The sequence below is a fragment of the Octopus sinensis genome, linkage group LG13 (genome assembly GCF_006345805.1).
Source record: "Octopus sinensis linkage group LG13, ASM634580v1, whole genome shotgun sequence".
NCBI lineage: Eukaryota > Metazoa > Mollusca > Cephalopoda > Octopoda > Octopodidae > Octopus > Octopus sinensis.
In genome coordinates this window covers 54,694,645-54,766,733 of record NC_043009.1, presented here as the reverse complement: position 1 = coordinate 54,766,733, position 72,089 = coordinate 54,694,645, and the positions used below count along the sequence as shown (strand labels likewise).

The 72,089-nt window shown below is 38.3% G+C and overlaps 1 protein-coding gene across 4 annotated transcripts; it reads left to right on the top strand.

Moving 5' to 3' along the window:
- Positions 1–14,704: 14,704 nt before the first annotated feature.
- On the top strand, positions 14,705–57,096 carry LOC115218241 (fatty acid hydroxylase domain-containing protein 2). Of its 4 annotated transcripts, none has more exons than XM_036508363.1 (8): positions 14,712–14,833; positions 32,822–32,825; positions 45,773–45,946; positions 47,731–47,834; positions 49,976–50,097; positions 52,922–53,127; positions 55,246–55,518; positions 56,831–57,096. In XM_036508363.1, the coding sequence occupies exons 3-8, from the start codon at positions 45,777–45,779 to the stop codon at positions 57,009–57,011; spliced, it is 1,056 nt and encodes a 351-aa protein (XP_036364256.1). In that variant the 5' UTR covers positions 14,712–14,833; positions 32,822–32,825; positions 45,773–45,776; the 3' UTR covers positions 57,012–57,096. The 4 variants fall into 4 exon arrangements, with proteins under 4 accessions (XP_029643830.1, XP_036364256.1, XP_029643829.1 ...); XM_029787969.2 differs by lacking the exon at positions 32,822–32,825 and adding an exon at positions 45,599–45,641 and having other exon boundaries at positions 14,714–14,833; positions 45,771–45,946; XM_029787968.2 differs by lacking the exon at positions 32,822–32,825 and adding an exon at positions 45,599–45,644 and having other exon boundaries at positions 14,714–14,833.
- The last annotated feature ends 14,993 nt before the right edge of the window (positions 57,097–72,089 follow it).

Genomic DNA, 72,089 nt, shown 5'->3' with positions numbered 1-72,089 from the left:
GAGTTATTTGGTGACCTTACTGTGCAGGTGCTACGTACAAAGCACTCAATACATTCTGTGAAGTGTTTGGTGTTAGGAAGGGCATCCAGCCATAGAAACCTTGATACCAAAGAAGACGTTGGAGCTTGGTGCTGTCCTCTTGCTCAACAGTTCCTGTCAACCTGTACAACTTATGCCAACATGGAAATCAGATACTAAACGATACTGATGCAGATACAAAGCTCAGGTGAGGCTCACAATGGAGTGTTGCCTTCATATTTGGGTCAGTACATTTTAAACTGCATTCATAAAAGGGTTACCTGACTGATTGGTATAAAACCACTTACAGACATGCAGACAGGCTCCAGCCTCTAATCCACAGGCGCACTGTTTCCTCTCTATTTTTAACCACTACTATAATGGCCTCAGCTCTTTAGAGCTGTCTGGGTTCATCTTAAGCATTCCTCTCTCACCAACCTTTCATCAGTTATTGACCAAATATCATCATGGTCTCAACACCTCCTGATAATATTCTTCAATTTGGCAGTGTCAGCAACATAAGCTGCTGGAGTATAAGTGAGCAGACAGGAAAGGTGAACGCAAACAGAAAAATGTGACAGGTACAATAACAAGAAGAGATGAGGTCTCTAGACTGAACAGTTGTTGTTTTGTTGTTGTTTGTTCCTTCTTGAGCCATGCCTGGCTCATAGGGCTGGTTTCCCGGTTTCCTTGGCGTATAGGTTCCCCACCTGGATGGGACGCCAGTCCGTCGCAGGAGAGCTGCAAGATGCAGGAGGAAAGAGTAAGAGAAAGTTGTGGCGAGAGAGTCAGCAGAACTTCACCATTACCTTCTGCTGGAGCCGCATGGAGCTTCGGTGTTTCACACATAAACACACATATCACCCAGTCTGAGATTCAAACCCGTGATCCCTCGACCGCGATTCCGCTGCTCTAACCACTAGAACATGTGCCTCCACAGACTGAACAGTAAATGAAGACAATTCATGAGATACATATGCATGCATATGCGCGCATAACTGTGTAAATGTATACAGATATGTATATGAATCATCATCATCATTTAGCGTCCGCTTTCCATGCTAGCATGGGTTGGACGGTTCAACTGGGTTCTGTGAAGCCAGAAGGCTGCATCAGGCCCAGTCTGATCTGGCAGTGTTTCTATGGCTGGATGCCCTTCCTAACGCCAACCACTCCGTGAGTGTAGTGGGTGCTTTTTACGTGCCACCGGCACAGGTGCCAGACGGAGCTGGCAAACAGCCACGGACGGATGGTGCTTTTTATGTGCCACCGGCACGGGGCGAGGCGAGGCTGGCAACGGCCACGAACGGATGGTGTTTGTTATGTGCCACCGGCACGAGGCCAGTCTGGGCGGCGCTGGACTGGCCTCGTGCCGGTGGCACGTAAATATGTGTATGAATATGTGTAATATTGCTCTATCTTACAATTTTTAATTTATCTACAATTTGTTTTTTTATCAAAAGAATTAAATTTATCAGGTTATCAAGAATGTAAAATAAATAGGTTTGTACCATAAACAGATATTTCAATCACATTTATATTTGTTTGTATGTGTATATAAACATACATGTAAACACACATACATACATACATACATACATACATACATACATACATACATACATACTGGTATACATACATATATACATATGTAAGTACATATGTACATACATATATTATCTTTTACTTCTTTTAGTAATTGGATGGCGATCATGCTGGAGCACCACTTTGAAGAGTATTAGGCAAAAAAAAAATTGATCCCTGTAATTATTTTAAAGCTTGGTACTCAGAGTATTGATCCCTTTTTGCAGAACCACTAAGTTACAAGGATATAAACAAACCAACACCAGTGTTCAAGTGATGGTGGGGGACAAACATAAACATGCATGCACACACAGAGGTATATATAGGTGCAGGAGAGGCTGTGTGGTAAGTAGCTTGCTTACCAATCACATGGTTCTGGGTTCAGTCGCACTGTGTGGCACCTTGGAAAAGTGTCTTCTACTATAGGCTCGGGCCGACCAAAGCCTTGTGAGTGGATTTGGTAGACGGAAACTGAAAGAAGCCTGTCGTATATATATATATATATATATATCGGAATGAAACAGTTCTAGTCCTGTAGAAGCTCCTTCTATAAAATAAATTACTTTACTCTACTATGTATTGAGTACCTTATTCACTGTGGTTAACCCCAACTCAACCCGGGACCTACATATATATATATATATATATATATATATATATATATATATATGTATGTATATATGTGTGTGTGTGTGTGTTTGTGTGTCTGTGTTTGTCCTCCCAACATCGCTTGACAACCGATGCTGGTATGTTTACGTCCCCGTCACTTAGCGGTTCGGCAAAAGAGACCAATAGAATAAGTACTAGGCTTACAAAGAATAAGTCCTGGGGTCGATTTGCTCGACTAAAAGGTGGTGCTCCAGCATGGCCGCAGTCAAATGACTGAAACAATTGAAAGAGAAAAGCGATATGATATATGTGGTTGGGAAGCCAACTTCATACCACATAGCTATGCTTATTTGTATCAAATATCCCTACATGCTCAAAAATGACCTCCATGGGCCCCCCCCCCAAAAAAAACAACAACATTCACAGCACTATTTATACAAAAATAAAATGGAATACTGATAACAATAAGTAAAATTGTTGGTACAAATTGGGTACAAATTGTTGTCCTTAAATGCTCGCAGTTTATGCAACAAAATACATTTGTTCAACACCTACGTCAGAAGTGTTGACCCTGACTTCATCACTGTCACGGAAACATGGGCGCATTCCTTACTCTGTGATGGGGTTTTCAACATTACGGGGTACAACCTCTTCCGTAAGGACCGCACTAACCGCCGTGGTGGTGGTGTGATGGTCTACGTTCGTTCAAATTTTTTGGTAATTCCTTGTGCCGATTTGAACGAATCACAAGAAGAAGTTTTTTTCTGTGACGTGCGTATGACCATGTCAACACTCCTGTGGCGTTGTTTATCGTCCCCCAAGTTACCATCGGGACACACAGCTTTGCAATGTCATCCGAGCTGCTGCCAGGAAAACAGCCACTTATGTGTTTATTGCAGGCGATTTCAATCATCCTGAGATCGATTGGGAGACCTTCCATTGGCCACAGAGTGCAAACGATTTTGTTGAGCTTGTGCTGGACTCAAACTGGTCACAAGTAGTCACCTCTCCAACAAGAGGCGACAACACCTTGGACCTGCTCTTCACCACAACTCCTGAAGCGGTTATCAATTGCACTACGGAGGAACCTCTAGGTGACTCTGATCGTGCTATGATCATCGCCAATCTGGCTCTTGCGGGCAACAAAAACCTGAACCATCTCCAATCTGCTTCCTTCGATTGGAAGAGAGCAGATTGGAACCTGTACCACACTGAACTACAGCACCCAAACTGGCGTGAATTCTACAACTCTGGAGATGTGAATACTATACTCCAGAGTATCCTGGACTCAATATGGGCAGCATGTGCAGCATCAGTGCCACGTAAACAAAAAAAGAAGAACCGCCCCAAAAGGGCAATTTGGGAAACTTCAGCGGTCCGACTTGCCAGGAGGGAATGTCGGACTGCTGAACGGGAATACAGGTTGCATAAATCAGACACCAACAGGAAGAAGCGGAATAAATCCTCCAACCATCTCAAGCAAGTGACAAAAAAGCAGTGCTTGAATTTGAACAGTGCATAGCAGCCAATCCTGACAGCAAGGTTTTCTGGAAATATGTGCACTCAAAGCAGAGACCTCACTCTCCAGTGGGCCCTCTTCGCAACCCTCACACAAACCAGATCACTGACGACCCCAAGGAATGCGCAGAACTCATTGCCGAGTGCTATGCAAACATATTCACTGTTGAAAGTCAAAATGTACCATCTTCACCATCACTAACAGCAAACTCCATAACAACTATGGAATTTACACCTGCAATGCTGCGACGTCACCTTCAAAATAAGCGCAACTATGCCTCCCCTGGTCTCGATGGAGTTACATACCTGCTTCTCAAACGTGGCAGGCACTTCCTTTTACACCAGCTTTCTATTTTCTTCCAGTACTGTCTCAACAATGGTGCTACTCCGGAGCAGTGGAAAACTGCCAGTGTCATTCCTCTGTTCAAAAAGGGCGACCGCACATCACCTGTCAACTATCGCCCAGTCAGTCTCACTAGCTGTATTGCAAAACTGATGGAATCGTGTGTCAGAGAAACACTCTGGAACTTCTGGAGCTCTCACAGTCTCATCCGACCCTCACAATATGGATTTGTCCCTAACTCCAGCTGCAGTGACCAGCTTGTCGAGTTCCTTGAGGACATTACTCAGATTACTGACAGTGGCTCATGGGTGGATGTTGTCTACCTTGACTTTGCTAAGGCTTTCAACTCTGTGCCACACAAAAGGCTTATGGTGAAACTCTCTGCAATGGGTGTGGGGGATGACCTTTTTAACTGGTTGAAATCCTTCATCCTCAGCCGAAAGGAGGTAGTCACAGTTCTAGGACAGCACTCTACACCATATGAGATGTCAACGGGTGTACCACAGGGATCTGTCCTTGGTCCCCTCTTGTTTGTGGCATACATTAACGACATAGATGCCAATTTAAAGAATGCCACAGTATTGAAATATGCAGACGACATCAAGCTGTACCTTGAAATCAAGAGGACAGATCCTGATGTCTACAACTCTTTCCTGCAATCAGACCTAGACACAATGCAGCAATGGATCACAGACTGGCAACTGAAACTGGCTGTGGACAAGTGTACCACCATGCATTTTGGGAGAAAAAACCCTGCGTTCACATACTCCCTCCACAACACTGATATCAAGAAATCCTCTTGCGAGCGTGACCTAGGCATCACTGTCAGCAGTGATTTGCGTTGGTCAAAGCATATCTCTAAGATTGTCAGGAAGGCCGAGGGTGTCTTGGCATCACTCAGGAGGTCTTTTGTTAGCCGCTCTCCAGCCATCTATTTAAAAATGTATACAGCTATGGTACGACCACACTTGGAATTCGCATCATCAGTTTGGAACCCCTATCTTGCACAGAACATTGACCTCCTGGAATCTGTCCAGAGACGTGCAAACAAACGCATACCCTCCATCAGACACCTACCATATTCTGAGCGCCTTGTTTCCCTGGGCATGGATTCACTGAAGCTCCGGCGTTTGGCGACGGACTTGGTAAACACCCACAAAGTTATCAACCACCTCACCAACAACAACACTGAACACCTTTTTGATCTTTATGTGTCTAACACACGTGGACATGCCTACAAAGTCAGAAAACAATACAGCTCCCATGACTTTCGGAAACATTTTTTCACGCTCAGAGTTGCTGAAGCATGGAATAAACTTCCTGCGTCAGTTGTTGACTGCCATGACACTGCATCTTTTAAGGCCCTCATGCTTTCCGAAATCCGCCAAAACTACACCTGATTATATATACACTTTAGATGAGTTGTAGTGCACCTGAGCACTGTACACAATTATTATTATTATTATTATTATTAAATAAACAATACTGATAAGAGAGGAGGAAAGAACAGAGAAATCAATCTGGAAGTGATCAAAGGCTTCTATGTCATGTATTCAGTTTAACAGCAAACAATAAAAGGGGGGTGGTCTACTGGTTCAAGGATGAAACAAAAAACAAAGCAAAAGGAGAGGAGGTAAGGGTACGGATGTATTGCAATTGTTTCAGTTTCCAGGTTGCATAAAGTGTGACAGAATTTTGACAGATTAACAAAGAAAGGAAGGAAAGGAAGGTAGGAAGGAAGGAAGGAAGGAAAGAAGGAAGGAAGGAAGGCTGGCTGGGTGGATGGAAAGAAGGAAGGAAGGATTGAAGTAAGTAAGGAAGGAAGGAAGGAGGGAAGGAAGGAAGGAAGGAGGGAAGGAAGGAAGGATTGAAGTAAGGAAGGGGGGAAGAAAAGAAGGCTGACTGGGTGGATGGAAAGAAGGGAGGCTGGCTGGGTGGATGGAAGGAAAGAAGGAAAGACGGAAGGAAGGAAGGAAGGAAGGAAGGCTGACTGGGTGGATGGAAAGAAGGAAGACTGGCTGGGTGGATGAAAAAAAGGAAACAAGGCTGGCTGGGTGGATGGAAAGAAGGAAGGAAGGAAGGCTGACTGGGTGGATGGATGGAAAGAAGGAAGGCTGGCTGGGTGGATGAAAAGAAGGAAGGAAGGCTGGCTGGGTGGATGGAAAAAAGGAAGGAAGGCTGACTGGGTGGATGGAAAGAAGGAAGGCTGGCTGGGTGGATGAAAAGAAGGAAGGAAGGCTGGCTGGGTGGATGGAAAAAAGGAAGGAAGGCTGACTGGGTGGATGGAAAGAAGGAAGACTGGCTGGGTGGATGAAAAAAAGGAAGGAAGGCTGGCTGGGTGGATGGAAGGAAGGAAGGCTGGCTGGGTGGATGGAAGGAAGGAAGGAAGGAAAGAGGGAAGGAAGGAAGGATTAAAGTAAGGAAGGAGGGAAGAAAGGAAGGCTGACTGGGTGGATGGAAAGAAGGAAGGAAGGCTGGGTGGAAAGAACGAAGGAAGGCTGGCTAGGTGGATGGAAGGAAGGAAGGAGGGAAGGAAGGCTGGCTGGGTGGATGGAAAAAAGGAAGGAAGGAAGGAGAGAAGAAAGGAAGTCTGACTGGGTGGATGGAAAGAAGGAAGGAAGGCTGGCTAGGTGGATGGAAGGAAGGAAAGAGGGAAGGAAGGAAGGAGGGAAGGAAGGCTGGCTGGGTGGATGGAAAGAAGGAAGGAAGGCTGGGTGGATGGAAAGAAGGAAGAAAGGAAGATCACTCTTAGTGCTACTGGTAGCATGTAACCCAGTGCAAACTGTTGCCTGTTGGGCTGTCAGCAACTAATTCAGGCAATCTTATCAAGTCTGCTTGGTAAGGAGGGTGGTTTTCCTTGGACATCATGCAGTGCAAAAAAATAAAGCAAGGACAAATAAACACAGCAGACAAACGTTGGCCATTGTTCCTCACTTTAAAAGGTTCTGGACAAAGGCAACACTTAATTTGGTCTCTATTATAGTCTCTATTAGGCATTGCATACTATGGCTGGCTGTCAGCTGAAAATGGTAAAAAATCTTGATAAAAAAATTCCATGATTGAATGACAGCACTATTCGGCATAGTGAACTGCTGCAAGAGGTACCCATCGTTACCACTTCTGTGGGAAAGAGTGTAGGTCCCTAGTAAGACTAGAAAGCCATATCCACGATGCTTTCAGTGAACAATGAATCGATAGCATTGCTTAAAACTGAGTTGCATCTATGCATATATGTATGCATGCATGTATACATAAATATGTATACAAGCATGCATGCGTGTATGTATGTGTGTGTATGTATGTATGTATGTATGTATGTATGTAGTATGTATGTATGTATGTATGTATGTATGTATGTAGTATGTATGTATGTCATTATTCAGTTTAATTTCAAGATTTCTTTCCAATGGAGAAAGAGTCAGTTTCTAACCTAGATCCAAGCTCCTTCATTGGAATTTCAACATCAACAAAAAGGTATTTTTGTATGTATGTATGTGTGGAGGCGCGTGGCTTAGTGGTTAGGGTGTCACCATCATGATCATAAGATTGTAGTTTCGATTCCTGGACCGGGCGATGCATTGTGTTCTTGAGCAAAACACTTCATTTCACGTTGCTCCAATCCACTCAGCTGGCAAAAATGAGTAACGCTGCGATGGACTGGCACCCCATCCAACTGGGGAACACATATGCAAAACAGAAACTGGGAAACTGGGCCCATGAGCCTGGCTAGACTTTAAAAGGGCGCATTTATTTATATTTATTCATGCATGCATGTATGTATGTATGTATATGTGCAGATTTGTATGTTTTGTTTTATGTATGTTTTCTCATGCATATAGCTGCATGTCTAGACATGCTCATATATACTTAAATAATGCATGCATGTATGTATGTATGTATGTATGTATGTAGAGTATATATGCATGTTGAAAGGTGAAGCTGACATTGGCAGGACTGATACGCTTAACAATAATGTAAGGTGCAGAAGGTGGCAAGCTGGCAGAAACGTTAGCACCCCAGGCGAAATGCTTAGTGGCATTTCATCTGTCTTTACGTTATGAGTTCAAATTCCACAGAGGTTGACTTTGCCTTTCATCCTTTCGGGGTCGATAAATTAAGTACCAGTTGCATATTGGGGTCAATCTAATCACTGGGCCCCTTCCCCTAAAATTTTGGGCCTTTTACCTAGAGTAGAAATGAATAATGTGAGGTGCAGGTGTGGGTGTGTGGTGTGAAGTTTTCTTCTCAACCACATGGTTCTGGGTTCAGTCCCACTGCATGCCATCTTGGGCAAGTGTCTTCTGATATAGCCTCAGTCGGACCAGGGTCTTTTGTGAATAGTTTTGGTAGACAGAAACTGAAACCACCCTGTCACATAAATGCGCATGTGTGTGTGTGTGCATGTATTTGTTCTCACCACCATTTGGCAACCAGTGTCAGTGCAGTTATGCCCCTATAACTTAACAGCTTGGCAGAAAGAAATTGATAGAATAAGTACCAGACTTTAAAAAAATTACTGGGGCTGGGGGTCGATCTGTTTCGCTAAACTCTTCTAGGTCATACCCCAGCATGGCCACAGTCTAATGACAGAAATAAGAAGAGATGAAAGATATATCATTGTACCACAATTACTGTATTAACCAGACTATCGGATGTTGTTATACAGTGCTGGTAACAGTACACTTCCTTGCATTGTTGGTGCTTTCAAATGATGCCACCCAGCTGGTTAAGTTGGCAGGCCAACATACCCCATGGATGGAATGCCAGTCTGTCACAGGGTTACCCTTTTACAGCTGAGTGGACTTGAGCAACACAAAGCAAAATATTTTGTGTAAGAACACTACACACTGCTTGTTTGGAAATTAAAATTATGATCTTGTGATCATACAACAACCTAACCATTAGACCATGTTCCTGCTCTGTCTTTTTCTCACATACAGGCATACATATATGTATACAGATACACACACATACATATGCATATACATATATAGGTATGTATGTACATATGTATATGTATGTATATATATGTGTGTATATATGTGTGTATATATGTATACATATAACGGGAAGGTTTATGAAAATAAACAGAAGACGAAGGCAGGTGGAGTACAAACAAACAAATGTATTAGTATGGCGCTCAGGAATAGAAATAGAACAAGTCTTTCACGTTTCGAGCCTACGCTCTTCGACAGAAAGATACACAGAAAAGAAACAAGGAGAGAAAAAAATGCGTGTAGGAGCTGTCATCCCATAAATAATGGGGTTTTTGTATACTTCTTTTATTTTTCAAAATTAAGATAAAGTTCTTGCAATGTCCCTCTTCCAAAATTCACTTGTCAGTGACGAAAAATTCTCCTCCAGTACTGTTGTCAACAGAATTCATATTTTTTCCATCCAAATGATTTAGAAGACTGTGGAATAAATGATAATCAGATGGAGCAATGTCCAGCGAATATGGTGGGTGGGTGGGGCATCGTTTCCCATTCAAACTGATCCAGCCTTTAGAATGTCATCCTAGCTGTATGTGGCCAAACATTATCCTGATGGAAGAACACATTTTGTCTTGAAACCAAAGACGGTTGTTTTTCTTCTAGCACTGATTTAAGCTGCTCCAGCTGTTCACAGTAATTCTTATTTATTATTGTTTGGTTTGGGTTTAAAAGTTCAAAGTGGACTAAACCTTTCATATCCCACCAAACATTTTTATAGAGATCCCATTGCTTGTCACCAGTCACTATTCAATCCCAAAAAAGGTTCATTCATGGGGCGTGACAGCAAAGAAGAGCACACATTCACTCTCTATGCGTGATTAGACTCAGAAAGTTTGTGAGGAACACATTGATCAAATTTGCTGACTTTTCCTATGGCATGCAGGTGTTGATCAATGGCTGAATGACCAAATCCAAGCTTCTCTACTAGTTTCTCAACAGATACGATGGGATTTTGTTCCACCAGGGTTTGTAGGATGTCTTTGTTGAGCTCCTCAGATCTTCTAGAATGAGGCTCATCTTCTAGGCTGTAGTTTCCAGCTTGGAATTTCTGGAACCACCGTTGACACTGGCTTACTCTTATTGTCCGATCCCCATATGCTTTAATATTCTTTGCACTTTCCATTGCATTGTTACCTTTATTTAACTCATTAAGTAAAATATGCCAAATATGGTCCTTTGTCACTTCCATTATAGCTTTGAAAAAATAAGTGTTAAAATCAAACTGCACACTTCAAAACTTGCACTAAGAACAAGCACAAGGTAAAATTACTACCTCCTTTTAAAGAAAGTTGATGCAGGTAGTTTATCCTGCCCCTACCTCGCCTTTTAGTTCATGCAATTGAAAAAACTATTATTTATGGGATGACCCAATATATATATATATATATATATATATATATATATATATATATATATACATTCATACATACATACATACATACATACATGTTGACTGTGGCATCCAACCATAGAAATCAAGCCAAAACAGACTGGAGCCTGGTACAGCTCTCTGGCTTACCAATTCGACTCAAGCCGTCTAACCCATGTCAGCATGGAAAATAGACGCTATATGATGATAATGACATATATATATATATACATACATACATATATATATATATATATATATATATATATATATATATATATATACAAGATAAGAAAATGGAGAAATACATCTAAATCAAATATCAATTACCAGATAATACTCAATCACATACTTTGAGTATTATCTGGTAATTGATATTTGATTTAGATGTGTTTCTCCATTTTCTTATCTTGTATTAGTAATTTGTGGTAAATCATTTTACCTTTGCCCATATAATACAGTAAATGAATTGATTGCATCGCAATCCTTAACATTTATGTATTAATTTTGTTGGGTACTTCACTAGCAGTATATTGAATATATGTTATCCCATGGAGGGTTGCATTTACAACCCCTATCTCAATTTGTATATATATATATAAAAGTACAAAGTGAGATAGGGGTTATGAGTGTAACCCACTATGGGATATCATTTATCCAATATACTGCTAGTAAAGTACCCAGAAGGCTAATACATAAATGCTTAGAATTGCAATGCAATTAATTCATTTATTGTATTATATGGGGGAAATTAGATGTTTTACCTCAAATTCATAATACAAAATAAGAAAATGGAGGAATAGATTTCTTTCAATCATCAACTTCCAGATAATACCAATTCATGTAATGTTCCTATTTAATCTAAATAATTAGTTAATAAATTATATGAATTGGTATTATCTGGAAGTTGATGATTGAAAGAAATCTATTCCTCCATTTTCTTATTATATATATATATATAGAGAGATAGATAGCTAGATAGATAGATAGATAGATAGATAGATAGATAGATAGATAGATAGATAGATAAGTTTCTTTATTGGCCACACAGGGCTGCACACAGATGGGACAAGTTACAAGGTAGAGCTTTTCTTTTGGGGGATGAAGAGAACAAAAAAACAAAAGAAAAAAAAGGGGTGGCATAGGTTTTCGATCAAGAGGGATCGTAAAAGGGGAGAAAAGAACAAAAACAAAAAAAAAATTGAATAAAATAAAAGGAATAAAAAGAAAAGGAAAAGGAACAAAAGGAAAGAGAAATGAAAAAAGAAGAAAAAAGGGGAAAAAAAAGGGGGAAGAGGAAAAAAAGAACGATCAATAGGATCGTGTATCACAGTGTTATGATATATGGTGTAAAGGGGAAAGCAAGTAAGGTTTATCCGTGGGAAGAAAAGCCTACGAAAAAGACCACGGTAACCTTGGTCAATATTGTTATATGTTACCACATTTGTTTGCAAGTGGGTAACCCTCTGTTTTCAATTTCTGGGTTCATAGATAGATAGATAGATAGATATAGATATGTACAGAGTGTGTGGCATAAATTTGACAGTTTGCAAAGTATTTTGCCCAGCATGCTAATGATTCTGTCAGTTCCCTGTCTTAATTGGTCAGAATATTACAATCCGTTTCATGCTAATTATCACACTTACACAAAATTGGTTTCAAATTTCAGGGAAGGGGGTAAGCTGATTATATAGACCCCCATACTCAACTGGTACTTATTCTATCAACCCCTGAAATGGATGAAAGTCAAAGTTGGCCTCAGTGGAATTTGAACTCAGAATGTAATGATGGACAAAATGCTGCTAAGCAATTTGCCCAGTATGCTAATGATTCTGCCAGCTCGCCGCCTTAACTGGTCAGAATATTATGATACAATTTGTGCCAATCATATTGCGCTTGCACTTACGCAATATTGATAACACACACACACACATATGCCATAATCCGTAGTATGCTGCCTGGATATAAAAATTGGTTGATTCCATCGGCTAGAGAGAGGGGGAAAAGGAGTTAACATAGATGGAGCAGGATGAATGCACGCGTTGAGTAAAACAACGAGGCTACGCACACGAATACACACAATGAGAAAGAATCAGAGAAGATGCGGAGGAAGAGGAGCAAATGATAGATTATTGATGGGAGGAGTTGTACAAATGGAAAATAAGCAGATCTCCGTAACCAAAATACGACAGATGAAAGATATTCACGTTCGAATCTGCTCGGTCGTATTCAGAATGTTCGTCATTGTATTAAAAAATAATAAATGCGCCCTTTTTTAAAGCCTAGCCAGGCTCATTCATGGGCCCCGTTTCCCGGTTTCTATGGCGTATGTGTTCCCCAACTGGACGAGACGCCAGTCCATGGCAGCGTTACTCATTTTTGCCAGCTGAGTGGACTGAAGCAACGTGAAATGAAGTGTTTTGCTCAAGAAGACTACACGTCGCCTGGTCCAGGAATCGAAACCACAATATTACGATCATTGTGCTGACACCCTAACCACTAAGCCACGCGCCTCCACTCGTCATTGTATTATTACCACCCAAAAAGTTGATAAAAGTTAAGTTGGGCCGACCGAATCCCTGTTAGTGGATTTGGTAGACGTCGTATATATAATGTAGATGTGTGTGGGTGTGTGTCTTTGTGTGGAAAGACTTCCTCCGCCACCCCCACCCCCCATTTTCACAAGAAAAAGATTAAAAGATAACAGCAATTCCAAAGTTACCCGTTTTATGCCGGTTCCTATATAAATAAAACCAATATAAAATTCTAAAGAAAATTTACCTCGATTTTTTTTTATGGCCACCCCTTGTAGTTGGCAAAAAAAAAAAAATATTGGGGGGGGGGGATTTGGTCAGAAAACCAACGAAAATGTTAGAAATAACAGTCAAACGCCCGCTCAAATCCTATCCCAACATCTTAGAAAAGGGAACGACACTTTTACCTCGATTTTTTTTTTATGACCACCCCTTGTAGTTGGCAAAGAAAAAAAAATTAAATTGGGGGGGATTTGGTCAGAGAAAACCAACGAAAATGTTAGAAATAACAGTCAAACGCCCGCTCAAATCCTATCCCAACATCTTAGAAAAGGGAACGACACACTTAGATGATGCAAACATATTCCTCAACACCAATAACAAAAAAGTAAGTAAATAAATGAAAAAGGGTAAAAGACGAGGCGGCTATTTCGTTCATAGAACTGCTAAAAAGTAATAATTTTGTTTTGTTTCTTCCACTGTGCGACTGTTTTCCTTCCTGATGGCATGACAGTCGGTTAGCTCTCTTCCCTTGTACGAAGTTGCATCTAAGGCAGAGTCATTTGTATGAGCCAGTCACGAAGTGCATTTGCTGAGATTAAAACCTGTAGCATCGGTAAATGAGATACGACCTATTGACATTTTTGCTAGCATCTTGCCGACCAGCCAGCTGCGACATTGTATGTACGTAAATGTATTAAATGTATATATGAATGATCATCATGCAATCATCACCATAGACACGGAAAGAGAGTAACAGAGAGAGAGAGAGAGAGAGAGAGAGAGAGAGAGAGACAGACAGACAGAGAACAAGAAAGAAAAAGACAGACACAAAGAAAGAGGGCGGGTGGGGGAGGAAAGAGAGACAGAAAAACAGAGAGCGCGAAAGAAAGAAAGAAAGAGAACAGGAGAGACAGAGAGATAGAGAGACATAGAGAAAGAAAGAAAAAGACAGACACAAAGAAAGAGGGCCGGGGTGGGGGCGGGGAGAAAGAGAGACAGAAAAACAGAGAGCGCGGAAGAAAGAAAGAAAGAGAAAAAGAGAGACAGAGAGATAGAGAGACATAGAGAAAGAAAGAAAAAGACAGACACAAAGAAAGAGGGCCGGGGTGGGGGCGGGGAGAAGAGAGACAGAAAAACAGAGAGCGCGGAAGAAGAAAGAAAGAGAACAGGAGAGACAGAGAGATAGAGAGACATAGAGAAAGAAAGAAAAAGACAGACACAAAGAAAGAGGGCCGGGGTGGGGGCGGGGAGAAAGAGAGACAGAAAAACAGAGAGCGCGGAAGAAAGAAAGAAAGAGAAAAAGAGAGACAGAGAGATAGAGAGACATAGAGAAAGAAAGAAAAAGACAGACACAAAGAAAGAGGGCCGGGGTGGTGGGGGAAGAGAGTCAGAAAAACAGAGAGCGCGGAAGAAAGAAAGAAAGAGAAAAACAGAGAGATAGATAGAGAGACAGAGAGATATATAGAGAGACATAGAGAAAGAAAGAGGGAGGGCGTGTTGTAATCCCAAACATTGTCATGTGATCAGTCGCTGCTTCCAACTTCATGAGACATAGTCACGTGACTAAGTGGTGAATTTGTTTATTGTTATTATTTCGTTTCTGCTGCACAGGGGGAAAGCACATCGGAGCATCTGGCACTTGGTAAGAAGAAGAAGCGATACATACATACATACATATATATATATATAATATATATATATATATATATAATATATATATATATATATATATATATATGTATATATGTATATGATCGTTATTTCTATTATGCTTTTGTAATATGCTTATTATTATTATATTCATTGTTCATTGCCGTTGGCATATCAGCGTTAATAATTACATAATTATACACTCACACAAAAATTATACACACACACACATACACATACACAGATATATATATATATATATATATATATATATATATATATATATATATATATATATGCGTGTGTGTTTCTTTCTGCTTCTGTTATTGTTAACAAAATTTGGTGGGTCCCAGACAGGTCCAAGGAATTGGCTGGCATATAGTCTGCTTAATGTTATCAGCCGGTTTGCCTTAAAGGATCCTCTCCCAAAGTGACTACAAAAGGGTTTCCTCTTTGTGTGTGTGTGTGTATATATATATATATATACATATATAGACAATCTGTCTATCTATATGGTGATACAGAGAGAGAGAGAGTGAGACAGCTACTTTTGTTTTGCTGTGACCGTTATAATCGTTTGTAACTATTGTGTTATATATATTTTTTTCACAGTATTTGTCATTATTAGTATTGCACAATATTATTGCCGTTATTTAGTAATACCAAGCTGCAGCTGTTGTGGTATCAGGCTGTTTTTGAGCGTTTGTAGAAAATCGGTATCACGGTCATCATTATCGTCATCACTTTGAATGAAATCCCATTAAAGCAGATAGTGATGGCAATGCGCAGAGAAATGATAGCGTAAAAGAACGGAACGAGAATGCAATAGACTAACTACTATCTAGTGGAGTTTAAAGCTAGTTTTATTATCATTTTGTTGTTTGTTAAATATATATTCATATATATATGTAGACATACACACACAGGGCCAAAGTTATCTGCTATAGACGGGCTGGCTGGGTTTTAACTATACGCAGAGGAAACATTGAATGAGAACGCGAGAAAGAGAAAGTAAATAGGTTTTCGAAACATCGAGTTAACAGATAGGAATCTGATTTCATTCACGCACTGCACATCCAGCACTCACACACACATGCACAAACACACACACTTGTTTTAGTCATTGCACTGCGACCATGCTGGGGCACCGCCTTGAAGGCGTTTAGTCGAAGAAATCATCCACCAGTACTTTTTTTTTTTAAATTTATAATCTGGCTTTTATTTCTTTCGGTCAGGGACGTAAACAAACACTGGTGGCGGTGGACATACACACACTGAAATCTCTCTTTCTCCCTCTCATATATACACACATATATATATATATATACATGCTCTGTGTGGGTGTGGGTGTATTATGTACACTGTTTCTGTCTACCAAATTCACTCACAAAGCATTGATCGGCCGGGGCTATTATTATACTTCCCCAAGGTACGATGCGGTGGGCCTGAACCCGAAAACATGTAGTCGCAAAATAAGCTTCTTATCACCATCCATACCTGTATGTATACTCAGTTACACACCTGTATAAATATAAATCTCTCTCATACACACACACACTCACATGTACGTGCATGATTTAGTGTCAGTTATTATCATTGTTGTGAAGAAAAGGAAAGCAAACACTTCAGTGCCTTTATTTAATTACTTCGACTTTGGTTAACAATCACAAATAGGCGAGTACACGAAACCCTGAAAAAGAGGCAAAGCCGTACTGTTTCCAGTTGCAACTCTCTATTTCGTTTATTATACTACTTCAGTTGGTACATAACGCCTCTAATACTGCTACTTCAACGGCCACTGTTCTTTTGAATACATCAGACCTTCCTACACTGGCTTCGGCTTTCCCGCTCTACCAATAACTTCCCCACAGAACACTATATCAGATCGAACACGTTTACCAAATATCCTTCATCCTCCGAGTCCACAGCCTTTTGGAATTTTCGTCTACGTTGTTGATTAGCTCTAGTTCAAACCCGATTGAGCAAATTCGTCGTTTCTTTTTTCTTTCCATACATAATGAATCTACGACTGCATTACTCTTTGTTGCCTATTTTTTTTTACCAATAGTAGAGTGTGAATTAAAGGAGAATTCGCTCGTGTTTCTAGCTGGCTGAATGAATGTGTCAAGACCTACGTTACTGATCGTGAGGTCGACTTTACCTTTCATCCTTTCGGGGTTGATAAAACAAGTATCAGTTGAGTACTAGGGTCAGTGTAATCGACTTACTCCTTTCCCCGAACTTGCTGGCCTTGTGTCAAAATCTGAAATCATCATTGCTTAGAATTGCCTCCTCCCGAGAATAGATTTCTGGTGAAAGGCGCTCCAGCAGCATTTCGTCGAAAATGACGTTTTTTTTCTTCAGTACAAACATTGATCTCCCACCCTGGTGAGTATCTGCAGCGGTTATAGTCAATGTCCCTCCTCCTCCTCCGACTAATTAATAATAATAATTCCTTCTACCATAGACACAAGGCTTGGATGTTTGCAAAAAAAGACTAGTTGAACCACATCGACCCCAATGCTCAATGAAGAACCGACCTCGGTAGAATTTGAATTCAGAGCTTAGACCTGACGCGCTGACGATTCTGGTTTAAGCTCAGTGCTGGCAATTTTGAAGGGAAGGGATTAGTTGTTACCATCGACCTCGGTTCTTGACTGGTATTTAATTTTATCGACTCCAGAGGGTTGAAAGGCAAAGTTGACATCAGCGGGAACTGAACTCTGAACATAGTCAGAATACTCCAAGGCATTCTGCCCGACGCTTCAACGATTCAGCCATCAATAATGAAAAGTAGTTTAGCCCTAACCAAGCAGATCTATGGAATAAGTGTCCCAGCTGTCATCTTCCCTTTTAGTATGTAGGACTCCCATTAGCTAATGTGTTGTTTCCTTACTTAAGACGGTACAGTACAGTTTGACGGAGATTTAACTGCTATTTCTAATGTATTGTGTGACCCTCTCCGAGTGCCATATTCTATCTGATTGTTGTTGATGTTACTGATTAATCTTTTTTTTACTATTAGTATTTCTGTAGCCTTCCATAATTGTCCGCAACATAGATACCTTCTCTGGGAGATCACGATGGCTTTTGATATGTGCATTTCTGTTCACTATTCAGTTTGTCAGGTTGTCAGGTATTTTTGGCGTTTAAATAGTAGGATCTCCGTTGGTTTCACCGTTTAATATCCAGTTTTTCATCGAACTGATGTGCAAGTGGCTGAGTATGTACCGGTGTCTGACAAGGCTACTGTTAAATAACAGGTACAATTCACCTGCTGGCCCTTCGTACAGTTCCCGTCAGCCCAGTTTCACCCAGAAGGCTTTGATTGATCCAGACCATGGTAAAAGACACCCAAAATAGCACTCAGTGGGTTTGACCCCGGGACAAACTTCGGGTGTTCGATGAATGACAGTAGAGAAATCAAGAGTGAGACGGAATGAAATATAAATTAGGCATACCTATACATGTGTGCCCGCCACAAACCTCACTAGATTTAGTTCCTCCTAACTTTCAGAATGAAATTTTCTTCTATCTGTCAGATGGTATAGATTCCGATTAGACCAAGATTTGTTGTGAAATCTTTTTTCAGTTGGGGCTGAAGGGTAGTTTTGGATAGTTCACTCAAATTGATTTTGTTCCCTGTAACTTTCGGAAAACTGATGTAGGTTACGATTATATTGGTATTTAATGTGGGGAAAAAAAAAAAAAAAAAAAAATTCGTGGTCGTGCACTCGTATACACCCGTAGACAAAACTGAAGCTGCACGCTCGTCAGTTTTCTTTTTCACATTAAATTCTGATATAATCATAAATCTACACCACCTGAAAGGTACTTGTGGGAAATTTTATTTTAAAAAAATTACCAATTTTTCTGCAAATTATGAGGAAACAAAAGCTGGGTGGATGGTGAGCGCAGTTGTGTAGATATGCCGTAAATTATTTAGATTTTTATCACTCCAGTAGTGGAAGTAGCGGGGACCAGAGGAACAGTGTTTCTCTATGCATCTAATCGCGTGCGTGTATGTGCTTATAACATCTGACCTTCCCTCGGTCTCACGAATCTTAGCATAAAGTAAAGATCCTTCCTATCCCTAGTTCCAAGGATCCAGGTAACGTTTAAGTGAAGCAGCTGGAAATGAGAACCGAAACTTTGTCAAAATCGGATTGCCGAGAACTTTTAATGAGAGAGCATCAACACGATCGTCTGACTTGACAGAAATAGCCACCAAATCTCCCTGAAATCTCCCCTGTACATCTTTTAAATGGATGCATTGGGTAAATTAGCCCTTGGTGTTTCAAAAGATGTGATGCAATCATGGAAATAAGGAGGTACGCTAGGGATGGTATTTCCCTCAGCTCACGAAGTGGCGTTAGTTGTGACTTATAGCATCTTCTTGGACGTTAGTGTACCTGCAGTTCCTAGTATCCATTTCCTTCATCGACCGTCTTGGCTAGATCGCTTTGGTCATACCTTGTTCAGTCAGGGCTGACATGGAGTCCAAACATGTGTGTGTGTGTGTCTGTGCACATACGCTACATGTATTTTTTGGCTGTTACTTGCTTCAGTCATTAGACTGCGGCCATGCACACATACACCAAGTCAGTTCTGATGGAGCAGACCTATGATTAAAACCATTCCAGATGTGACCATCCCGGTTTTTTGTATAAATATTATATACCCAGGACTGCATTATCCAACGCGTCCTTCCTTAGGTGGGAATTGAGTGAGATTTGACTTCTATATCTAGCAGGTTGACCAGTTTGAACAATTGCGACGTAGAATAGACGGCCATAATTTGTGTGTGTGTAGGCGCGAAGAGCCAGTTTTGCCAGGTCTGCTCTGGCGGAACAGGTCTATGACCAACTGCAATCCGGCTGTGGCCGCCCCTCCTTTTGAAGACGTAAACATAGATCTAAGACCTCATTCATTATTTGATGTTACTTTCTCGTATCAACCAACGCACTACAATGTGTTTGGCTGCTATTTTAAGCAGGCTGGACGACCACATAACTGTTTATGCGTGTTGTCGCTGTGGGTAATGTCCTTCGGTGCGTTTGTGCGCGCGCTCTTGTTTTGGAGGCTATTTGGCTGTTATTTCGAATGACTACTACGCAATAGCTTCGGTCGGTTGGCTCTTTCGCCCTTTTTACGTTTTATGTTGTTGACATCGATGCTGACAATATCGGTGACGACAGTGATTCGTCATCGTTATTATTTGTGTTTGATTTTGTCGTTTTTGTTGATGCTAAAGGTTGTTTACTCTTTTACTTGTTTGTTTGTTTGTTTTTTTTAAAAATCTTTTGTTTCAGCCCTTTGATTGCGGCCACGCCGGAGCACCGCATTGTTGGGTTAGTCGAACAAAATAACCACTGTACTGATTTTTAAAGTCCGTTACTTACTTTATATATATATATTTTTTTTCGAACCGCTACGTTACTGGGATGTAAACAAACCATTGCTAGTTGTCAAGTGGCGGTTCACACACACACACACACACACACAGAGTTTTCGTCTGTCAAATTCACTCACAAGACATTGGTCGGATCTTTTCACTTTCGTAGCCTGAGGGCACTGGGGTTATATATTGTGGAAAGACACTAGCCCAAGGTCTGCCGCTTCTTAGCTATACATATTTCTTTACTACCCACAAGGGGCTAAACACAGAAAGTTCAAACAAGGACAGACAAACGGATTAAGTCGATTATATTGACCCCAGTGCGTAACTGGTACTTATATAATCGACCCCGAAAGGTTGAAAGGCAAAGTCGACCTCGGCGGAATTTGAACTCAGAACGTAACGGCAGACGAAATATCGCTAAGCATTTCGCCCGGCGTGCTAACGTTTCTGCCAGCTTAGCTATACAACCGGACAACTGTACTTCTGTTAATATTCGGTATGTTTGTGTTGCCAACCAACTGAAAAAAATAATGTAAGTAAATAATAATAATAAAGGAAACCAAGTTTTCATTATGACTAAACCTGAAATGTCGAAGTGACATTAGCAGCAAAACGAAAGCACTATTGATGCTGTAGTTGTTATGGTTTTGCATTGAGTCGGTTTTCATCGAGCAAACCTATCGGTGATCGAAAGTTTTCAACGATGATTTTTTTTTCTAATTCTAAGTCTAGAGTACACTCGACCACCTGACTATTATCCAATATATTCACCCTCTCACTTTTTTTTAAGATGGTTGGATGTGATTTAAAGAAGTCACAGCTGCTATTTCTAACATTGTCCAGTGACCACACAGAAGCATCTTCATATTGATATTTAGCTCTTGGTCAGCTCTGATCGAATGGACCATAGACAATACGATGACTTTTGAGGGAGATTTTGTTATTTGTTTTTCCGTCGTTGTCTATCTAGGAGTATAATTATGAAAGACAGAAAAATATCTTACGCATAATAAAACGCAATGTGTATCTGGTCGGTCACGCTGGCAAAGGGAAACTAAAACAGCAAACGGAGTGGGAGTGAGTGACAGTCATAGACACTAAATTGACAGGAGAATAGGAGTGAGCTCTGTAGTTGCTGCTACTTTAACCAAAATGAAACTAAATTTTTATCATAAATTATACAATATACCTATCAGTTTCACACACAAGCATTCACAGTCACACATCTTACAATAAAATGCAGTTTACACTTCCGTCACACTGGTAAAAGGAAAGTAAAATGACAAAAGGAGTGGGTTAATTGGTAGAATTGGGAAGTATAGAAATATAGAAAGAGTGAATGAATGAGCAGTATCCCAACTGTTGGCGCAGCTGATAAATTTTGACGGGGAAAAAACCCAGCAAATTTTTGTCATTTCCAATAAACGAACAAGCAAAAGTCTCTCTCTCTCTCTCTCTCTCTCTCTCTCTCTCTCTCTCTCTCTCTCTCTCTCTCTCTCTCTCTCACTCACACACACACACAGAGGTTCACAGACTATGTAATTTCTGATAGCGTCAAATGACAGAGAATGAGTGATAGAGAATAAAATTGTTTAAAACTTTTTTTTTCCGTATAGCATCTAGTCCCACCTTCCCCAAATCTCACCTCATGAACCTTAATGTAACTCGTAGTCCCTAATACCCAGTTCCATCAGGTGTTACGGTCATCTCTACAAAATTTTTATAGAAATTATGGCTAGCACTGATTTTGTTTTAATGTTTTGAAGGCTATAATTTCCATAGAAAATCTGTAGGGATGACCTTAACACGTGATTTAAGTGCACTGCTAACACAGTAGTACATGGTATTGACTTATCGGCGAGCTGGCAGAAACGTTAGCACGCCGGGCGAAATGCTTAGCGGTATTTCGTCTGCGTTACGTGAGTTCAAATTCCGCCGAGGTCGACTTTGCCTTTCATCCTTTCGGGGTCGATAAATTAAGTACCAGTTATGCACTGGGGTCGATATAATCGACTTAATACCTTAATGTCTGTCCTTGTTTGTCCCCTCTGTGTTTAGCCCCTTGTGGGTAGTAAAGAAATAGGTATTGACTTATAAAACATTGCATAATGAAATACCATGTGCTTATAAGTTATTAATATCCAGTTCCATCGTTGCCTGTCTGTCTGTCAGTGTGTCTGTTTGAGTCTGTCTGTGTGTGTGTATCTGTGTTTGCCTGTCTGTTTTTGTCTGTCTCTGTGTCTGACACTGTGTCTGCCTGTTCGTGTATCTGTCTGTCTCTGTCAGTCAGTCAGTCAGTCTGTCTGTCTTTCAGTCTGTGTGTCTGCCTGCCCGCTTGTCTGTGTCTCAGTTCTGCCTCATGAATCTTTCTACTTCTACATATTAATATCCATTTGGTTTACAATCCATCAAAACACACACACACATGCATACATACATAGGTGCAGGCATGGCTGTGTAGCCAGGAAGCTCGTTTTACAACCACATAGTTTCAGGTTCAGTTTCACTGCATGGCACCTTGGGCAAGTGTCTTCTCCTATAACCCTAGGCCAACCAATGTCTAGTAGGCGGAATCTGTGTAGAAACCTGTGTGTGTGTGTGTGTGTGTGTGTGTCATCATACTCTTTTTCTCTTTTACTCTTTTACTCGTTTCAGTTATTTGTCTGTGGCCATGCTGGAGCACCGCCTTTAGTCAAGCAAATCGACCCCGGGACTTATTCTTTGTAAGCGCAGTACTTATTCTATCGGTCTCTTTTGCCGAACCGCTAAGTGACGGGGACGTAAACACACCAGCATCGGTTGTCAAGCAATGCTAGGGGGACAAACACAGACACACAAACACACACACACACACATATATATATATATATATATATATACATATATACGACAGGCTTCTTTCAGTTTCCGTCTACCAAATCCACTCACAAGGCATTGGTCGGCCCGGGGCTATAGAAGAAGACACTTGCCCAAGATGCCACGCAGTGGGACTGAACCCGGAACCATGTGGTTGGTTAGCAAGCTACTTACCACACAGCCACTCCTGCCACAATTTAATGTTTGTTTTCCACACTGGCATGGGTTGGATGGTTTGACAGGAGCTGGCAAGCCAGAGAGCTGCATCAGGTTCCAGGTGTCCGTTTCGGTTTGGTTTCTACAGCTGGATGTTCTTCCTAACACCAACCACTTTACAGAGTTTAATGGATACTTTTTGTATGGCACAATCCTCAGTGTTTTATATGTGACACCAGCGTGGGCACTTTTTACGTGGAACCAGCAATGGCACTTTTTATATGGAACCAGCAGTGGTATGGTTTCTACACTGGATGCATGTGAACAGGCCTTGTTCATATTCCAATCTCTCTCCTGTGATAAACATGTCTGGCCACAGAGAAACATTACCTTACTTGGAAACTGGTATGGGTTGGTGACAGGAAAGGCACCCAGTAGTGGAAAATCTGCTTTGACAAATTCCATCTGGCCCATGTGAGCAGAAAAAGTGGGTGTTAAAATGATGATGTGTGTGTGTGTGTGTGTGTGTGCGTGTTTTTGTTAACACATATTTGTATTGTTTGTTCATGTCCGACAATATATATATACATATATGTGGAGGCGCAGTGGCCCAGTGGTTAGGGCAGCGGACTCGCGGTTTCGATTCCCAGACCGGGCGTTGTGTGTGTTTATTGAGTGAAAACACCTAAAAGCTCCACGAGGCTCCGGCAGGGGGTGGTGATCCCTGCTGTACTCTTTCACCACTCTTTCTTCTGTTGGCCTGCTCGCATAGCCAGCGGGGTGGCATTGTTCGAAGGCTAAAACAATGCAAACGCATTGTGACCAGCGATGTGTAGCAAAATCTGATGGTCTGGTCAGTCAAGTGATCATATATATATATATATATATATATATATGAAGCACCTTACTTGGAAAGAAGGGCTGGCATCAGGAAGGGCATGCATCTCAAGAAGTCATAGAGAAAGTGTATGCGATGTGGCTGAGATTAGAATGAGCATGCATCAAGGTGTAGAAACCATACGAAAGCAGATACTTTAGCCTGGTGCACTCCTTTGGCTCATCTGTTGATGACGAACCATCCAACCTGTGCCAACATGAAAAAAGGGACATTAAATGATGATCTATTTCACACACAAGTGTGCGTACGCATGTATATATATATATATATATATATATATTGCCGGTGGCATGTAAAAAGCACCATCCGACCGTGGCCGTTTGCCAGCCCTGTCTGGCAACTGTGCCGGTGGCACGTAAAAAGCACCCACTACACTCACGGAGTGGTTGGCGTTAGGAAGGGCATCCAGCTGTAGAAACACTGCCAGATCAGACTGGGCCTGGTGCAGCCTTCTGGCTTCCCAGACCCCAGTTGAACCGTCCATCCCATGCTAGCATGGAGAGCGGACGCTAAATGATGATGATATATGTATATATATATATATATATATATATTATTTAGCAGAAGTTACAGAGTGACTCATGGTCTGACAGTTTTGTGCATTGGTACTTATTAAAATTACATGTACAAGTAATACTTCACTTTATGAGACCCCAGGTTTATGAGTTTTATTTTTCAAGCACAAGATCCAAATTTTGAAACAAAGTTCAAAACTTTCTACTATCTGAACAAATGCTTCTGCTTGTTACTGAGAAATTTATAGAGAGTGAAAAAAAGCTTCTTCTAAGCAAACAACTCTTTACTCTCTTTTTACTCTTTTACTTGTTTCAGTCATTTGACTGCAGCCATGCTGGAGCAACACCTTTTAGTCGAGCAAATCGACCCCAGGACTTATTCTTTGGAAGCCTAGTACTTATTCTATCGGTCTCTTTTGCCGAACCGCTAAGTTACGGGACGTAAACACACCACCATCGGTTGTCAAGCGATGTTGTGGGAACAAACACAGACACACACATACATATATATCGAAAAGATACCACCATGCTAGATAGAGCAGTCAAAACTTGATTCTAAAACCACATCAAATATTCATACAGCAATGAATGTATGAATATTTGATGTGGTTTTAGAGTCAAGTTTTGACTGCTATATCTAGCATCATCATCATCATCATCATCATCATTTAGCGTCCGTTCTCCATGCTAGCATGTGGTATCTATTAGATACCCTTAATTATAATTCTAATAATAGTTATTACCTATGAGGTTTTTATTCCCATGCTAGCCACTTGATTTGATCAGTATTTTAAATAACAATCTTATCCTTAGATATGTCACCGTGATCGACCAGGCTATCAGATGTTGCTACACATCGCTGGTCACAATGTGCTTCACATTGTTTTAGCCTTCAAATGACACCACCCCGCTGGCTAAGCAAGCAGGCCAACAGAAGAAAGAGTGAGAGAAAGTTGTGGCAAAAGAGTACAGCAGAGATCGCCACCACCCACTGCCGGAGCCTCGTGGAGTTTTTAGGTGTTTTCGCTCAATAAACACTCACAACGCCCGGTCTGGGAATCGAAACCTCGCTGCCCTAACCACTGGGCCATTGCGCCTCCATATATATATGTGTGTGTGTGTGTGTGTGTGTGTGTGTGTGTATATGTGTGTGTGTGTGTGTGTGTGTATATGTATACACATGCACACAATGCTAAAGTAAGTGCAGTATGGGTAACCACCAGTTAGTGCTCAGTTAAATCCTTAAATCTGAAACTTAACTCCAACCCCATGCTGTGGGATTGAACCCAGAGACTCGTGGTTAGGAAGCAAACTTCTTACCACACAGCCATGTCTGCGCCTTTATGGATAATATTAAACCCTTCAGTCTATAGACAATTACTTATTTTATTGATCTCAGTAACTGAAAGGTAAGAAAGATCTGCAAATCTCAGCTCACAATTGGTAGTGGGTGCTATGACTTTATGACTACGTGACTTAGCCAAACAGGAAATTTGCACCATAAGTACACCTTGATATACACATGATATATAACTGTTGCTGATATCATGGGTTGGGTGGGTTGTTACATAAATCAATAAGAAAAGGACAAAGGAACAAAGCAGTCACTTTATATGAATGAAATATAATAGGTGTCCTAGAATGGTTGTGAAAAATACCTTCAATGTGCCCTGATGTTGAGAGAGAGAGAGAGAGAGAGAGAGAAGGAATGTAAGTTGGGATATTTAAATACCATACAACAAATATATAAGTACATTGGTTCTCAACCATGTTTTTGGTCAAGGGACTCCTTTGTTTCCTATCTTACTGTACAGGATAATAAGCATTCAATGTTTCAAAGGGCCCCTTTATATTTTTATAGTTAAATATTATTAGGAATTGTATAAAAATAAATTGTTAAATAGTTTGTGTTTTGTAGAAGTATATGCGTAGGAGTGGCTGTGTGGTAAGTAGCTTGCTTACCAACCACATGGTTCCGGGTTCAGTCCCACTGCGTGGCACATTGGGCAAGTGTCTTCTGCTATAGCGTCAGGCCGACCAAAGCCTTGTGAGTGGATTTGGTAGATGGAAACTGAAAGAAGCCCGTCGTATATATGTATATATATATATATATATATATATATATGTATATGTATGTGTATATGTTTGTGTGTCTGTGTTTGTCTCCCCCAACATCACTTGACAACCAATGCTGGTGTGTTTATGTCCCCGTAACTTAGCGGTTCGGCAAAAGGGAATGATAGAATAAGTACTAGGCTAACAAAGAATAAGTCCTGGGGTCGATTTGCTTGACTTAAATGCGGTGCTCCAGCACGGCCACAGTCAAATGACTGAAACAAGTAAAAGAGTAAGTATAACCAATTTATTGCGCATAAATTTTAACAGCAAAATCTTATGTTGACTACCAAGGGCCAGATGGACCCCAGTTGAAAACCACTGATATTGTAGATAAGTGTACAGAAATCTCGATGGTACACATTGTATTGAGGTGCTGGTGTTGCTGTGTGGTCAAAAAGCTTGCTTCCCAACCATGTGGTCTTGAATTCAGATAAAAGAAACCAAAAGAAGCCTGTTTTGTTTTTGTTTGTGTGTTTCCTTCCCCAGACATTGCATGGTGATTGTAAATGAGCATCATCATCATCATCATACAAGTAAGGTAGTTTGTTTCTAATCTTCCATGAAAATCATGCCTACCTACTTAGGGGAAAATATTACCTTGATGGGGAAACAGGTGAGGGTTAGTGACAGGAAAGGACATCTTGCTGTAGAAAGAAATTTTCCTTAATAGGCGTAGGAGTGGTTCTGGGTTCAGTCCCACTGCGTGGCACCTTGGGCAAGTGTCTTCTGCTATAGCCTCGGGCCGACACAAAGCCTTGTGAGTGGATTTGGTAGACGGAAACTGAAAGAAGCCTGTTGTATATATGTATATATGTATGTGTGTGTGTATGTTTGTGTGTCTGTGTTTGTCTCCCCAACATTGCTTGACAACTGATGCTGGTGTGTTTATGTCCACGTAACTTAGCGGTTCGGCAAAAGAGACTGATTGAATAAGTACTAGGCTTCCAAAGAATAAGTCCCGGGGTCGATTTGCTCGACTAAAGGCGGTGCTCCAGCATGGCCGCAGTCAAATGACTGAAACAAGTAAAAGAGTAAAGAGTTAGCAAATTCCTTCTGACCTATGCAAGCATGATATAGTGGACATTACATGATGATGATGATGATGATGATGATGAGGTATTTAATCAATGATATTGCACAACAATTCAGCAGCAGTTGGTATAATGATTTTGTGCCTGTGATTGCTGTCCTTTCTAAGTCTATTGCCAACTCTAGTTTACAAAGTGTACTAGGTGCATTTTATGGCATCAGTATTAGTGAGGTCGTTATGCCCTCAAGAAGACAAGACTAAAAGCTTCCTGACCTTGCATTGTTTCCACTAATTCATCAAGAAGTCTATAGAGTGCGCTGTATACATTTCATCGTGGCACCACTGGTGAGGTTACCTTGTACTTCATAAGATAGCAGTCTTCACTATTCTACATTGCTTCCATTTGGTCAGGGCAGCATCATCAACAGAATGGGTAGGAGAAAGGCGGCAAGCTGGCAGAAACGTTAGCACGCTGGGCGAAATGCCGAGCGGTATTTTGTCTGCCGTTACGTTCTGAGTTCAAATTCCGCCTAGATCGACTTTGCCTTTCATCCTTTCGGGGTCGATAAATTAAGTACCAGTTACGCACTGGGGTCAATCTAATCGACTTAATACCTTTGTCTGTCCTTGTTTGTCCCCTCTATGTTTAGCCCCTTGTGGGTAGTAAAGAAATGAGAATGGGTAGGAGAGAAGATAATTATAAAAGGTGACCTAGAGTGAGGGGAAAATGGAGAGCGTAATAAGGGTGGAGACACAGAATAGTTGAAGTGACTATGTACATGGAGGAGGGGGGGACAGTACTAGAGGTAATGAAATAAAGACAAGATTTAAAGACAGAGGTATGGCATGGGTAGTGGGAGAGATATAACTGATGGCATAGTGAAGGCACATGGCTCAGTGGTTAGAGCATCAGGCTTGCAATCATGTGGTAGTGAGTTCGATTTCCGGACTGGGCTGTGTGTTGTGTTCTTGAGCAAGACACTTTATTTCACATTGCTCCAGTTCACCCATCTGTAGAAATGAGTTCCGACATCTCTGGTGCCAAGCTGTATTGGCCTTTGCTTTTCCCTTGGATAACATCAGTAGCATGGAGAGGGGAGGCTGGTATGCGTGGGCGACTGCTGGTCTTCCATAAACAACCTTGCCCAGACTTATGCCTCAGAGGGGAACTTTCTAGGTGCAATCCCACAGTCATTCATGACTGAAGGGAGTCTTTTACCCCCATTTTTTTATACTGATGACAGCTATATTTTTGCTGGTGTATGATGACTGTCAGTAAAATGTCACTTGGAGGAGAGAAAGCGGTGGCTTGAAGTATAAAAAAGTAATGTTAGCTGGTAAGAGACACAGAGAGCACCGTAGGCATTCCATAGATACACGTATTCTCAGGCAGAGTCAGCTTTACTGATGGACTTCTCTACAGTTTCCCCTCAACTCAATTTCATTCAAAAGTTTGAGCCAACTCAAGGCTAAATGACATCTGTCCAAGGTGCCATGCAGTGGATTCAAACTTTGGACAATGTAGTTTAGAAGTAACCTTTTTAACCAGTGGACCATACTGCATGTGCATGCATACGCACACAGGCACATTTGTGCAAGACAAGGCGAAAAGAAAAATAGTGCTCGAATACGAAAGGTAGAGCAAAATAGTAATTTATTGAATCTCACAAAATTTCAATAACTGTTACTCAGAATTTTGCGTAACCACAACTGTCTGATGATTGTTTATGTGAAACTCTGAGTAACAGTTTGTGAAATCCTTTCAACTTCAAAAAGAGTTACACACATGCACACACACACACACACACACACACACAGACGTACATTCATACACATTTATGTACGTGTATATGGTGTTTTTGTTACAAACTGTGTTACTCTTTTTACTCTCTCTCTCTTACTTGTTTCAGTCATTTGACTGCAGCCAACTGGAGCACCGCTTTTAGTCAAGCAAATTGACCCCAGGACTTATTCTTTGTAAGCCTAGTACTTATTCTATCAGTTTCTTTTGCCGAACCGCTAAGTTACGTGGATGTAAACACACCAGCATCTGTTGTCAAGCGATGTTGTGGGGACAAACACACACACAAATATATATATATACATATATATGACGGGCTTCTTCCAGTTTCCGTCTATCAAATCCACTCACAAGGCTTTGGTCGGCCCGAGGCTATAGTGGAAGACACTTGTCCAAGGTACCAAGCAGTGGGACTGAACCCGGAACCATGTGGCTGGTAAGCAAGCTACTTACCACACAGCCACTCCTGTTACTTGTTTTTTGTTTTCCAAAGAATGGAAACTGCATCTTTGAATTTAGTCCTTTTTATATACACAGATCTCGGCACACTCAAAACTTATTGCATATTTTATTTTAATTTTCCTTTTTCTTTTGTGTGTGTTTTATTGGGAATGTATGTCGTGCGCCGTAAGGTAATATGCAAATAAAGAAATACGTAAGAAACAAGACCAATTGAGGCTTGTTCATTCATAGTTATGATTTTCGATTGACGTTAAATACACATCTATCAAAACAGTAATACTCTTGGAGAAGCATGAACATCACAACATCTTTTTTCTACGTTCCTCCAACACAGGTTTGTTTTGCTTTGGGGATACCTTCACCGATTTTGCCTCACTAATTTTGTGTTCTCATAACTAAGGAAATGGGTATTTTTTAATGAAATTTTATACTGATGCCTTTCAGGTGGTGTACATTACGATTTTATTGGGATTTAATGTGAAAAAGAAAATTGGCGAGCGCGCACACGTATTTATACTGCCACACATCACATAGTTTTGGGAAATTTTCAATGCATTTGTACGTGCCCACCATGTTTTTTTTTTGGGGGGGGGTATTTTTTACATTAAATACCTATTTCTTTACTACCCACAAGAGAGGACAAACAAGGACAGACAAACGGATTAAGTCGATTATATCGACCCCAGTGCGTAACTGGTACTTAATTTATCGACCCTGAAAGGATGAAAGGCAAAGTCGACCTCGGCGGAATTTGAACTCAGAACGTAGCGGCGGACGAAATATCGCTAAGCATTTCGCCCGGCGTGCTAACGTTTCTGCCAGCTGTAACGATATTTCATTATTAAATATCTTGGTGGGCACACTTGTCCTGTTTATATACTTTCTGATATAGTAATAATATCAGCAGTTTTTGGTGGAGGGCTTATGCCAATTCCACCCTTTAGAGCAGGGGTTCTCAACCATTTCTTTTACCTATGGACCCCTTTGATTTGTCTGGTGAACCCCCATAGCCATTCGATTTTTAAACACTAGTTTTATAGAAACTCCTTTCAACATTCCTATTTTATTTTCTGCACATTAACTTGTGTAGACTGAATTATGTAAAACATTTGACAATGAAACCTAGCTATTTCTTGAAATACTTACCAATGCCTTGTGAGTGGATTTGGTAGACGGAAACTGAAAGAAGCCTGTCGTATATATGTGTATATATATATATATATATATATATATATATATATATATATATATGTGCGTGTATATTTGTGTGTCTGTGTTTGTCCCCCTAGCATTGCTTGACAACCGATGCTGGTGTGTTTATGCCCCCGTTACTTAGCGGTTCGGCAAAAAGAGACCGATAGAATAAATACTGGGCTTACAAAAGAATAAGTCCCGGGGGGGTCGAGTTGCTCGATTAAAGGCGGTGCTCCAGCATGGCCGCAGTCAAATGACTGAACCAAGTAAAAGAGTAAAAGAGAAAGAGTATATACATCTAAAGCAAAGTTTTTTTTCGGAGGCCCTTAAAGTACTATTGTGGGCCCCCTAATTTACTATTTTGCTACATAGACCCCAAAAAACTTATGATGGACTCTGGTTGAGTAACACTACTTTAAAGCGATGTAAAGCGAAGTTGATCTCAGCTGAATTTGAACTCAGAATATAAAGTTCCGCAAGACATACTGCAAGGCATTTATTCCGACGAAATAACGATTCTAAGTCGCCGTCTTTGTCTTGCTTATAATATAAATGGACACTTAATCTTATTTTGCATTTCCTTAGCAGACGATAACTTTCGGGGTCAATGATTTCATTTTCTGGCTCTAGTTTATTCCAGCTGTGTGACAGTCTCGGTTTTTTTAAAGATTATATAGAACTAAATTATTTCAGGAGCCCTTCCCTTTTGTGATACCGCAGATGTTATTTGGAAAAGGTTTTGCTGCTGTTTCTAGTAAACCGAACGACCACATAACGGTGTCCTCGGTTGCCAACGTCTTCAGCATGGCCTTTCCTTGGAGCATAATATAGAAATCTTACGACACAAGCTGGCACGGAAAGTTCTCTCTCACACGCACACACACACTCACTCACACACTCTCACTCACTCACTCACACACACACACACTCGCTTACTCACTCACACACACACACTCACTCACTCACTCACACACACACACACACACACACACACTCGCTCACTCACTCACTCACACACACACTCACTCACTCTCACACACACACACACTCACTCACACACACACACTCACTCACTCTCACACACACACACACCACACACACACACACACACACACACACACACACACACAGAGGCTGACGAATAAAGCACCAACAGTAACCCTGTTGGTTTGAAATTATTCCTAAGAGAAAGCAGTTATTTCGTTTACTGTGTCATGGGTTTTTATTCTAAATCAAATGCGTAGTTGAACAACTAAATGTAGTGTGTGTACGTGGGGAAATAAAGAGAGATGGAGAAAGAGAGAGAGAGGGAGAGAGAGAGAGAGAGTAACTGCTTGGTCATTTTCCAGGTCACTCCTTAATGAGATACCCGATTTAGTAAACAATTCTCTCTCTCTCCCGTTTATATACTCCTTATCTCTCGTCACCTTTTTTCTCTCTCGGCATACTTTCCCTCTCTGTTCATTCCTTTACTCTCTCTCTCTCTCTCTCTCTCCCTTTCTCCTCTCCGCTATTATTAATCTCTCTGTGTTCTCTTCCTCTCCTAGAGGCACGTGATTGATCATTCTTAGTGGCTGTCAATGGAAACTAAAAAGTATATAAAAAAATAAATGTCAAGTCTCCCCCACCGTGATTGGAGTAATAATTCTTTTTCCTTTCTATACATACATAACATACACACACACACATAATATCCATATACACACATAACATATATATTTAGATAATTAATTTAAACAATTTGATAACAGGAAATTCCAGCATTTAAAATTTAATTCTTTATGCTATAAGCATATTTCATACCTCCCTAAACACATCCGTACATACATACATACATACATACATACATACATACATTGTATGTATATATGCATGCATGCTTGTTTGCTTTTCTTCTCTAAGCTATTCCCATAAACAAGTGCTCTCTATGTTCTGAGTTCAAATCCTGCTGAAGTCAACTTTGCCCTTTGACCCTCTTCAGCGAAGATGGTCTGTAAAACAAAATACCAGTCTAAAATGGGTGGGGTGGCTAGTTTCTAACAAAGAAACAAAACCTCACTACAAAAATTTAATGGAAACAAAAATATAATCATGTCTCACTGTTCAAAAAAAACTTGCCTATTTTCAGAGTTCCATGGGTAGACTGATTTTGCAGGATACCAGTTATAGGATCTCTTTGTTTGAAAACCCAGCCATTTCAGACTGTTACTTTAATGCTGAATGAGCCAGTAGTTATGGGCACAAATTATTAAAATAGTTATAATATTGTTTGTTCCTTCTTGAACCATGCCTGGCTCATAAGGGCCAGTTTCCCGATTTCCTTGGCATATAGGTTCTCCACCTGGATGGGACGCCAGTCTGTCGCAGGTGAGCTGCAAGATGCAGGAGGAAAGAGTGAGAGAAAGTTGTGGCGAAAGAGTCAGCAGAAATTTGCCATTACCTTCTGTCGGAGCCGCGTGGAGCTGAGGTGTTTCGCTCATAAACACACACATCACCCGGTCTGAGATTCAAACTCATGATTCCTCGACCGCGAGTCCGCTGCTCTAACCACTAGGCCATGTGTCTCCACTAGTTATTATATAGGTGCTGTTATTCCTGTCCCTAAATTGTAAATTTATAATTATGCAAATTGTAAATTTATAATTTTGTTGCTAGCATACATGTGTAGTTAATAAAGGTTTGCTTCTCAGCTGCATAGTTTCAGCTACACTGGACATCTTGGGCAAGTGTTTTTCACTATAGCCCCAGCTAACCAAAGCCTTGTGAATAGTTTTGGGTAGATAACAACTGAAAGAGATCCATCATATGTGCATATGTATGCATACACGTTTGTTTGTGTCTTGTTGGGATCTTTTCTGTTTGGCCACCAATTTTCAATCTCTTCAATTTCTGTTTGAATTGATTTCATATTTAATGTAATTAGGTAGTTTTATATGTTAATCAAGGACAACAATCCAATGACTGGAACTTGTAGAAGATAAAAGATAAGGTATGACACAAGTGCGACTTCCCAACTATATGGTTCCAGGTTCAGTTCCACTTTGTGGCACCTTGGACAAATGATTTCTACTATAGCCTTGGGCCAATCAAAACCTTGTGAGTGGATTTGGTAGATAGAAACCAAAAGAAGACACACACACACACACACACACACACACACACATGTATCTATGTGTGTGTTTGTTCCCCCACCCTCGCTTGACAACCAATGTAGGGGTATTTACATTCCCATAACCTAGCGGTTCGGCAAAACAGATTGGTAAAATAAGTACTTGGCTTACAAAGAATAAGTCCTGGGGTCGATTTCTTCGACTAAAACTTTTTAAGGCAGTGCTCCAGCATGGCTGCAGTCTAGTGACTAAAACAAGTAACAAAATAGTGATTGTAGATTGAGAGGGGAATTCATGGAGGCTATTGTTAATTACAAAATACAAGCAACTCCAAGCCACTTAGACTAAATCTTCAGTGACTTAACAATATTCTTTTCTACTCCGGGAAAATTTTTGGAGAGAGAGCCAGTCGATTAGATCAACTCTAGTACGCAACTGGTACTTAATTTATCAACCCTGAAAGAATGACAGAAGAAGTCAACCTCGGTGGAATTTGAACTTTGAATGCAAAGACAGACGAAATACTGCTAAGCATTTCGCGCAGTGTGCTAACATTTCTGCCAGCTTACCTCTTTAGTGACTTAACAATGTCATGAATACTAACTGCGAAGTTGTTATTGATGCTAGGCCCATCTGTTACACAAGTCAAATAGACCATTGACTTCTTATATTCTTTGTTTTCTGAAGTTTTTGTAATTTATAATGTCGTATTTTAGCTTGGAAACCAGTTTGTCTTTATTTTGCTTTTCAGGTAACTGGGAATTGAGATATTAATAAGAAAGTTGTTGGCGTTAGGAAGGGCATCCAGCTGTAGAAACACTACCAGATCAGACTCGAGCCTGGTGCAGCCTCCTGGCTTCCCAGATCCCGGTCAAACTGTCCAACCCATGCCAGCATGGAAAACAGACGTTAAACGATGATGATGAATTTTGTTTTAATTCTAGGAAGGGCATCCAGCCATAAAACCCTTGCCAAAACAAGACAGTGAAGCCTGGTGCAGTCTTCTTGCTTGCCAGCTCCTGTCAAACCATCCAACCCATGCCAGTATGGGAAAACGAACATTAACTGATGTTGATGATATCCTACCAGAACTTATTTTGAATTTTGTCTCATAAGCAACTTGAGATAAAATGAGGTGAACAGTACTGAAGCTATTAAGTTAGTGTAAAACAAAGTTGGGCGCAGCCCGTTCTATGTAAGATATATCTTCTCACAGCACTGTAAACAATTCTCTTCTCTTAACCTTGCTACTATATTCACTGTTGCTGATACAGACCAACACAATTTTTCTTAAATTATAGCATATTATATTGGAAGACATATTTAAGATCTTTTCTTTGTGTTTTAAGTGAGTGTTGATTTTTTTTTTTTAATTCTCTTATAATTCTGGAGGTTCACACTTATGAGATGAGTCTGTAGGGTATTAGGGTATCAGAAAAATGTCTAACTGCATTTATTTGCAGCCCCAAAAGTTTAGTTTCTTAGGTCAAAAACTGCCAAAGTCAGCTTTGCCTTTTACTACTTCCGGGATTGTTAAAATATAGTGGCAGCCAGGTTCTGGGGTTGATTTATATCCCTCTTTATAATGCTTCTTAAATGTGAATGGAATTGAAATAGAAGACCCTGAAATGTGGAAGTGTACTTCAAAATTGAATACCGTTGCAGAATTAGGCAGTTTTTGCATTCCTCTAAAACAGAAAATGTTGGCTTGGCTTTGTGCCTGTCAAAATAAATCATTGGATGCAGCATGATGTGGGGTTTGTGGTGGTGATGGTGGTGGTTATAAGAGACATGTAGTGTCTGTTGCTCTGATATATGATAGAGCCTCAAAACTGTTGTGATGCTAATAAACTATAAGAGAGAACAGGATATGTATGTTTGTGTGTGTGTGTGTGTGTGTGTGTGTGTGCGCGTATACACATATATAAAAAATCATTTAATGTCTGTTTTATGATTGGACATATACAGGATGCATAAGGTATTTGAGGACATACCTTTTTTGGGCCATTGCTGCATTTTTTGCTAACTCGGTATAATCTCTGTTTTAGAAAATAATTATGGCAATATTACTGTACAAGAAATAAAGAGGCATGCTGTTATTGTGATTATAAAGGCTGAGCATAGCAATTTAGAAATATCTCGATTTTTAAAAGTTGCCAGAGCTTTCATCTACAACGTTTGTAAGGAGCTAGAGACTGAAGATGAAAATGTATCAAAGCATAAAAAGCATTCCAAATGCTCTGAAATCATGAGAACATCTGACCATTGATTACAAACTCAGAAAGTCCATGAGGTCAGTTGCAAAAGATCTCCATGTGTCAGAAGGAACAGTTGGAAATGATGTCCACAGAGACATCAGATATGTCTTATATGATGAGGAAAAGTCAATTTGTCAGAAAAAAACAAAAGAAAATCACTACATCAGATTTAAAAGGCTCTTAAACAAACTGAAAAATCCAGCAGAAGATTTGATTTGGTCTTTCTAAAAAACGAGAAACACTTCGACCAAGATCAAAAAGTTAACAGAAATGACAGATGGTTATGTTTAGACCCTTCTGAAGTTCCAGATATTATGCATACAAAATTTCCTGCAACTGTCATGATTTTAGGGTTGTCAGCAATGAAGGATATGTGATGCCTCCTTACTTCTTTCCACAAGGCCTTAGGGTTAACTCTGCCACCTACATTGAGGTCCTGGAAATAATTAAGCTCTGGGTAGACAGTGTATGTAAGGCCATATGTATTTAAGTAAGACTTTGTACTATCATACATGGCTCTAATAATATAGGATTGGATAGCTGAAACTTTTCATGATCACATAACCCTTAACATTTGGCCTCCTAATTCCCCAGATCTCAATCCATTGGACTATTACATGTGGAGCGTTGTTGAGAGAGGTCAATGAAAACACCCATCACACTAAAGATCCTTTGAAAGCTGCCATAGTCAGAGTAATGTCCAAAATGAACCAGAACCACTTGATTCGAGCATGTAGATGATTTAGATCTCGTATAGAAGCAGTTGTTGAAGCTGAAGGTAGCTTATTGAATAACATTATACAAAAGAAGGTTTATTTTTATCCTCATAGCATTTTTTGATAAATAAAGTTATCTGTTATTATACATGTTTTTTATAAACCTAAATCTGCCCTCAAATACCTTATGCACCCTGTATTTAACTGCATGTAAGTATATATATGTGGAAGTGTACTTCAAAATCAAATACCATTGCAGAATTAGGTAGTTTTTGTATTCCTCTAAAACAGAAAATGTTATATATATATATGTACCGGAGTAAACACATAAATGTGAAACAAGGTGGAAAAAAGAGTACTCAAATACCAGTGGTAGAGTAATATGCTTTATTTAAAGCAGCAGAAAATTCAACAAAACCTGTTACTCTGAGTTTCCCATTGCCGTTCATCGGACAGTTTTTGCTAGCAAATAAAGTATATATATATATATATGTGTGTGTGTGTATATATATATATATTGTTGTATTTAGGAATGGTCATTTTGCCAGTTTAGCCAATAAAACGTACTATATATATATATATATAATATATATATATATATATATATACATGTATATATATATGTGTGTGTGTGTATATATATATATATATATATATATGAGCAAAACGCTCCCCGTCCAATGGACGGTGCTGAGTTGTCAAACATCTAAACCAAATTTTCTCAAAACAACTTGTCTGACGGTCCCATAGGCCACCCCTTTCTTTCTCTCATACGTACTACAGGCTGCCACAAAGTTTCTGTCTATGAAATTCACTCACTCTGCAGTGGTTGGCCGAAAGCGCTTGTCCTAGGTACCGTCCAATAGAACTAAACCACAAACCGGATGGATATAAAGTGAACTTGTTAGTTAATCCCACAACCTTGCCCATGGAATGTTAATGCAGGGTTTTTACCCTATTCTGATGTATAACTAAATTATCTGTTTACCCTACAATCATATGACAATGTTTAGTCATACTTAATTGTAACTAATTTCTGTTTTTAATTATTTTCTACATGCTAAAAACAGTAGACAAGCACCAGCTTCTTCTATAGATAATTAAGTTTGAATGATTGACACACAATTATCTATATTTCAGTATAATAATAGCTAACCTAATTGATTTTTGAGCTTTAATGGCAATAAATTACAAAGATAACAACTTGTTATTGTTACTCATGATGGATAGATCTAGTAAACCATAATGAAGCAATTAGGGGAGTGATTTATTTGAAAACACGGGATCAAGTTTACAAGTGGCCTTTAAACATCACATGTCAAGTGTTATATCTACTTATTGACCACTTATCACATAATGTATCTACTGCTTATCTTCCTGATCTGGGAAGTGTAAATATGTATAAAAGGTCATGTTAACTTGGACTAAATTAGAACTCAGTGTTAGTAAACAACTGGCAGAATGGCTAAAGCATTGGGAAAAAATCACCTTGTGGTATCTCTTCCAGCTCTTTAGATTCTGGGTTCAATTACTGCTAAGGTCAACTTTATGTTGTTTGTTCCTTCTCGAGCCATGCCTGGCTCATAAGGGCCGGTTTCCCAGTTTCCTTGGCGTATAGATTCCGCACCTGGACGGGACGCCGGTCCGTTGCAGGTGAGCTGCAAGATGCAGGAAGAAAGAATGAGAGAAAGTTGTGGCGAAAGAGTCAGCAGAAGTTCGCCATTACCTTCTGCCGGAGCCGCATGGAGCTTAGGTGTTTCACTCATAAACACACACATTGCCCGGTCTGAGATTGAGATTTGAACCCGCGATCCTTCGATCGCAAGTCCGCTTCTCTCACCACTAGGCCATGTGCCTCCACACAGGTCAACTTTATCTTTCTGTTCATCCTTGTTGTCATCATCAGCATCTTCATCATCAATCCTTGGACATTACTATCTCCAGTCCTACAACTCATAAGGTCGGGTATCTGGGTTTTATGGCATGTAAGTAGCTGAGATCCCAACATTTCCCATGAATGGGACAACAGTTTGTTGCAGGGTTAACTATTTACAGCTGAGTAACATGGCTGGAGCAACATGGAATGCACACAACACACTGCTCAGTCTGAAAATCAAAACCATGACCTTGTTATATCGTAAGCGCAGCGATCTAACCACTAGGCTGCAATAAAATAAAGCACCAGCTAAGTATTTCATCTGCCGCTACGTTCTGAGTTCAAATTCCGCCGAGGTCGACTTTGCCTTTCATCCTTTTGGGGTCGATTAAATAAGTACCAGTTACGCACTGGGTCGATGTGATCAACTTAATCCGTGTGTCTGTCCTTGTTTGTCCCCTTTGTGTTTAGCCCCCTGTGGGTAGTAAAGAAATAGGTATTGACTCCCCCCCCCCCGCTGCTTCAAAATTGCTAGCCTTGTGACAAAATTAGAAACAATATTATTGTACAACTTGCTTGTCACTCCCCATATTAAATTGTTTTTCCCTTCCCATTTTGACCAGAGCTAACCATTTAGGTAATAATCGTTATTGACATTAAGGGCGTGTGTTTCTTTTAATTGAAATATTCAGGTTTACGACATACACCAAGTATGTTTACACCTACTTCTATAGTTTTACAGTATTTGATAATCTTTCAAAACGACTGCATGTTTTCTCATAGGTTAGCAAATCGATAAGTCAGATTTCTTCCTTGGAGCATGAAAATATTTCAGTCCTAAAGGTCTTTTAGCTGTATACAAAGGTCACTAAACTGCAGCTTACTTTCCTTGAGAGCTGCGTGCAACATATGCAAACACATACATTCTGTGTTGCACCGAATCAGTTGCCAACACTTTGGGAATCTTCAGCTCTCAGGCAAATTGTGGTCATCCCTCAGTCACTCTCAAGCACATTTCAATGGTTGCTGCTCCCATTGACATACAGATTCTAGACCACCACTAGCTATTCTTCTGTCAACTTGTACTGGGCATGATGTCAAATACACCACATACACATCTTGTTAATTATTTGATTTGTGTGATATTTTCCTTCTAGAGGTACTCTTAACTCTCTTACCTTACTTCCTCTCTTGTCTAATTCCTCTTTTATTCATATAGTGGAGTGTGGTTTGAGGAAGATTTGGCTCCTATTTCTAGCAGATTAAACAACCATGTTGAGGATAATTTGCTATTATTACATTAAAAATGTAGTAAATGTCACAGCTAACAATAAACGAACATCAAGCCATTAAGAACAGATTTTATTTACAATACAAAATAATTTATTCTATTCATAATATTTATGATAGCTCTTTTCAGTTTGCAGTGAATCAATTAATTGAATTTAGTGAGCATTAATTACCTAATTTTAAATACTGAGAGAAAAAGAAAACACGAAGTTCAATGACTAATATTATTTTAATTATTTCAGTGAGCAAGGGAGAGAAGTTCAGACATAGTTCAGTCTTATTAGCCTTCTTTGCTGAATAGTGTAAATGGTAATGACAACATCATTAAGTATATGTACAATTACTGTACATGAGTAGGTGTGAAAAATTATATATTTAGAAGAAAAAAATGTCACTGAGGCTCATGCAGATGGCATGTCTGAGTAATTAACATCAGGAATTTATTTTTGAATTAAGCTAAATCCAAGTAGGATTGATAGTGTCTATGGCTTTTTTTGCAGGCTCTTCCAGATTTTTGAGTGGGCCCTAATGGGTGCAGGTAAATCATGTGTATGAAGGGAATTAGAAGGGATAGCAAGTCTGGGAAAGAAGGATAAAGAAAAATATGTTTAGTGTGAGTTGTGGAAAATGAGACATAATGTGTGTGTGTATGTGTGTGTGTTGGTAATGGTGGGATGAAGAGAGAGAGGGAGTGAGTAAGTGACTATATAATCCAGGTGCTGTGGTTTGATGGAGATGAAATTGATAGCTTTCTGTTGGAGGCATATTTCTGTTCATGTTTGTGTGTGTGTACATACATGTTAGGTAACCAGCACATTAAGCTTTGAAACAAGCTACCAAGTGAACCTCTTCATGCTAAAAATAGCAGCAAAGTTTCACTCGGATGATACCCTACTATCGTAAACAAGGAAGAAGACATAAGATAAAGTAGTCTGTGGTATACAATACCTAAAAATAAATAATGGATGGTCATTGCTTGAATGCCTTTGGTTATAGGTCTGTTTACTGAAGGCCAACCTGGAGCTCACCAACATCCAAAAAACAAAACAGTCATTTCATGTATTTTAGATGTTACAGTCTGCTGCCATGGCAGGGTACCGCTTCAAGGGTTAAGTCAGACAAATCAGCCCCAGTACTGGTACTTAGCCTATCGGCCCCTTTTGCTGAACTGTTAAGTTATGGGGGATGTAAACAAACCAATGCCAGTTGCTAAGTGGTGGGGGACAAACACAAAGACAACACACATACACACATTTACAATGGGCTTCCACACAGTTTCTGTCTACCAAATTCACTTCTCACAAGGTATTGGTCAATCTGGGGCTATTGTGGAAGACAGTTGTCCAAGATGCTGTACAATGGGAACTGAAGGTGCAGGTATGGCTGTGTGGTAAGAAGCTTGTTTCCCATGGCACCTTGGGCAAGTGTCTTCTACTGTAACTATGTGCTGACCAAAGCCTTGTGAGTGGATTTGATAGACGGAAACTGAAAGAAGCCCGTCATATATATATATATGTGTGTGTGTGTGTTTGTGTCTGTTTGTCCCCACCACCATTGCTAAACAACTGATATTGGTGTGTTTACAATCCTGTAACTTAGCAGTTCGGCAAAAGAAACTGATGGAACAAGTACTAGGTTTACAAAGAATAAGTCCTGGGGTCAATTTCTTGGATAAAAAAAACCTTTAAGGCAGTGCTCCAGCATGGCTGCAGTCAAATGACTGAAACATTTAATGAATAAAAGAATGGCTAGTTTTTCAAGGGAATGCCCTAGCATGGCCTCTGTCCAAAGACTGAAAGAAGTAAATGAATAAAAGACTACATCATAGGATTATACAATTAATGGTTAAATTTCACACTGTTACTCATACTCTGGCTCTAAGTTTAAAAATAACTTTCTAATTTATAACCAATTAGGTGATAGATTAGTGGAACCATTAGAGCGTTACACAAAATTTTTGAAATATCTAATTAGGCTCTTTACATTTTGTGTTCAAATCCCACCGGAATCAGCTTTGCTTTTTATCTTTCCTTCTAAGGTCAGTAAATTAAAGTACAAGTCAAGAACTAGGATCCATTTAATACTTCATTAATACAAAATGGTGAGCTAGCAGAATCATTACTACATCGGGCAAAATGCTTAACATTTTGTCTGTCTTCACACTCTGAGTTCAAATGTAACCAAGGTTGGCTTTGCTTTTCATCCTTTTGGGGTAGATGAAATAAGTACCAGTTGAGCCCTGGGGCTGATGTAATCGACTTATTCCTTCACCCAAAATTGCTGGCCTTGTACCAAAATTTGAAACAAATGTTTCATTAATACAAGGCGGTAAGCTGGCAGAGTCGTTAGCACATCAGGTAAAATGCTTGGCATTCCAAGTTCAAATTCTGCTGAAGTCGGTTTTGCCTGTCATCCCTCCAGGGTTGAGAAAATAAGTACCATTTAAGTGCTGTGGTTGATGTAATTGACTTTACTTCCTAACCCGAAATTCCTGGCCTTGTGCCAAAAATTGAAACAAATATTTCATTAATGTATCATAGATGGGAGTGGAATTATAATAGGAAGAAGATTCCCATGATATTTTCACTAAATCTTCTCTTAAATTATTTCATTATTGTATTTGGTTTTTGTAAAATCCTTGGTGCCAACACATGCATTAAGGCATATTTTGTTGTATCTGAGGAGGGTGATTATGCCATGATGAAGACCGGGAGTAGAGAGAGCATGTCATTAATGAGGTCACAAATAGTGACAAAATGATTCTGGCAAACATCACTGATTCTTTGATTGACAAAATGATTAATGAATTAATCATTTAGCTAGTTGGTTACATAGTTAACCAACTGACAAAATAGATAATAAAAAAGTGAAATAGAATCAGATTGTGTGTTTATTATTGACATGATGACCTTCTCAAAAAACAAATGAAATAATTATCTTAAATGTTTATGGTACTCTCTTATAGTTTTACGGAGATGTACTTGCATAGCAAGTGGCCTGATCTGAGATCGTGTGCTGGAACGAAAACAATTGCAGTGTGGAAGGTGTTTATAAGCCATTTAAGGTGTTTATAAGCCATTTAAGAAAAAAAAAAAAAAAAGTGGAAATTTTACCGGTGAGTGTGTTAAATAATAAGGCCCTAAAAGAGAATGACTCTCCCCAGACACAACAGAATATGCTTCAACACACGAACTCATATAAAGAATCTTGCAAACCAAATCCAAAAACGAAACACATAGTTTTGTTATTGAAAAAAAAAATGTCCAGGGTAACTTTTTTGCTTTTCTAAGTAAGTTATTAAAAATTATTTTAATAACTTTTGTTTGGGAATGTACTCAATAAAATTAGTATCCCAAATCAGTGTGTTGGGCTCTGTATAAACCTAGGTTAAAAACAACAACTAAACAAACAAATAACTTTTTGCAATAGTATAAATGCAACAAGTGAAAACATGGCATTACTCAGCATTATGAATTCAAGGAAACTAAGAAATAATTTTCCAGAGAAAATTGGTTGAAAAGTGTTTTGTTAACTGAAGTCAATGCAATGTTCTATATTTAGCTCAAAAAGATATTGTGATGGTTTGGGAGGAAAAAATGTAGTGTGGAGAAAGTGTGTGAATAAAATGGGTACAATGTTGGGTGTGTATGTTTATATGTGTGTATACGTTTATATTTGTGTGTGTGTATACGTTTATATTTGTGTGTGTGTGTATATACATATATGTGTGTATATCATCATTTAACATCTGTTTTCCATGATTTATGTGTGTGTGTTTGTGTTTTTATACACACATACACATTATATACATATATAAGAGCAATATTTTCCCAATGTTTTTTGTAATCTTATACGGAGTTTAGAAGCTTTTCTAGATTGTAAGTAGTATTCTGCTAAATCCAAACCTTACACCTGTGTTTTCTTTTATCTTTCATCTAAAAACATCAGCAATTTTTTTTCCTTTTCCTAATAGATAAAAAAAAAAAAGTAATATCATATTTAAAATATAACAAAACAAAAAGCAAGATCAAAAGTAAACCCATAAAAAAGAAAAAAACATAAAGTGAGAGTAGATTAATATTAATTTCCCTCTCAGAGCAAGCAAAAAGAATCTTTACATGGTTGCTCAACTTGCTAGAAACAACAGCCAAATCTTCCTGAAATAGCACATTAATGATATGTAAAAAGGAAGGTCACATTGGATAATGTTGTTCAAAATAGCCTTAAAAAGACTGGATAGCCTTGACAGGATTGTTTTTGATCATAGGTTTGCTCAAACAGGGCTGGGTTAAACAACAACACAAGTAATGCGTTTTATTTGTTTCTTGTCAAAGATGTATGCAATTTTGTAGTGTGATTTGAAAATGTGATCTCACATTGATAGAGTACCTCATCCCACCCATAGCTTGTTAATTAAAAAAACAAAGTTTAATCTGTTTATAAATCATAAAGGTCAAAATATTTAATGTAACATTAACTGGTTGAGAAAGAAATTGCTCTTACAGATAACTTCTTTGAGAAAGGAAGACATATTCTTCTGCTAAGTAAGCTGAGTTATGTTGAGATCAATGTTTCCCCTGAGAAAATGTAACTCTAAGTCACATTTTATCTTAGGATAATATAGCCTGTAAATTATCTTACATTAAGATAACCCCTAAATTAAGAATTTTGCCCTGAGTAATGTAGCATGGAAATTGTGTGTGTATACATATATCACCATCAACAACAAACAAACATATATGCCAACAACAAACACACTGGTTCTGTTTCACTTCTTTATTTTCATTAGACAATTGATTAACCAATTAACTAATCAATTGCTTGATTGATTGTTCAGTCACTCACTCAATCAACTAGGTTTGTCAAAGATCTTGTGTTACCATTCCCAGCCTCGTCAATGATACACTTTCTCTACTCTGGGTTTGCTGTCATTTACAAAAGAACACCAAAGGTTTTATAATTTAATGAAAACATCATTGAAGATTTTGTAATTTGTATGCAACTAAGCATTCCCTTTTTGAGCACAAAACAAAAAGAAATAAGCAAGATTAAAAATGAGATTTACTGTATTTTCAGGCACATAATTTGAATTTTTCTGACCAAAATTTACAGCCAAAAAAAGGTAGGTTGACTTGTACACCTAGATGTCTTTAGAATGATAGTGATGATGTTTGAACGTTTACACTATATTCTCTGATGACTTGTATGCCAGAAAATTTTAGTTATATTTTCACATTTTTATCTTTACAGAATAATGGCTGATTGTAACACAAAACCTGGACCCTGTATCGCAAAGAAAACTCCTGGGGGTCAGCCAGCAGAGAAAATGAATTATTCACAACTTTTTGAGTCTGTAAAGAAAGCCGCTTTTGTTGTTGGCACTGCTTTGCTTGTATTTGCTGCAGCTAGAAACACTATTACATGGTGGGTTTATCATTTTTTGATTCTTTCCTTCCTTTTTCGTTATCTTTAAAAAAAATTTTTTTACTTGTTTCAGTCATTGGACTGTGGTCATACTGGGGCACCACCAGTTCTATTTGCTTTTATGCTGCAAATTTGTGAACTGAACAACCCTTAGTCTTTTTGGTTCAAATTTAAAGGTGACTTATCGGAGGACTTCATACATCAGGCAAAGTTGCTTTTTCCTGGGATAGAAAGTATAAGCGATGAGGTATACAATCAAGCCTCGATCGACATTGAAAATACAGCTGCATTACTCAGTGGGAATGAATTGCCCTCATGCGGTTTGCATAAACCGCTGCATTCAGAGTCAAATTTACTTTGTACAGCTCTTTTGCGAGAGACGTCCTACGACACAGATGCCCTTGCCAGTTTCGTCCTAGAAACCGAACCAAAGCTTCTTCTGACTCAATGGCATGTTTATACTATTGTGACTGAAAGGTGGTTTGTTTTTTTCTTGATCCTCCAGGAGGTACAGGCAAAACCTTTCTAATGGAGCTCATCCTAGCGAAGAGCTTTGATGCAAAAGAGCTTTGCAGTTGCGGTCGCATCTTTGGGGATTGCTGTAACTTTGCTGCCTGGCAACAGAACTTCACTCTCCACCTTTAAGTTGCCCCTCAATTTAACTAAGTCAAAACACCTACCTGCAATATAAGCAAGAACTCTGACCAGGTCCAAATGCTGAAACACTGTCAGCTTATTGCGTGGGACGAGTGTACTATGGCCCACAAGGGAGCCTTCGACACATTAAACAGAACCCTTCAGAACAGCTGCAGTCTAGATAAAAATTGATGCAAATGGAACATAAAATCACATTTACAATTCATGCATTGCTAGCCAATATACTGATATGAAACCGACTAAAATAAGAGTCTATCATTTGTAGAATTTTTTACAAGTAACTCTACAAAGTAAAGCAGCAATACGAGGGGCTGCTGAAAAGTTCCTGGCTTTTAGGGTATTGCAAAAGGCCCTTGTTGGAGGCCCAACATTCCAAGATCTTTTAGAGGGGTTAGAGTAACTGAAGGACTGCTGCAATAAGTGTGTGAATCTGAGAGGGGAATACTCTTTTACTCTTTTACTTGTTTCAGTCATTTGACTGCGACCATGCTGGAGCACTGCGTTTAGTCGAGTAAATCGACCCCGGGACTTATTCTTTGTAAGCCCAGTACTTATTCTATCGGTCTCTTTTGCCGAACCACTAAGTGACAGGGACATAAACACACTAGCATCGGTTGTCAAGTAATGCTAGGGGGACAAACACAGACACACACATACATATATATATATACATTTATACGACAGGCTTCTTTCAGTTTCCGCCTACCAAATCCACTCACAAGGCATTGGTCGGCCCGGGGCTATAGCAGAAGACACTTGCCCAAGATGCCATACAGTGGGACTGAAGCCGGAACCATGTGGTTGGTTAGCAAGCTACTTACCACACAGCCATTGAATAAAATCACAATTAACTGATCCGCCTGTATTTTATTTACCCAAAACCAGGAACTTTTCGACACTCCCTTCTAACTAAACAAAATAAGCCAAATTTGGTTCATTCTACAGAGAAAGCCCTGTGCTTTAATCACAAGGTTTTTTTTTTTTCATCTATGCAGCAAGGCTGAATGTATGTTAGTCTATCCACACACACTCTTATTCTAGTTATTCTTGATATCACTTTATGTATGTTTTTGCTTTTCTGTTTTCTCTTCATTCTCTGACTTATGAAACTGTGAAACACTTTTCAGGCACATGCAAAGATTTTGGGGTGCTTCTGGAGACTTTTGGCAAACAACATGGAACAACATCTATAGTTTGTTCAATGAAGATGAAATGTTAGTTGGTGTTGTAGGTAAGTTCATTGATGTGAATTTTGACAGATGGTGGTGGGTGGGGCTGGGCAAATCTTTATAGGGCTCAAAAGCTTATTTCTTTTTTCTTTCTGTTATGAAACAATAAACTAGATAAGAAGGTAGAAACTTCAAGAGACATGAAATGGTTTCTTTTTCAATGATGGAACTTGAAATGGCTAAAGCTATAACAACATGTAAATCATCATCATTATTATTTAAAGTCTGTTTTTCCATGCTCTCATGGGTTGGCCAGTTTTGACAGGAGCTGGCAAGCCGGAGAACAGCACCAGGTTTCAATTGTCTGTTTTGGCATGGTTTCTGTGACTGGATGCCCTTCCTAATGCCAACCACTTTACAGAATGCAGAGAGTGCTTTATACATGTCACCAGCATGGTTGCTTTGTACATGGAATAAATCATCATCATCATCATCATTTAGCGTCCGCTTTCCATGCTAGCATGGGTTGGACGGTTCAACTGGGGTCTGGGAAGCCAGAAGGCTGCACCAGGCCCAGTCTGATCTGGCAATGTTTCTACGGCTGGATGCTCTTCCTAACGCCAACCACTCCGTGAGTGTAGTGGGTGCTTTTTACGTGCCACTGGTACAGGTGCCAGACGGGTCTGGCAAATATATATATATATGACGGGCTTCTTTCAGTTTCTGTCTACCAAATCCTCTTTCAAAATTTTGGTTGGCTCAAGGTTATTACAGCTGAGGACACTTGCCCAAGGTGCTGCCATGCAGCGGGGCTGAATGCAGAACTGTGTGGTTGAGAAACAAGCTTCTTACCACATAGTTTTATCTACTTTAAGTTCTATCATTAAAAAAAGTTTAAAAAACAACTTGATATTGGTTTCATGAAATGAAGGCCCAGCAACTTCTTTCCCTTCAGCTGTCACATCTTGGCTGTTCTGCTGAGACATGGATGGTGAGACGAAGTATGTATCTATGTCTGCTTTTTGCCTACATGGGTACTTATAACAATTAGTTAAAATATGGTACCTGTGCTAAGTGATACTTGCGTTCATGTGGTGGCTGTGTTTCAATAAGCTTGGTTAGAGTCAGACTGCATATATTTACAGTTATATTATAGACTAGACTAGAGTCAAATTTCAGGTATTTAAGGTTACATATAGACTGGGCTAAAGTCGAAATGTATATATTTACGGATATATATATATATGTGTGTGTGTGTGTGTATAGACCGGGTTAGGGTCAGTGTATATATTTACAGATAAATATAGGCTTGGTGAGAGTCAGACTGTATATATTTACAAGATTGAGCTAGGATAATTCTGGTAAGAATAATACTTATTTAGGGGTTTCTAGTGTATAGAGGTTTTGTTGTATGAGTGTGTACACACACACACACACGTATATGGTGGAGGTTGTCAACAGGTATAGATGTTAGTAACAATTTAAAAATTAATCAGTGTTTTTTAATGACTATCTTTACTTTTTTTTTTAATTTTTGTGACTGCTATAACTTCTATTGGTGAGAATTCTGTTCTTAGAAATCTATGAAACAAAAGCCTGGGAACAGGGGTTGCATGGGGGTGTAAGCACACACTCTTAAATTTTACAGATTTTTTACGGGTATGCAGTAATATATATTTGGAAGATACTGGAAGGAATTGTGCCAAATTTTGGCATTGAAAGCTATACCAATGCCAGAGTGGGACAACACTGCATAGTGCCAAAGGTCCCAGTAATGCCATCATGCTTCAGGACCAGTTACTGCAACAGCCTGGGTTTCAAGGGCCCACAGCTTTTTAATATTCTTCCAAAGAGTCTGAGGAACTTTCACAAAGTAGATGTAGGGGTTTTTAAATCAAAGCTGGACCTCTTCCTGTCGAGAGTCCCAGATGAACCTACCTCACGGCAAGAGGTGCAAATGAGGGTAGCTATATCAAACTCCATGCTTCACCAAGTGCCACATATTAGAGGAGGCTCTTAGTAATAACAGTATAGCAAAACGGCAGTGCATCAGCATGGCCACAGCTCTGAGCTGAAACTAGAGGGTATAAAAAGAAAAATTGTAAAAAATTTCAGACCTGGGTTTGCACCCTCCTAAGCAAATAATATATGCCATGATGAGTTATATATTTATTTATTTCTCTAACCACCTTCGTTATTTCAGGAACAACTATGTTTACATTTACGGTATTTTGGTTGGCAAACAGTTTTCTTATATTTTTGGATGTCACTGGTATGCCTTCGTCATTGTTGCGCTACAAAGTCCAGCCTGATAAAAATACCCCGGTAAGTATTATGCAAATGAACTTAAATGCCCTTGTTTAGTATCCAAACTTAATCCCGTATATTATTTGCACCCTGAAACGTTCTGGTTTAGCCCTTTAGTATTCAAATTACTTTGCCTAGTGTAATGCTTATTTATTCACATCAGTTTTAATTAGTTGTGCATTATCTTGTAGCTTTGAAATTTCAATGATGTGTTTATTTTTAGAATAATATTGTAGGAGTGGCTGTGTTGTAAGTAGCTTGCCTACCAACCACATGGTTCTGGGTTCAGTCCCACTGCATGGCATCTTGGGCAAGTGTCTTCTGCTATAGCCTCGGGCCAACCAATGCCTTGTGAGTGGATTTGGTAGACGGAAACTGAAAGAAGCCTGTCGTATATATGTATATATATGTATGTATGTGTATGTTTGTGTGTCTTTGTTTGTCCCTCTAGCATTGCTTGACAACCGATGCTGGTGTTTTACGTCCCCGTCACTTAGTGGTTCGGCAAAAGAGACCGATAGAATAAGTACTGGGCTTACAAAGAATAAGTCCCGGGGTCGATTTGCTCGACTAAAGGCGGTGCTCCAGCATGGCCGCAGTCAAATGACTGAAACAAGTAAAATGAGTAAAAGAGTAGGTAAGTGGTGTGAGGGGCCAGATCTGGTCAGTTTGGACATAAAACAGGGGAGAATATTTGAGCCAGGTCTGGCCAGTTTGAACATAAAACAGGTAGACTATTTGAGCCAGGTCTGGCCAGTTTGAACATAAAACAGGTAGAATATTTGAGCCAGGTCTGGCCAGTTTGAACATAAAACAGGTAGACTATTTGAGCCAGGTCTGGTCAGTTTGAACATAAAACAGGTAGACTATTTGAGCCAGGTCTGGCCAGTTTGAACATAAAACAGGTAGACTATTTGAGCCAGATCTGGTCAGTTTGAACATAAAACAGGTAGACTATTTGAGCCAGGTCTGGCCAGTTTGAACATAAAACAGGTAGACTATTTGAGCCAGATCTGGTCAGTTTGAACATAAAACAGGTAGACTATTTGAGCCAGATCTGGTCAGTTTGAACATAAAACAGGTAGACTATTTGAGCCAGATCTGGTCAGTTTGAACATAAAACAGGTAGACTATTTGAGCCAGGTCTGGCCAGTTTGAACATAAAACAGGTAGACTATTTGAGCCAGGTCTGGCCAGTTTGAACATAAAACAGGTAGACTATTTGAGCCAGGTCTGGCCAGTTTGAACATAAAACAGGTAGAATATTTGAGCCAGATCTGGTCAGTTTGGACATAAAACAGGTAGACTATTTGAGCCAGGTCTGGCCAGTTTGAACATAAAACAGGTAGAATATTTGAGCCAGATCTGGCCGGTTTAAACGCTAAAGAATTAATGACATTGCTAGTCAAATACTTTTTCTAGTTGAATAGGATTTAATACTCTGTATATTCCTGGCTACTCTACCCTTGATGTGAAGTGTAAGGGAGAAAGAGAGAGTGAGAGAGTGTGTGTGTGTGTGTGTGATGGGATGGATGGGGTGATACAGGGAAATTTGTGAAACTTGCCAAAATATGCCTCATTGTTTATAGATACAAACCACTTTATGGTTTACAGCTGTGTTTGAATACTTCAAGCAGAGTTACAGATTTTTTCCCCACCATCTTCTTCTCTCTTAGATACATGTATCCTTCTTGTGATTATTGAATACCACAGATGCAGACATAGCTATGTGGTTAAGAAGTCTGCTTTGCAAGAATGTGATTTTGGGTTCAATCCCACTGTGCAACACCTCGGACAATATGGCCCCAGGTTGACTAATGCTCTGTGAATGAAATTAGTAGATTGAATCTGTATGAAAGCCCATTCTGTGTATGATCTGTGCGCTTGCTTACATTCTATGAATACTTAAGTGAAAGTTATATGTTGATATTAAACCTGTGTGTGTGTGTCTACCTTTGTGTATGTGCTTACATTCTATGATGTTCTCATGAAATTTTATAAGCAACAACTTCATTTTGACTTCTCCTGTCAACAAATTGTCCTGCAGCTTCTTGCTCTTGAAGAGAAGTGGAATAAATATCCCTTGCATGAAAAATTTTGAAGGATTAGTGACAGAAAGAACATCCAGCTGTAAAATAATGCCTCATGAATAAGGCCTCATCCAACATGTGCTTGCATAGAAGAATAGAACATTAAACGAAACCCAGGAATTATAAATTTTGTTGTCCCTACATACTAAAATAAATTTGTCATCATTGATGTGCAATAACTATTATACTTGATATACCGCACTGAGGAAACATTTTTAGAATTAACTTGCTTCTTGCAATTTGTTTTAGAATATGCAATATTGGCATTCATTCACACACAAAACAACAACAACAACAACAACAAAACTTTATCGCTCATACTCGGACAAGAAACCTTTGTTTAAAACATTAAATGTCCCCACAATGCATGGAAACTAATTTCTTAAATTTTGAAAAATTTCATACTGTTATCTTTATATATAAAAGAGAGGTTGTGTGTCTGTCTCCTACGATTTAGATTCCTAACTACTCCCACATTTTGCGGTGCAGTTTAACCAAAACCTGGTATCTTATAGTTGTGATTCATATCAAGCCCTTCTGGGTATTAGCGCACATCTACGATGAGTCTACGATTTAAAAAAAAATTTACCATAATTTTTTTCCCATTTTTAATGCATTTTTTTGCTATTTTTTGGCTATAACTCTCTAAAAATGCTTTATAGTTATTTCCCTTACAAACCCGAGCAACGCCAGCCGATACTGCTAGTTAGATATAAACTATTTATTTTCAAATGTCTTTATTCTCTTTTCAGCTTGCAATGAAGGATTTGAAGAAAATTTGTCTGAGAGCTTTGTTTAACCAAACAGTTGTTGCCCTGCCAATGAGCTTTTGTACTTGCTTAGTTATGAAATGGAGAGGATGTCCTGTTAGTGGAGACCTGCCAACCTTTCAGTGGGTTCTCTTGGAAATTGCCGTATTCACTCTTATTGAAGAACTGGGATTTTACTACTCCCACAGGTAAGTGCCTGTTACCTTGTACTCGTTTCAGTCACTGGATTTTGGTCAAGCTGGGGCACTGCCTTGAAGGATTTAGTTGAACAAATTGCTCCCAGTACTTTGGTATTTATTCTGTTGGTCTCTTTGTCAAACTGCTAAGTGACAGGGGCATAAACAAACCAACACCGGCTGTCTAGTGGTGATGGACAACAAACACAAAGGTGCACACACACACATGCAATGGGCTTCCACTCAGTTTCTTATTTCTTTATTGCCCACAAGGGACTAAACAAAGAGGGGGCAAATAAGGACAGACAAAGGGATTAAGTGGATTACATCGACCCCGGTGCATAATTGGTACTTAATTTATCGACCCCGAAAGGATGGAAGGCAAAGTCGACCTCGGCAGAATTTGAACTCAGAACATAACGGCAGATGAAATACTGCTAAGCATTTCACCTGGCGTGCTAACATTTCTGCCAGCTCGCTGCCTTATTTCGCCTTGTTTCTGCCAGCTTGCCACACAATTTCTGTGTGGTGTCCACACAGTTTCTGCCTACCAAATCACTCACGGAGCATTGGTCAGTTTAGGGTTGTGGTAGAAGGCACTCGCCCAAAGTGTTGCACTGCAGGTCTGAACCTGAAACCACATGGTTACAAAGCAAGCATCTTAACCACACAGCCCTGCCTGTAAGTGTTTATGCTTTGAATTTATATACTTTAAGACTGACATGAAAGTTTAATAGACTCTAGACTTGAATCTCTTACATTTTATAACTGCCCATCATAAAAATGAAATAATTTTGAATTTAAGCAATTTATTTTTTACTTCTTTTGATGAAGAATGTTCCAAATTGACATTTTAATGAACTTTATGTACTTGAAGTTGAGGTTTCTTTTCTCTATTAAAAAAATATCTCACAAAGTGCTGAAATATTCAAACTGTTTTTTTTTCTAAACTCACAGTTTTTCTCTTTATTTTATTTAATTTTTTTACATATCTTAATAGACATTTTATACTACTTGAATTTATCCCAAAGTCTTTTGTCTGCTGCTTTATTGAAACAGTTTTTTTCTTTTCACCTATTTTTTAGTGTTGGATAGCATTTATTTATTAAATAACATTTATAATATATAAAATAAATTTAGTTTCAGAAAAGACAAAAATAAACTTCATTATAGTAGTTTAGAGTAAAATAACATTGTTCTCAATTTGGTATTATTCTGACAAATTGAAATTATATTTTGGGTGACTATAGTTTTGAACAGCACTTAAAAAGCATTCAGTCCTCACTGTATAATGGATGGCATTTGGAAGGGCATCAAGCTGTAAAAACCATGCCAAAACTGACCTTTCCTGTGCTTGTGCAACATAAAAAGTACTCTGTCCACTCTGCTGTGTGGTTGGTGTTAGGAAGGGCATCCAGCTTTAAAAACTGCCAAAACAGACACAGAAATCTGGTGCAGTCTTCTGCCTGGCCAGCGCCTGTCAAACCGTCCAACCCATGCCAGCATGATGATGATGATGATATGTACGTATGTGCAGGTATTGCTGTGTGGTTAACAAGCTTGCTTTCCAACCATGAGATCAGGTTCAGTGCCCAGAGCAAGTGTCTTCTAATATATCTCCAGGCTGATCAGAGTCTTGGGAGTGAATTTGGCTTATGGAAACTGAAAGAAGTCCATCATATGCATTCATCCATCCATAGATACATACATACATACATACGTACCTATGTATCTATGTGTGTGTTGCCTTTTGTCTTGATATCATGGATTAAAGGAGCATTTCCATCTATCAGTAGTGTCCCTTATTTCCAGTCTTCTATGAAAATGTATTCAGCTGTGTAAAAATATTAGCAGGCTTGGAAACAAAGGCATTGGCACATGGAAAATCTACCTTGACGCATTCCTTCTGACCGATACTAGCATGGAAAAGTGGATGTTAAAATAATGATAATGATGATGATAACAATAATGTAAAAAGAAGAGATGTGTCTATCGCCCTATTTTCAGTGGGGTGGGTGTTATCCTATATTATAAATGTATGATATACTTTTAAAACTAATTTCTATTATCTATTTTTATAATTAACTTCTAAATCAAATCTATTTAATTGTATTTCATTTTTATTTTCAGACTTCTGCATCACCCAGCCTTATACAAATACGTTCACAAGATACATCATGAATGGACTGCTCCAGTTGGCCTTGTATCTGTCTATGCTCACCCACTTGAACACGTCATGAGTAACATGCTGCCACCAGTTCTTGGACCCATCATTATGGGATCTCATCTGGCAACATCTTGGCTGTGGTTCGCTCTGGTTTTGCTGTCCACCACAGTAGCACACAGTGGTTATCATTTCCCCTTTCTCCCATCACCTGAAGCTCATGATTTTCATCACCTCAAGTGAGTAAAGTAATTTCGTCATAAGCTCTAGCAATTAACCCCAAAAATATTTCTTTGGTTGAAATCAAGTACCATATTTGATGGTGTATAAGACCCACATTTTCCCACAAAGATAATCTCAAAAAACCACCCTGGGTCCTATATGTGAAGTTGGGCCTTTTTTACATGCTTTAATGCACTAACCATGTGAAGGTTTGTCGTCACTTAGTGGTTAGGTTATTTGGCTCACTAGCAATAGGTCATGAGTTCAAAACCTGATGGTGCAATGTGTCCTTAAGCAAGACACTTTATTTCATGTTGCTCCAGTCTACTCAGCTGGCAAAAATGAGTTGTACCTGTAAATCAAAAAACCAGCTTTGTCACATTCTGTGTCACACTGAATTTCCTCTGAGAACTACATTAAGGGTACACATGTCTGTGGAGTGCTCAGCCACTTGCACATTAATTTCACAAGAAGGCTGTTCTGTTGATCAGATTAACTACAACCCTCATTGTTGTAACCCCTGGAGTGCCAGTTTAATGCACTAAAAACTTCTTTTTGCTGAAATAGAGGTAAGTCTAATATTTCTGTGTGTCTTTTATGCCATCAAATATGAAAGACATTGGAGTTCAGTTCTATATTTAAGAGATGAGGAATTATGTACATTATTTACATTATTTACATTTGACAGATGTTTGTCCTCATCTTGTTTGTCGTTAACACGGGCATATGGCGTAGTGGTTAAGAGCGTGGGCTACTAACCCAAAGATTCCGAGTTTGATTCCAGGCAGTGACCTGAATAATAATAATACCAACAACAACATCATCATCATCAAAAAATACCTTAGGAATGAGAATCTGGGTTCGAAATTTCCCCAAGACACCCGATGAAGGCTGGAGGGTATATCAGCCAAAACGTTGTTTTAACAACAGACAAGATGAGGACAAATATCCGCCAGATGTAAATAGTGTATATAAGTGAAGCTATCCCAATTGAATAAATGTCTGTATGATACAGACATTTATCTAATCTAGAAGGCGGTGAGCTGGCAGAAACGTTAGCATGCCGGGCGAAATGCTTAGTGGTTCTGAGTTCAAATTCCACCAAAGTCAACTTTGCCTTTCATCCTCTTAGGGGTCGATAAATTAAGTACCAGTGAAGTACTGGGGTCGATCTAATTGACTGGCTTCCTCCCACAAAATTTCAGGCCTTGTGCCTAAAGTAGAAAACATTTATCTAATCTAGTTATTCTTCTCCCTTACCCAAAATCTATTTGCATTCCATCAAAACCAATAATTCTAATCAGCTTTTTTTTTTTCAATTCTTATTAGGTTCAACCAAAACTATGGCATTCTCGGAGTCCTTGATCGTCTTCATGGCACCGATAATCTGTTCCGTGCCAGTCCTGCATATGAGCGTCACATTCTTTTGCTTTCTAGAGTACCCATGTCTGTGCAGTACCCCGATTCTTCACCTAAGAAATCAACCAAGAATGAAGAGAAAACTGAATAAATAAATTAATTAATTGATTAATTAAAAAAACACAAATAAAAGAACCAAATGAAAATGAAAACACAAAGAGAAAGCTAAAAACTTAATGAAAAAATAATCCCAGGAGTCTAGAAGACCAATTATATTATTGTTAAATCTTGCTTTCTCTATTCCTCTTAAAATGTGTCCCAGCACACTCCATTAAAAAACAAAAAAAGGCATTGCTAGCTCCTGCCACCAGTCATTATCTTGAATATATATATATATATATATATATATATATATATATATATATATATGTGTGTATATATATATATATATATATATATATATATATATATATATATATATTATATATATATATAAATCCCTATATGTGATATTTAGTTATTGAACAAATTTGTGAACCTTCACCATGCCCCTGCTTTCAAAGAAAAAATTTATATATATATACATATATATATGCCATCATTATTGTGTTTTTTGATTCTTGGAAGATCTTTGTTTCATGAAGGATGGTTATCTTTCTGAGATTCTTGGAATCTCTTTTCCATGATAAAAAATAAAAAACTAGCAGTGGATATGGAACTAAAGAGAGTGACCAAACTAAATGCATAATACTATTCAGTTTTTGTGTCACTTAGATCCTGACCCAGGCATTGCTCAGATTGATAACAATACCAGTTATACACTGGTGTCATATCTGTCGATGAAACTTTCCCACCCACCTCAACTGGCTTTGTACTTTAAAAACAAAAGAAATTTATATTTATGCTTCATGAAATTGACTAAATATATTTGATTTATTATCTCGTGATATTTTAGATATATATCTATTGGCTTTGTATGAGGTGGGAGGCAATGTTTCGTTTTAAAAAACAAAAGTATCTTTGTTTTACCTTCTATTAATTAAACATCAAACCCTTTAAAAAAATAATAATTATTATTACAGTAATGTAGGTCTTGATAATTTAATTAAAGTTTTAGTAATAAATGATTTAGTATTGTTTGTCCGTGCCATTGCAAAGAATGACACACACCTAGGTAGTTCATCTAACTTTAAAAGAAACAGTCTTCCATAGGATAAAAAAAAAATGTACCACAAAAACAAAATTATGGTATTTTTTTAAAATGGAAATTAAATTCTTCCATTATGTATGAAGAATTCTAGGATGGCGTGTTGGTTAAAATTATGGATTGCTGAACTAGAAGTTACATTATAATATTTGGTTTCATCTGTCTATATTCTGAGTTTAAACCCCTATTAAAGTTCTCATTGTTTTTGGTTTTACAAAGTTGTTTAACATGAAGAATATGCTGGGGTCAGTTTGATTAACAATACCTCATCCCTTTATAGATAATTGATCCTGATTCTTGTCATAAGATGTCATTAATTATAAAATAGTAATTAGAGCAGTATATTGGCAGAATAATTAATGTCTTGTATTTCTTCTGGCTCTTTAGGTACTGAGTTCAAATCTCACTGTAACCAACTTTGATTTTCATCCTTCCAGGCTCAATAAACTAAATGTAAATCATCAGTCGAGAACTGGGGTCATTGTAATTGATTATCCCCTCTTCTCAAATTTGCAGGCTTTGTGCCTAAATTAGAAATAATTAGCTATAAAAATAGTATGAGAAACAAAAGAAAAAAAAGACATTTAGTGTTTTGATTAGAAATATAAATTAGCTATTAGCAACAGTAGCCATGTTTGTAATGAGTAATAATTAGCGTGTCCAACTTAAATTGGAATGTGTTATTTAGACTGGCTTAACCTGCTGTGAATGTTCAGAGATACTATCTCATTTTGAGCATGTGTTCATAAACATGTGGTAGTATCTCTGGATGTTAACAGCCACATGTACCACCGGTGGTTCATCACAAACTTCACACAATCACTATAAGCACCACTGGGGGTACATTTTCATAACTTGAGAAAATATTTTATTCTCTATCTTTGACAGGGTTTCAAGGATATTTAAATAACATGAGTGCTAGATATTAAAGTTTAATTATGAAATATTGTAAAAATGCAAAGAAAAAATTTGTAATTAAACAGTATGCTGGGTGACTGGAAATATAAAAGTGTCACTGCTAAGTTCCAGGGTGGTTAACATGTTAAGGTGATCTAAACAACACATTCAGTTTAAGTTGAACATGCAAATTATTATGCAATTAAAAATATGTTATTAAAAAATATAGAAAACATAGAAAATTTTAACTCCATAACTATCAATTACATACATTTTTTACCTCATTTCAGCCAGTGAGCTATTTCCATCTTGGAGCTATATTAAAAAATATTTAACCATAGAATATATTAGTAGATATCTAGTCATCTTTAGCGTTACAACAACTATATCTTTGTGTTAAGATTATTATGAAGTTATATAAAATAAGATTTATAACATATTTACCTGTTTAGTGTATTCATAATCCAAACCCCTGCCCACCCACAGAAAACCCTACTTTAATAACAGTTAAAAAGTAGATAGTCTTACTTATTTATTCATACACACATATATCCAGTATCACCAATATCAATACAATTAAATATAAAACATTGTGGATATTAACAACCTTGATTATTAATATTATTGGTGGATTGGCAGAATTGAGCATATTATTGCATATAATGCGTTTTGGCAATTAGTCGTGGACCCTTTGCTTTCTCTGCTCAGACCTTACCAAAATCAACTTTACTGCTCATCCTCCCATGGGTTGATAAAATAAAGTACCAGCTGAGTACTGGGGTTGATACACTTCAACTGTTCTTCCTCCAAATTACTGGTCTTATACCTGTTAGAAATTATTATTATTCAGGTGGTAAGCTGGCTGAATTGTAGCATGCTGGACAAAATGCTTAGTAGTATTTTGTCCCACTATGTGTTCTGAGTTCAAATTCTGTTGAGGTCATCTTTGTCTTTCATCCTTTTGGGGTTGATGAAATAAGTACCAGTTGTGCAATGGGTCAATGTAATTTGACTAGCAACCCTCCACTAAAATTCCAGGCCTTGTGCTTATACTAGAAAGAACTATCATTATTATTATTATTATTATTATTATAATAGTCACTCCATAATCCTTGAAATATAAAGCTTTACCAGAACGTTTTCGTTTTATAGAGACCAACCAGAGACTTTCAGTGGTTTATTTGATTTTTATGACTGTTATGTTTTAAACATTCTTGAAATAGAAGATTACCGAAAAAATAGATTATAGAAATAATTTATGACAATTGCTATCTTTTAGCGGCAAACAGTCTTAGCAACTTTAGAACTGAAAATATTTTGGTGACCATAACATGTGTTCCTGTTTTGATTTTTGATTTTTAGCTATTTTACTTCATTTATATTACCAGTTCCCTAGGGAAAGATGTGGTTATCAGAACATTATATTGATAATTTCATTGACTATTTTTGATGTTCAGGTACAAGTACCATAGAGTTAAGGAGTCTACTCCTTGCTTATAAAAAAAAAAATAAAGGCCAGCTAATATCACATATAATTTTTCCATACTCTTAAATCTATGTTAATTAGGAATGTTAATAAGTGAATTGAACTAATTGTTGAGGATTAAGAATATGAAAAGTTCACACGTAAAATAAGTTATGAAATGGTGTCAGAGTAATTTCAGTTTGTCAGAATAATATTAAATTGATAACAATGTTATTTTACCATAAACTACTATAATGATGTTTTATTTTTACCTTTGCTGAAACTATTTTATTTTATATATTATAAATGTTATTTAATAAATACATGCTATCCACACTAAAAAAAAACAAAAGAAAATACAAACAAAAAAAAAATGAAGAAGAAAATCGACTGTTTCAATAAAGCAGCAGATGAAAGAGGATATTCCAGTGGTATAAGACTCAAATAACGTCGATTATTATTTGTAACGAAAAAAAAAGGAAAGGAACAATGAAAAAGGAAAAAGATGAGCAGAACTGAGAGTTTAGAAGAAACAGTTTGAATATTTCAAAATATATCTAAATGGTGAAATGACCACATAATTACCAAGAATTAATTGTAAAACAGCAAAAGAAAAAAAATATCAAAAAAAAAAACAAAGTAATATTAAGATATATATATGCTACTCCCTACCTGTGTCCAGGTTTTCCTCATATTAATAATGGAAAACTTCAGTTTTATCTGAAATGTTTGTGATAAATTGGTGCCTTAGAATAAATATTCATTTAGTTCAATATTTTATGACAATAATAATGGTATTAATGATGAAATATTAATGATTTCATTGAAAATGTAATGATTGTCTGGAAATAAATTGCTTCTATAAAAGAAATGATTTGTTTATTGCTTTTGTGGGGGAGTGGGTTGGTAGAAGGCCTGAAATTTTGGGAGAAGGGGTCAGTCAATTACATTGACCCCGGTGCTCAACAGGTTCTTATTTAAAAAGCATGCAGTATGGCTCAGTGGTCAGAGCATCAAGCTTACGATCATGAGGTTGTGAATTCGAATCCTGGACAAGACTACATGTTGTGTTCTTGAGCAAGACACTTTATTTCATGTTGCTCCAGTTCACTCAGTTGTAGGAATGAGTTGCGACGTCACAAGTGCCAACCTGTATTGGCCTTTGCCTTTCCTTTGGATAACATCAGTGGCGTAGAGAGGGGAGGCTGATATGCATGGGCGACTGTTGGTCTTCCATAAACAACCTTGCCTGGACTTGTGTCTGGGAGGGTAACTTTCTAGGTGCAATCCCATGGTCATTCATGACCAAAGGGGGTCTCAGCATATTCAACAATCTGTAAAATGGTTGGTGTTAAGAAGGGCATTCAGCCATAGAAACCATGCCAGAACAGACATTGGAACCTGGCATAAACACTGCCCCCCCCCCCCCCCCCCGCTTTACCAGCTCTTGTCAAACTGTTCAACCCATGCCAGGGTGGTAAAATGAATGTTGAATGATAATGAGAAGGAGGATGAATTCTGTATATCATCATCATTGTCATTCTGTCTGTTTCTTCCATGGTGGTTTGAGTTCGATGGGTCTCTCAGTAACTTATAATAATGTTTTCAAAATTTGGGACAAAGCCAACAACAATAACTTATAATAAAGCTCTTTTATATGTTTCAGTCATTTGACTGCTACCATGCTGGAGCACCACCTTTTGTCAAAGAAATCAACTTCAGAATTTAGTCTTTGTAAGCCTAGTACCTATTCTATCAGTCTTTTTTGCTGAACTGTTAATTTTCGAGGACATAAACACACCAACATCGGTTGTCAAGAGATGGTTGGGGACAAACAAAGACACACACATAAATATATACATGATGGGCTCCTTTCAGTTTCCATCTACTAAATCCTCTCACAAGGCTTTGGTCGGCCCAAGGCTGTTGTAGAAGACACTTGCCCGAGGTGTTATGTAGTGGAACTGAACCCGGAACCCTCTGGTTGGGAAGCAAGCTTCTTACCACACAGCCATTCCTGTGCCTAGTAATAATTTTTTTTGCTGCTTCTGGCACAAAGCTAGCAATTTTGAGGAGAAGGGACAAATCAGTTACATCAACCCAAGTGTTTGACTGTGCTTACTTTAATGGCCCCAAAAAGATGAAAGGAAAACACTACCTTGGCAGGATATGAACTTGGAACTGCCACTAAATATTTTATCTAATATGCAAATGATTGCCAGCTTGCAACCTTTATAATAATAATAATCCTTTCTAAGTTTGGCACAAAGCCAGCAATTTTAATGGAAGGAGGTTAGCCAGTTACTTCAACTCAAATGCTCAACTGGTACTTCAATTCATCAACTCTGAAAAGATGAAAGGTAAAACTGGCCTTGGAAGAATTTGAACTCAGAATGTAAAAGAGCTGGAAGGAAAGCTGTTAAGCATTTTCTCTAGTGTGCTTATAATTCTACCAAATCACTGCCTTAATATAATAATGATAATAATCCTGTAAACATACAAGGCCTGAAATTTTGGGAGAAGGGACTAGTCAATTACATTGATCCCAGTGCTCAACCGTTGCTTATTTTATCAACCCTGAAAGGATGAAAGACAAAGTCACCCTTAGTATCATTTTTTGTGAATTTTTAATGTCATCTTTATGTTATATCCATCCTATTTCTTTACTGCCCCCAAGGGGCTAAACACAAAGGGGACAAACGGATTAAGTCGATTATATCAACCCCAGTGCGTAACTGGTACTTATTTAAACGACCATTCTTATTTCTTTATTGCCCACAAGGGGCTAAACATAGAGGGGACAAACAAGGACAGAAAAACAGATAAAGTCGATTATATCAACCCAGTGCATAACTGGTACTTATTTAATTGACCCCGAAAAGATGAAAGGCAAAGTCGACCTCAGCGGAATTTGAACTCAGAACGTAATGGCAGACGAAATACCACTAAGCATTTCACCCGGCGTGCTAACGTTTCTGCCAGCTTGCTGCCTTTATGTTATATCCATCCGTCCATCTGACCCCAATCAGATTGTATTGTCCCTTAACTATGTTGTCCCCTTGTGGGAAATAAAAAAATCACTCTGTGTCATGCTGAATCTCCCTGAGAACTATGTTAAGGGTACATGTGTCTGTGGAGTACTCAGCCACATGCACACTAATTTCATGAGCAGGATGTTCCATTGATCGGATCAACTGGAACCCTTGTCATCAAAGCTGACGGAATGCCAGTTATGTGTAAGAATGCAGACACAGTACCTTTTATCATACTACCAGCATTAAACAATAAAACCAAAAGAATCCTCTACTCTGTATCAATTTCTCATTTGGAATTACTACCCGCTTTGGTGGGTAAGTTAAGTTAAGTTAATTTTTTGGCTCAAAAAGCAAAAAGCAAGGCCATGTAGGGGGACATAGAGTTATGTACAGGGAGGGTGTTCATGCAAAGAGTTCAGGCCATTTCTGGTCAAGAGAGACTTTGAACCGAGCGGTCGTCGGCATCTTCACTATCTCGTCCAGCAGCTTATTCCATGGATCCACAACCTGGATGGAGAAAGGCCCTCTCCTTCGATTGAGATGAAATTGTCGCAGATAGAGCTTTTCGCAGTGACCCCGCAGCTGATGCTCTGGAGCAGGAGTGAAGAACAGCTCTTTTTGAGAGGTTACACTTTCCACTTATGATGTTGTGAGCAAGAATGAGATCACCACGGCGGCGGCGTTGCATTGTAGTTTGTAGAGTCTAGTGTCTAATTGGTACACACCATCTTTTGGCATGGCTACAATAGTTGGATGCTCTTTCTATCACCAACATCATCATCATCATCATCATCATCATCGTTTAACATCCGCTTTCCATGCTAGCATGGGTTGGACGGTTCAACTGGGGTCTGGGAAACCCGAAAGCTGCACCAGGCCAGTCAGATCTGGCGGTGTTTCTACAGCTGGATGCCCTTCCTAATGCCAACCACTCCGTGAGTGTAGTGGGTGCTTTTTATGTGCCACCGACACAGGTACCAGACGAGGCTGGCGTTCTGAGTACATATTATAGAACCAATATCACTATAGGAACTACACTATATAGGAGGTGGGCTACAGAATTCCCCCAGTGAGCTGGCAGAAACGTTAGCACACTGGGCGAAATGCTTAGCGGTATTTTGTCTGCCGTTACGTTCTGAGTTCAAATTCCACCAAGGTCGACTTTGCCTTTCATCTATTCAGGGTCGATAAATTAAGTACCATTTATGCATTGGGGTCGATGTAATCGACTTAATCCCTTTGTCTGTCCTTGTTTGTCCCCTCTATGCTTAGCCCCTCATGGGCAATAGAGAAATAAGAATTCTCCAGTAGTCTGTGTCCTTATTTTAAATTACTGCCCTCTGGAATAAGGAATGAGATGATTGATCACCACTGTTTCGCATGCTGGTTATTTGGCATGGTTGAATGGACATTGAGCCTCTTTTAGTTACTTTTAGTTACTTTTTTTGGCACTAGAGGCAAACATACGTACATACTTGCTTGTGCTTACAGAAATGTACACATACAAATTAAGAGAGAGAGAGAGAGAGAGAGAGAGAGAGAGAAGGAAAGAGAGAATTGTTTACTAAATTGGGAAACTCATTAAGGACTGACCTGGAAAATGACCAAACAGTTACTCTCTCTCTCTCTCTCTCTCTCTCCATCTCTCTCTATTTCCCCACGTACACACACTACATTCTGTTGTTCAACTACGCATTTGATTTAGAATAAAAACCCATGACACAGTAAACGAAATAACTGCTTTCTCTTAGGAATAATTTCAAACTAACAGGGTTACTGTTGGTGCTTTATTATTATTATTATTATTATTATTATTAGTAGTAGTAGTAGTAGTAGTAGTAGTATATATGTGTGTGTGTGAGAGAGAGAGAGAGAGAGAAAGAGAGAGAAAGGTGGGGAGAAAGAGAATGAGAGAAACATTAAAATGTCTGATGTCAAATAGACTAGTGTTGAATCTGCTGCAATGTGGCTTGTAGAGCTAAATAGCAATTGTCGTGAATGTTGAATTTTAGGAAGTCTGAGTGAAGATCATCATCATCATCATCATCATCATCATCAATTTAATGTCCTCTTTTCCATGTTTGCATGGGGCAGATGGAGTTTACTAAGGCGGATTTTTTTTACAGCCAGATGCTCTTCCTGATGCCAACCCTCACCTGTTTCCAAGTGAGATAATATTTCCCTGTGGCCAGATGTGTTCTTGCTGAACACTGGAAATCAACGACACTGCTTGTATGGCAGTGACATTCGTTTACAACTATTGTGCAATGTCCAAGACAAAGAGATACAAACATACACAAACTGATACACACATGCATGCAGATATACATACATTCATGTATACTGAAGTGTCCTGTTGTAAATTATCAAAACAACAGCCATGATAAAACATTGCTCTCTTATCATCTGTATTATCCATACAAGCTAGAATGAGTGAAATTTATTTAATCAATGACACTGCTCGCATGACAGTGAAACTCATTTACAACTATCATGCAATGTCAAGATAAGGAGACGAAAACATTCACACATGGACACACAGATATTTCATAAAAAATTACACGTTTCTAAAAGCTATGAAGAAACAAATTAAACTCATGTCAATTATCTGAAACTCCTCCAACCTCCAAAAAATTCTACTTTTCCTGCAAATTTCTGTATAATCAGAATAGACACAATCTGAAGGATATTTGCAGAAAATTCCATTAAAAATATCTGATTTTCTTACAGTTACAAGGAAACAAATTCAGAGGGGTACACTTGTGCAGATATGCCAAAAAAAAGAGAATTATTGATACTATTTGACAATATCTAGACAGCTATATCGAATCCAGCACCACATTTACAACATTTTTCTCTTTTTAAAATGTTTTATGATTCCTACTTTCAACAACAAAGTTCTGCAAAAAACATAGTTTTTCAAATTTTTCAAATTTTTGATTTGTTCTTCACCCACTCAAATTTTTAGCTGCAACATTTTTTGGAATTCTACATTTAGAAATATGGAGACTGAAGATTACATGGACACACATAAATATACTTACTGACATATTCTATGTGAATTATTAATAAATGGCACTCCATCAGTTATGATGACAAGGGTTCCAGTTGATCCGATCAATGGAACAGCCCGCTTGTGAAATTAACGTGCATGTGGCTGAGTATTCCACAGACACATGTATCCTTAATGTAGTTCTTAGGGGAATTCAGTGTGACAAGGCTGGCCCTTTGAAATACAGGTACTAAACATTTTTGGCAGCTGAGTGGTCTGGAGCAATGTGAAATAAAGTGTCTTGCTCAAGGACATGACACGTTCCTGCGAATTGAACTCATGACCTTGCGATTATGGGCTGAACACCCTAACCACTAGGCCATGTACCTTGACATTCTTAAACAACAGCCATGATAAAAAAAAAATTGCTGTTTTAACATCCGTTTTGTCCATACCAGCTAGCATGAGTGAAATTAATTTAGTGCAAAATTCATAGTTGTTATGTAGTCCAGTGTCAGTTTTGACTGAAAAGACCTATTGCATACAGCTAGTTGATCATATGAGGGGGTGTTGAAAAGTTCCTGGTTTTAAGGGTATCACAAAAAGCCTGGTTGGAGGCCCAACCTTCCAAGATCTTTTACAGGGCTTAGAAAAACTGTAGGACTGCTGCAATAAATGTATGAATCTGAGAGGGGAATTTGTTGAACAAAATCATAATTAACTGATCCTCTTGTCTTTTCTTTTACCCAGGAAAAACCTGGAACTGTTCAGCACCCCTTCATATGTGACAAATACGAACGTACAAATATAATGGCACATATGACTCTTCATTTTAACAACAGTACATATAATGGTACTTATTGTAACACTGAAGTGTTATTATGTATACTGTCATAGCAGTAAGAGGGTGGTCATGTGTGTTATAGTTATAGTGAAGTGCCATCCGTTGTGCTATTTTAATAGTGAAGTGTCATTACATTGTCTTTTGTTAAAATTGAAGTGGAGGAACTCTATTGTGTGTGTGTGTGTGTATTGTGGTTACTTTGTATTCCTCATCATCACACTGAACACAAATTATTTTTCCGCCACCAAGTCATACCCAATATATATATATAAATAAATATATATATATATATATAATATATATATATATATATATAATATATATATATATATATGTTGGTCAGCTCATACCCGAGGGCAGTCCCGACCGTGACCAATCCCACGGGGTGGGCTTTCGCTCAACTCGGGATGACCCACTGACATCTTGACAGGATTTTCATAGCATTTTTTCCGATGAGATGGCGGCGTGGGCTTCTGCCCCGACCTCTGAAACTCAGAGTTTTATCATGGCTACCGAATGATTGTCACATATTATATTTACAGATAAATTCCTTTATTTATATAATATCAAGGTCTCTTTCATTCTTTTGTTGTCTTACCATTTCTATCAATATATCTCTCTATATATAAACGGCAGTTTGTCTGTCTGTGTGTCTGTATGTCTGTCAGGTTGTACCCTCACCCTGACCACTGCTTTCAACCGATTCTAATGAAACTTGACACACACATAGCCCAATGTCATAATTCAAAACTAACACAGCGAAAATTTTGAAAAGTTCCCCCAGTTCTGAAAAAAATCAATAAATTCGACATGGGTTGAGAATCTAAGCTTTTTATATGCAACACATTTTCTACAGACTGTCTAGGGGACGCAACTCGACCTTTTTAACTCTCGAAACACGTGGGATAAGTATCCCAAAATGTATAAAAATGTACAAAAATGGCAAAAAAGCGTGCAGCAATGTGAATGACAACAACGAAAAAGTCAAAAGTGACCAAACTGAACAAACAAATGGAAAGGGTTTTTTGATGCACACGACAAAAGCGGTTTATAATAAACCAAAAGTTTGCAAGTAGCGTCCGAGGACCCTTAGGGTATGTCAAAAATTTAAGGTAAAACGTTTGGGGTGGTAGTTATAAAGAAAGTGTAAACAAAAAAAGTATTCGAATAACTTGCGGCTGCAGCAGCTATTAGCAGAAGTGGCGGTGTTGGGGGTAAAGTCTTGAATGTAATTTCTTCCTGGTAGGAATTGGTTGGGTTGAATTATCGATAGCTGTTTGATAGTTATTTGGGAGTGAAGAGAAGACATTGCAACCTACACATGCGCCTTCGTCCCCTAGAGGGAAAGGACTAGATTGGGATTAGTCGTTGCCTTCTAGGGCTCTTACATACCCGGGCAACGCCGGGCTATGCTGCTAGTATATATATATATATATATATATACACACACATCTATATATATATTGTCATTGTTGTTGGTACCACTTATGTCCAAGTTTGGTTCAACCAGTGCCTCTATCATGCCTTATATATATAGATATATATATAACCTGACATGGCCTTATATATATATATATATATATATATATATATATAGTAATAACAAAGGGTAAAATTAATTAATTAAGAAGTAATCAATAATTTCACCAAGTAGAATTCGGCATGAAAAAAGGACCAATTCATGGTAAACTTAGGTAATACTTAATAATTAGGGTTCAGTAAAGATTTGCTTTACCACATACCGAAGTTTAGAAAGAGCAGCCAAAAAACGTTTTTTGGCTGCTATTTCTAAACTTCGGTATGTGGTGAAGTAAATCTTTGCTGAACCCTAATTATTAAGTATATATATATAAAAATAAATATAAGAGAATGGTCACTATGTGACTCATTCTAGCACTAGAAAATCCAAAAGGTTTCAACCACAAAAATACATGTTTCCTATGAAAGTCAGTACGATTGTTAGCTCACACGAACAGGGCAAATAAAAAATAACAAAAATACAGATTATTTTGGGACAATTGTTTCGCTATTAATGAATTAAATGTAATTTTACTTACAAAAAACCCACTATCTGGATGAAATCCACTCAATCACACGCCAGATTTTACCATAACGATAAATACACGTGTGGTTCAATTGATTACATCCAACGTTATAATTCAAATGCCCTTACCAACAGCGCGCCAAACTAGCGAAACAATTGTCCCAAAATAATCTGTATTTTTGTTATTTTTTATTTGCCCTGTTCGTGTGAGCTAACAATCGTACTGACTTTCATAGGAAACATGTATTTTTGTGGTTGAAACCTTTTGGATTTTCTAGTGCTAGAATGAGCCACATAGTGACCATTCTCTTATATTTATTTTTGTATAAAATATTATAATATATTATAAAATATTATAATAATCCAGGTTTCTCGAGGCACTGGGCCACTTGGTGTTGAATAGATATGCTATTAAATTAGTATCTAATTCTCTCACCCTTATTAATTAATTATATATATATATATATATATATATATAGATAGATAGATAGATAGATAGATAGATAGATATAGATACATTCATACATACATACATACACACATACACATATATACATATATCGTCATCATTATCATTTAACCTCTATTGTCTATGTTAGCATGGGTTGGACAATTTGACCAGAGCTGGCAAGCTGCACCAGACTCCAGTCTCATTTGGCTTGATTTCTACAGATGGATGTCCTTCCTAACACCAACAACTTTACAGAAGGTGCTGGGTGCTTTTACATAGCACTGCAAGGGTGCCTTTTACGTAACACCACATGGGTTGCACTGCCACAAGTGCTTTACACCATCAGAGGGACCAGTCTTAACATTTCTGCTGCAGAGTATAGGTCTTCTTGAGTACAACAAGGTGCCAGATATCTTGGGCCTTTTGTCATCTCACCTGATAGGTTTAGCATCCTGAAGTTCTTCTTCAGTACTACATCTTGTCTTCCTGGGTCTTCCACTTCCATGTGTTCCAATATATATATAACTAATGTAGAATAAAATTCTTTTTCGAAAAAAATTTTATCAATGGCCAGCATATCAAAAAATACCTTTAACGGTTAAATTTATAAATAACTTATAAAATAAGGGCAAAAGAAAAATTCTAATACCAAATATGCCGAAAAAAAGACAAAATTGTCAATAACCATTATAATTAATGCGTCTTTAAACAAGCCGATAGAAATTTCTAAAAAATCCGTTATTACTGCATTGGTCCCAATTTCAGAGTTAATTCATAAGAATTTTCTCCTTGTCAGCAATATATATATATATATATATATATATATCACTGTATTAACCAGACTGTTGAAAGTATGTTGTTATACACCACTGGTCACAATGCACTTCCTCACATTGTGGTAACTTTTGAATGATGCCACCATATTGGCTAGGTGGGCAAGCCAGCATTTTCCCTGAACAGAACATCAAAATGAAAGTGGAAAATTACTGTAAGCAATTGGCATTAGAAAGTTGAAATTCTGAAAAAGTCTTCTTTTCAAAATTGTAATCATCAATCTCCATATTTCTAAATGTAAAATTCCAAAAAATATTTTCAAAAATGTTGCAGCTAAAAATTTGGGTGGGTGAAGAACAAATGAAACATTTCAAAAATTTGAAAAACTATGTTTTTTGCAGAACTTTATTGTTGAAAGTAGGAATCATAAAACATTTGAAAAAGAAAAAAAAATGTTGTAAATGTGGTGTTGGATTCGATATAGCTGTCTAGATATTGTCAAATAGTATCAATAATTCTCTTTTTTTGGCATATCTGCACAAATGTACCCCTCTAAATTTGTTTCCTTGTAACTGTAAGAAAATTTGATATTTTTAAATGGAATTTTCTGCAAATGTCCTTCAGATTGTGTCTATTCTGATAGTATAAGAATTTGCAGGAAAAATAGAATTTTTTGGAGGTGGGAGGCGTTTCAGATAATTGACACGAGTTTAATTTGTTTCTTCATAGCTTTTAGAAACATGTAATTTTTGGTGAAATTTTCTACAAAAACTTTTCAGGTGGTGTAAAGTATGATTATATTGGAAAATACAGATGGAATTTCGTTACATATGCTAAGAGCATGGCAACTGAAAGAATGAAAATGAAGTTTGAAACTGTTGAAAGGGTTAAGTTGTCTGCAGATACATATGAAGAAAATGTGAAAATCATTGTAATTGATAAAGACAGATACAATAGGTTGAAGGAAATGTGTAACATTGATCCGCCGGGATTTGAGGTGGAGTTTGACGAACTGCCGTCAGTAGTGGAATTAAGAGATCTAGAGCCATTCATAATTTATTCAAAAAATAATAAAATTGTTAAAAAAAAACGGTAAAAAAAAGATAAACTACAAGTAAATACGTTCAAATGGTATTACATGAGAGTGGGGCTCATGCGGCCATTTCATTTGTCATTTTTTTCCTTTTTATTTAACATTTTTCTCATTTTCTCATTCGTTTTGTGTTTTTGTCCCCATTGGAATTTATATTAATCTATATTGGAATTTAATGTAAAAAGAATAATTACTGGGCACACATGCGTGCTGGCACACACACACACACACTGACATATCACATAATTTTTCCATAATTGCAAGTTTTATTTTGTAGATATATGTGATGTGCTTCAATATGGATGATTTCTTTTTTATTACATTAAATTCTGATTTAATCATAATCTACAACATCTGAAAGGTATATGTAGAAAATTTCAATAAAAAATACCCTTTTTTCTGAAAGTTATGAGGAAATAAAGTCAAT

Bases quoted from the DNA above. Each gene is read 5' to 3' on its own strand.
- LOC115218241 (XM_029787970.2), top strand. From the start codon at position 45,777: ATGGCTGATTGTAACACAAAACCTGGACCCTGTATCGCAAAGAAAACT. The intron at 47,835-49,975 runs GTAAGTTCATTG...TCGTTATTTCAG, and splicing joins AATGTTAGTTGGTGTTGTAG to GAACAACTATGTTTACATTT. The intron at 55,519-56,830 runs GTGAGTAAAGTA...AATTCTTATTAG, and splicing joins CATGATTTTCATCACCTCAA to GTTCAACCAAAACTATGGCA.